Raw genomic sequence first — 68,411 nt, 5'->3', positions numbered from 1 at the left:
TTTAGCTTCCTCACTGCCGGAAGCTGCTGCAACTTCTGCAGCTGGGGTAGCTGCATCGGCAGTTGTAGCTTCCGATGGCTTTGCCTCGTCAGTGCCCTGCGATGGAGCAGCAGCACTTGGATTCACGGGAACTCCTTGCGCCCCAGGAGCACCTTGAGCCATGGGACCGCCCTGAACCATTGGGGTGCCTTGAGGTGCGGTGGCACCCTGAACCATCGGAGCACCTATAGGTCCATTTGAGGCCTGTGCTGCATTAGGTAGTCCAGGTTTTGTGCCAGACTTTTTAATCACAATCGGAGGTGCCGATAAGGGAGGCATCCCAGGAGGAAGTATTTCAATAGGAGGCTTTTTCTCAGTTTCTCCCAAGCTGGTGAGCTTCGGATCCTCAAGAGAAGCCAAGAAAGCTGCAGCAGCATCAGTTTTAACTGTTGGTGTGTGATCCAGTTCCTTCTGTAGCATCTTGTTCCATGCTATAACCAAGTTCCTTAATGATGGACGACCATGGGCCTGGAGAGTTGATTATGCTAGTGAGCAATCATACTAATTGTAGGTAATCTCAGCCAAATAAATAAAAAAATGAATACTACAGTAACAGTAATGGAACAGAATGGAAGGACAAAAAATCGCTTTATTTCGCGAAACCCCTAATGGTTCGCATCTCATAAACTAGAACTGGGCAATGCACGAAAGAATTCAATTCAACAGAGAACTTACTTGAGAATGCAAAACAGCCTCAGCCAACATTCCTGTGTCCTGCCATGCTTTCTCCATTAAGGCATTATCTCCCAGAACTGCAGCAGCAAATGCTGCCTCGCGTCCATGGCCGGCTGCGATCAGATTGGTTACCAAACCCTAGGCAAGCACACTGGTGTTAGTGGTAATTCCTATGAGTTTGTAGCAATCCACACTTTCACAGATAATAATGCATTGAATTCCCCCAATGATTCTAAGGATGTCCTTGGGGTCATGTTCACACATAAATGGAGTACGTGTACGGAAGAGTCTTCCAGCATTGTAATCTCGAAAGGAAAGATGCAATGCAACACCACAATAGAAAAGGCAACAGCAGGCCTCAGTCCGCACTTGTGCATGAACTGTGTCAGGTTATATCCCATAGAGCTGTACTACAAATTTTCGCAACTGTATAATAACATTTTTTTCTGCCAAACCTTGTCACTATCGTGGATGGTGATTAGAATTCTTAATCACCAATAATCATTATGGATAAGAAACCAAGTTTCTAATGCAAATTATTAGCCATAAAGGTGGTCGAAGTAACATACCGACAATCTAGTAAGCTCTCCATGGTTTGCAAGACGGAGCGCCAGGCCTCGCAGCATCTGTCCATGCAGAGCTCCTTTTACAGAAGCTGCAGCTGCTAATCTCTTTAGAACTTCACGAGCAATATCAGCTTGCCCAGTGGCATCTGCTGCATCAATAAGGTCGAAAAATTCCTTGACAAATTTCACTATTCCCTGCACAGCATCTGAAAGACTTTCTTGCTTAGCTTGCTTAGCTACCGCCAAATTAAGAATCTGTGTAACATCAGTGGCATCAGCGGCAGCTGTTTCTTGCCCCACATCTCGGCTGTTGCTCATTGTCAATAAACAAGCAAGTGCTCTTTTCAGCTCATTGCTCTGCATTGCAAGGTCGAACTCCAACCTGAGGGGTATCAACACCAAATTCAAATAAAGGAAAAAATCGGATATGTCCATCAATAATACCTGATATTCTTACTTTGAGAATACAGTTAACTCGATACACATGTCATAGCATGTTATAACGTCATCTAAAAAACTCAAATAGCCTCAAACAAAGGTCTTACCTCTTAGATATTCCAGGCAAATGAAGAGCTTCAGTGGCATAGCCCATACCCAGCATAAACTGAGCCAGGTCATCGTGATGCTCTCGGCCAAGTCTAGTCGCCCTGCATAATAATTTGGTTATAATTATTATTATACTCAGACCCTAAAGACAGCAAGAGTCAATCCACAAACATACCATTTCACAGCACTAACAGGATCCCCATATGCTGCAAGGCAACGGCATCTTATACCAGGATGGCTGAGTGACAAGGCATGTGCACACATATACCTGCAACGAAGATGGAATATTTCTGAGTTAAATCCAGGCAAGCATGTCAAAAAGACTAACAAAAATGTAACCTACTTGAAGAAAATTTAATTCCAATGTATTTCATTGTTCAAGGAACTGCTCTTGTTCTTTTAATATGAAATGAGATACTTGGGAGGAAATATATTACCTGTCAACAAGCCAGAGAACTCCATCTCTTACACCAACCACAACAAGAGGTCCAATAGGTCTCTTCTGCTCAGGAGGGAAGCGAGTTACTGCAACAGACACCCCTCCTCCAGCAACAGCAACTTCAGCATATCTTCTGTCATCCAGTTCTTTCTGGAAAACTGAATCATCTCCATCCAATTTGGATTGCTTTGGCACAATAAACGGTGGTATTGATGGAGCATGCTGAAAGGAGGCTAAACGAACAACCTGGAATAAAATTGAAGGATGTAAGAACAATACATTATGCACATATTCAATATACTAACGGCTTGGCAATTTTCATGAAGAAATAACAAAACATTGAAAAGATACCAAGCTGGTTGATACTGTGCCTCATAAATGAAGAATGCATTACTGCATTAGCTAAATTTATTCTGAAGAGATATATTACTACTCAAATTAAAAATGCCAGGTTATACCTGGTCCTGATTTTTCAAAATGGCTTTGGTTCACAGAAGATTTGGCAATAAATTGTGGCCATGGAGAACTTTGATCCTGTTCATTCGCAAGGGGTAGAATACTTGCAACGACATAAATTCATAATATTATTTTTTTCAACTGGCATTCTCAGCATTATGTGAATATAGACACCTCAATATACAATAATTCTGTTTCTCAAACCAACTCAAATAGACAGCCTCAAAAATATTTACTAATAAGTCATCTCTTTATACATTTTTATCTAATAATATAGCAGCGTGAAATCTTTTCAAAACAAAATATAGCAGCGTGAAACTATATTTTTATTTAACATAGGACTTCAAAAAGAAGTACAGCCAGCTACATCTATCTGAAGTGCTGCCCCCAACTCCTAGTGTGCGCTACATTTTACAAGGCTCAATGTCTTTGTTAGTTGATCAGTAGGGTGAAGGATCGGTGCTTTTTAGAAACAAAGTTAATGATGTGGGACATCTTTTGCTTTTTGTAGATAAATGTCACAAGTCCAAAACACCAAAAAGAAAAGAATTGTGTATAAAGAAGTTGCAAGTACAGGAAAGGACACATCAAACATATCAGTTCAGAATTTCTTATTATTTACAATAAGGCCCCGTTTGGATCCTTGGAATTGAATTCCATTCTGATAATCATAATTTAGATATAAATTAATTAAGCTAATATAGTTGTATGTGTAATATATTTGTATATTATTGTTGGCCATATGGGAGAGATACTTATGCACTGCACTTTTGCTATAGGGAAGCGAATCGAAGAGTGTGCTATAAATTGTACATTAGAAACACAACATGAGGATCTATAGAATCAATTTCCATCCCCCACCCCCATGAATTTAAGATAAGCTTATATATATACTTTGGAAAGTTGTGGAATGCCATATTCCAAGACAAATAGCCTACTCTATTAAGTAGATTCCAATTCCTCAAAATGAAGGGATCCAAACAGGGCTTAAGGGGAATCGATCTACAGGCATTTATATGTGTCTTGGTCTGCGGGACACTGTTAGAAAAACTTGGTTTGTAGTACGCTACTAAGTGTCCTGTGGACAAACAAACAAGTGTCCTAATCCACGGACAGAATCATAAAAATTTAGGGTCCTACAGGCAAAAATCTCTTACACTAACTTCAGGTAACACATAAGAAAACAGAACACAGTATGTCAATAAAGACGAAAATGAGTAATAAAAGCACAGCATATTGAATGTGGTACCTGCAACATTGGTGGTCTTAATGATATTTTTTCACTAGCAGTAACCTGGGGAGCTTCAACTGTGATAAGAGCCAAATCTCCATGCTCTGCAACCGCCTGACTCTGAGCTTCTCTTGCTTTCATTTCTTCTTTTCTCTTTTTTGTTTCAATGTCAATAGCTGCCACTCCAGCATCGACAAAGACACACCTGGAAATATTGTTTAGAAGATTAAGGGACAGAAGGTGGGTTGCATGAGCCATCGAAACTTGAAAAGACTGATTGCTTAACAGTACCATTGAATGCCTTTTAAATTTTAAAATGCCTCTGAAAAGTGAAATTCTTTGTTATAAACTGCCTATTGGCTACTGTGACTCTAATCATAGAAGGAATCTTCCATAACCCTCGTATGGTACCATCCATTTTTATTTACAAGCTTGCATCACATAGCCATAGAATTATTGACACATGTAATCCAAAGGAGCATTAGATGCCATCCAAGGACAAAATAAGAACATTAGAACTGAAGTAATTATATGCACACGATTAATATCTTACTCGATTGTTGTTGGTGTAGCCACAAATAACTGTCTTCGATGCCAAACGGCACCAGTTGCAAAGGGAATTGAAACATCTCCAAGGTACCTAAATTGAGGTCGCAAGGAAGAAATTACAATGTACTGCTGATAAGCGAATGCACAATACTCGACAGTTTGGTCCCACACGGTCCACTCAGGTTGTGCAAGTAAGCCGCTTACAGGCTGATAGGTCTCCCAGCTGCAACAATCAAATGCAATTTTAGTCTAGCAAAGATGTTAGCTGCAAAAAATCATCGTATTAGGAAGCAAAGTGCTAAAAATACACCAATTGTACAGGTACATCAGTGCATCAGCCAAAACGAGAGAATAAGGAAGCTGCAAGCTCTAGCATAAAATGTCAAAGAACATCATTGAAATCTGTACCTGTATAGCTGGAAATTTTGTGGAGGCCCTTCTTTAGAGGAAAATGGATCATCAGAAGCAAAAGATGATCCACTTCCACCAAACCCTGATAGGGGCATCGATTGAACAGTTGATATAGCTGTTGCCGTCAAAGGACTGATTCTACGAGATGTACGGTATGTGACACCAAGCAAAGCACCACCATGCAATCCAATAACCTGAAAGATCACAACCATTAAACTAGACTGAAAGGTTCCTGCTGTTGAATTTCTGGCAATGGTTTCTATTTCACATGTCAATCAAAGACATACTCAGAAGCGAAATCAAGAAATTTAACCTAGCAAACACCTATGTTTCTATCAGTGTCACTGATACGTAATGTAACTACAGATCATATGAAAGCACAGCAGGTTTCCAAATGACGCCAACACAACAGAACATGGCAAGTGTAAAGATAAAATAAGATTCGATATAAAGAATTGTGAAGTGTGTTATTTCACTACCCACCAATTGGAAGGTTTCTGCAACTGCATAAGGAAAAAAAATGAACCAATCATAGAAAACAGTTAAACATCTTATAGCTTAGTATGTTATATAACTACGTAAGAATAGCTCAGTTGTGCCCAAGAAACAAAAGCATTGTGTCACTATTCCAAAAAAATGCAAGCTAAGTTTGTTAGAAACTAGAGCAATGCATGAAATGTAATTTAACTTCTTTAAGCTGGAAATTGTCCATCAAAGGCTGCCACAGGAGCATGTTTTGGACATAATATGAGGGTATGTACGAATGATGGTGCTCCGCAAGTTCAGACTTCCATCAGGCTATATATAAAGAAAAAAAATCAGGATTGAAGATAAACTTGGTGCTAATTACTGACCGGCTCACTACGACCATCAATCGATCTCTGCAAAACATGTGCTGTTCCATCATCTAATAAGATGCGAACTTGTACTGTTGCAGCAGAAGCTGCACTAGCTGCTGCAGCTGCTGCTTGAGCTGCAGCAGCAGCTGCTTCTTTTGCCTTTTTAGAAGAACCGCCTTTCACAACTAGTGGCATTCTTGGAGCCAATGCACTCTCCACTAAAGCATATCTGTCTCGACAGGTATCCCAGGCAAAAAGCTTCCCTGTGCCTGAATCAACAACTGACCAATCACTTGCTTTGTATACAGCAAAAGAAGGAATATCTGGCCATACAATTGCAACATACCTGCAAGGAAAGTATAGCATTTGCCATTAGAAAATTCATTTAATCTGGGGAGTAACTATTAATGCCTACAGGGTATGGAAGCAACAGGATATTGAAGAACTGAACCAGACCACAAACCAGAATAATGGGGTTTTCCAGTTTCCAGCCAGTTTGATAACAAAAAGGCAGGCTTCATTTGTCAAGGTATTAGATTTTTTTTTTTTTGAGATTTGGTCAGCAAACCATAACAAGTAGTAACAAAACAAATAAAAATATTTACACAGGTGTGTTTTGGGGCCTAAACCATTTTTTTCAGGAAACTGATTCCAAAACAGTTTAGGATGAAACAAGTAGAAACCAGACAACTCAACAATTTTCCAACAGCACTAATGGTAAATGCAAAGCAGATTAAACATAAGCAGCATTGGCTTGTAAGCTGAAAGATTGCACCAAAATAAAACAACTCATAACAGCCAATGTCTACCTTTTTACTACTGGAAAATAGTGCAGTAGATGAATAATGCAATAACCAGATAAAGACTAGTTCAAATTCAGCTAGGGCCTAGGGTCTATGTGTAGCGTAGCCACCAGAAGCTAGTTGAAATAGGTAAACCAAGTAGAAAAATGCTTACATCTACTTTATCATAGTTGATTCTACTTCCTATAATCAGAAATATAAGTCCATCTAGGTTTGTCTAAAGTCAAACTTTTCTACCTTTGACTACTTCTAAACATTATACAGATTGACAAGACAACATAAGATTGGATTACTAGATTCATTATGAAAAATACTTACATAATAAATAACTTTCCATTTAAGATAATATATTTATTTTATTGATATTACTAGTTGATGTGTCATAGTGGAGATCGTGACAATGTCCTAATGAACTTGTAACTGTGATTGGAGGAAGTAGACGACAATATGGTATGTATATCACTTACTTTCCAGAACTGCTAACTGAAAGGACCGAATAAGAATCGTGTGGAGCAGGAGTGCTGATATGCTTCTTGGTCTGCTTTACAACCAACTGTTCTATCGACTCATTCCTTGATCTTCCTGTATCAGATGCAACACCAGCATTCCCAAGGGATGGATTTGCTGTGTTTGACAATTGGAAATTCAGTAACTTAAGTTCTCTTTCAACTATGTAAACAGCAGAATGCTCCTTGTTTCCTGTAGGTGTCGGTAAAGGAGCAATAGCTGGAAGTGCTCTTGGATCAAACTCGCTTAATATGATACCAATATTAGTTCCAGTAGCAACAAGATGTGGCTGTAAGGGGTGGGCCACCATGCAATAAACCTAGAATAATCACAAAATTCAATTTATAGTTAGCAACACACTTGAGGGAAATGCATCAAAATGGTTTTGAACATACATGGGAACCAGCATTTCCAAAAACTAGAGTACAGACAATTTGAGCAAAAAAGAGAGACACCACTCTCTTTCATGTACTAAATTGTGCCATACCACTCTAGTCCTTGGGTATATCCTGCTGATAATGATACTTCAATATTATACCACACATCCTCTTGAAGAAGAGGGCTGGCCTAAATAAATGCAAGTATAGGTTGCTCCTCACTTTGTGCTAAAAGGTTACCGTGCTGGTATGCATGATTTTGGAGGTTTATCCGCAATTAATCAGGCAATGTGAGATTAAACCATCATTATCAGCTTGAATTTTGGCTAACCATCCTTAAGAACAAATTAACTCTATGAAACTGTAAGTGTAGTGTATTGGAATAAGGAAGCCTTTGGAACAGTACATGCCAGTTCCATTTTCTTTTTTTCTTAGGTAATGATATTTGCGATGTGTGCGAGTCCCATAGGCACTAGTATATCAATGGTGAGATTTTCCTTTGAAGGGCAACTGCACTCAATCTCTTCAAGACGTTCAAGTATAGCAAACAACAAAAAAAAAGAATAATCAATTCATCATACTATGCATGGCCTAACCCTTTGAAGTTAATAGAGCAGAGATACGTGGGTAGAAATATTTCATATTTTCAAAGTGGGTTAAATGTATGTTCAGATACAGAAGTACCGCATAATAAAATATCATTGCTGAGATGACAAATTACTACGCTCTGTTAGAGGAATAAGAACAGAAGAATACCCTCAGTTTCTTATGCTGTGCAAGGACCTGGGGAGGAACTAGTGATGACAATTCGCAGAGTGGTCTTGTTAAAGCAGAATAAGTTGGGTGTTCTATGGCCCTGTGCCAATACAGAGTGCAGAACAGTGCAGATAAACCACAATTAGCATCATTACAGAAAATCTGCAACTAATATTCTTTGGAGACATGGAAATGCATACCAAATATGAGAGTCCTTGACACAAGTTAGAATATCAAGGTTTGGTGCACGGGGATGACACCATGATGCAACACTATGACAAGCAAGTTTAGGTACTGGTTTAATACGCCTTATTTCCTGCACAGCAAATGTGATACTGTAAGTTTTACATGAAATAAAAAATAATAATACAACTTCATGCAAATATCTAATATAAGTACCTTGAAAGTTACAGTATCCCATATGGCCAAAGTTTTATCAGCTCCTATTGTAATGAGCTGTGGAGCACTGCCCATCACCCTTGAAAGTTCAACTGCAACTACACCTCCATCATGGGCCTTGACAAATACAAAAAAATAATAATAATAACCAACCCACATACTAAGTGATTTTTTTTGCATGTTATTTACAAATGTTCTGCATCATCAAAAACTCAGTGTACCAAAGTTGGTACCTTCATACTAATCTTGGGTACAAGCTCACGCGAGTCATGTATATGATCAGCACTCCATAATATCAACAGGCCATCACTGCCACCAGAAACTAAATGTACCTGTACAGAGTATAATTATTGTTATCGGAAAGATACGATAGTAGTATCCGGAGAAATGAAACCAAAGAATTAACAACAATGAAATGTAAATAGCAAAACATTCAAATAGAAACTCGTCGTTCATGCAAAGAACAGAAACAGCATACTTGTAACCACCAAATAAAGCAACCAGAGTCAAAGACAAGACATAGTCATGTGAAAATTTACCTCACCACCTGCAGACATGTATGTCATTAAGCAAGCTATTGCTCCTTTGTGTCCACCTGTATACCTTCGCACAAGCTGCAGGGATCAAATTGCTCAGTTCAAACTGCAGCCATAATGAAGAAAAGGAGGTAGGGTAGAGTATGTTTAACCTTCCATGTCAACATTGAAAGAACTCTGATTACACCATCAGATGACCCAAAGGCAACGAGAGGGGCATCACTAGAAGTTGACCTAGAGAGGAACTCCATACTGCAAAAATGAAAGCAAAAGGTTTCAAATTACGTGCTGAACAACAGGTGAATCTTGAATAAATACAACATAAGCCATTTGCATCATACAGAATAAGGAGCAAACAGAAGCAGCTCCGTAGTTATGATCTAGTATTGGTGGTAATTGATTTATTTTCCTCACAGGTCGCTGGATGGGTCAAACTTTAGCAGAAAATGCAACAGCAGCACCATAAATTGCAGGACGGTAAGGTTCATAAACAAGGTTAAGGTTGAAGTAATCTATACTATAGAACAGCTAAAAGTGCCATGAAAGGTCATGAGGAGCAACTGAGCCATTCATTCATTAATGTTACAATCAGCCAGTTCAGGTCCTGGTTGCAGTCGATAAAGTATTGCTTTTGTTTCGAAAGTACAAAATGAAGTCATGCAGATGTTTGTTAATGTCACCAAAATACCCAGTGAAATCAGTTGATGAATATGCTAATGATCCAGGATATCAAAAGAAGTACGCTGGCGATGATCACTCAAAATCAATCTACTTAGGTGACTTTACAATAAAGGGTGTACCCAGAGCTGAAAACTCCCACACAAAGGTGGGGTCCGGGGAAGGGAATTCCTAGACAACCTTACCCTTGCAAAATTATTTTAAAATTCTGCAAAGAGGCTGGTTCAAACCCAGGACCTCCAGGGCCAGGCCACAAGTGGAGAGTCTCTACCAGTGTGCCAGGTCTGCCCTTCTTTAGGTGACTTTACAATACGTAAATGGTGTGAAGTAGCAAAATAGGTGGAAGTAGCCTATAGGCCTTAATCGATGTGCGATGTAGGTCGAACCGTCAACATCATTGATTTGCTTTTTTTTCTCCTTGAATCCACTACCCAGAATTAATATTGGTAGGGAACACAACCTGATATGCATAATCCAACTAGGCTCGCCTAAATGCCTTGAACAAATGAACAAAGATACACAGCCATAAACATAAGTTAATAGAGAAAAATAACCATACCATAGAAGTGATCTGTTATCAAGCTCCTGTTTAGGAACATCACGGCCCCGCATAGTCACCAAATCTAAAAATATGACTTTGTTCTCACAGCAAATGACAACAAAGTGCCTTCCTCGTGTTGACGGGGCAGGTGCACTGAATGTGGAAGATTGTTGATTGACTGCAGTTGGGGCCTCAGCAGCAGCAGAGCAATTGCGCCAATGTTGCCAAAAGCGAACATCGTCATCATAAAAGGAAACCTGCTTTACACTTGGGGAAGAACAATAGGCCCATCGGGAGTCAGGTAAAAAGTACTACGCGCATGATCATCAGAATTGAGGGACAGAAAACTCAAATCGATACCTTCCCCCTCGAATGGCCTCAGTGGGCTTCCCTTTTGAATCTGCACAAAATGTTGCAATGGGTACATTAACCAAAAAGGAACATGTTTCATTTTACTTCCACTGGTCCAGCTTGATAAAGGGTAATGAAACAAAATGAAGATAACAACTAATACCATGTATAAGTGGAGGGGAGGGCAAACATGTTAAGGCAGAAACAACAAAAACAACAGTACAACTAGATTCAACAAGGATCAAGAGTTAGGCTGCATTCAGGATGAGGGGTGATGGCATGTTGCAGATACGCAAGTTTTGCAAATGACATTTGAAAACATAGAGCCTGCTGTGATATCAAAACAATACTTAGTACGTACAAAGTCTTGTTGCATTTGAACATAAGTGCATGCTCAAGTACGAGTTGAAGGTTTATTCACCTAATTTACAGGATGCCCATCACTTGGGATCAGATTACTACAGGAAATTAATAAAAGTGCCCTACCTCTACAAGGATAGAGAAATGACATATGGACGAATCAAACTCGCAGCAACTAGTAGTAGTAAACGCCCATTTTTCAACAAATTAAGCGCCCATCCGCCACAATTCAACAGCGTGAATAGCATTACCACTAAGCATAGAAACCACATGGCGTGCCCAAACCACCAATAACAAACGAAACGAGAACTACTGCGCCACGTACCATCTCCCTCGGCGAGCTTCTCAAGTTTCGCCCCAACCAAGCGCCGCTCGTCGACACCACCCGCCTTCAGTTCATAGATCACCTAACGAATTTCCAAAGCACCGTGAGATCAAATGAGCCAGAGCACAAACAGAGCTTCCAAGCCGGCTCTGCACTGCGAGATCAAATTGGCCGAGCGCTAGAAGAGAGCTGTACCTGGCGGTGCTCCCAGTCCCAGACGGAGACGCGGTCGTTGGCGTCGGCGGTGACGAGCCAGGGGTGGGTGGGGTGGAGCTGGATCTTCACGACCTTGTCGCTCGTCGGCCGGAACGCCCGGAGGCGGAGCATCTCGCCGCGGCCGCCTCGTGACGCAGCGGGGTCGTCGCGGGCGAGAGGCGGGCGGAGGCGGGAGCAGAGATCTGGAGTGTGGAGATCTGGGGAGGAAGCAAGGGGAGGCAGTGATGTGTGGGGAGCTCGCGGGTGGTGGCAGGTCGAGGAGATCTGAGACCTGCAACGGTGGGAGGGGAGAAAGGAAGAGAGGAAGAAAGAGCGAGATGAGCTGGACGGGTGGGCTGGTAGTGGGCCTTTTAGTTACGGCCATGACGAATTCCAAGTTGAAATAGATGGGGCCGGAATGTTAATAGGCCTCTTCCTGGTGCAGGCTTAGCAAAGCCTGCCTGCGCCGCCGAATGAAATGTGTGCGTGTCGCCTTCGGTTTTAGGCCCAAAAGATGGCTCTTGCAGATGAAAACGGGGATTTAGTTCATTTTCAGTGAAAATCGGATCATTTCGAATGCTGCAATCTTGCAGACCACGTATTTACATCACGAAAATAAATGGCTCACATAGTGGTCTCTATACTAACTAGTAACCACATATATGATCTGTGCAGAAGCGGCATGGCTATACATCGCGCGCGTTACAAACGCACGATGTATAGCCTGAAGCCGCGACAACACCCAATTCGGTCTTTTGCAGTCTAATTTCAGCCTATGAAGCTTTTCTTCCACCTGTCTCGTCACTGCAGCTTCTTCTCCATAGCTCCGCTCCACCGCCGCCACTTCTCCTTGCATCGCAGCCGCACTAGTGTTAGGTTCGGGGTTCAGGGGTTCGGGTTTCAGGCTGCCGGGGGCTGGTTTCTCCGGTGAGGCTACGGGTACAGAGGGAAGATCTTGTGCAGCGGTGGCAGCTGGTGGCGACAGGTTATGGACGAGGTGGCGAGGTGCCACCGGCCGTGGGTGGCGGAGGGCATTCGGGGGACGGTGGAAGCGGCGGGGGCGTCACGGTGAGTATCTCGATGAAGCCAGTGGAGATGGGGCAACGGGGCAGGGTGGCGACGGGTGGTGGAGGCGAATCCGGCGGCAGGTGGCGGAGGCAAATCTGGGGACCTTGAAGGGCGGTGCGGGGGCAAACGGCGGTGCGATTCGAGAAATTTCACGAGGAAGAAGATGATAATTCATGGGCCAGTTGTTGAAGAGGTAGGTTGCTTCTTCGGGTGATGCTTGGTTCATCTATCATCTCAAGTGATAAGATAATCTCCCTGTGCAGAAGAACTTTCAATTCTCCCTTTTCTCTCTATACCTTTTAATCTGCGCTGTGGATACTTCCTTGACCACCTTTTCCACTTGAAGCTAACTCTAGCACTCTTACCACAAATTATAGAACAATAGAGATGCACGAGCGCGAAGATATATCCTTACAAAAAGGTTCACTGCATGGTGGGAATAGGTTTGGGTCTCCACAAAAGAAGTAATTTGAGAAGCAGAACTGAGGTTACAAAAGTTACTAAAAAGTGCAGTTGTGCGGACAGTGTACTTATGATATAATGACAGTACATATAATCAAGAATGACAGTGTATCATGTCATGTAATATTAGTCTATCGCTAGTGTAAAACAATGACACTAAACATTGATTAGGATCCTCAGACACAACAAGAGTCATGCACACAATTACTACTAGGGGGGGCACAAGCAATTTTTTTTTCTCTAATGAACTCACATGCATGCTGCATTATAATACACATTTTATCTTGAAATATACAGATCAGGAAGATGCCGTTGAATAAAAAAATAGTTCCATTACAGTTCATTTACAGTCCAACAACACTGAAATGATAGTGTTATTCTCACTGTCATATCAACTCAACTATGTTGTGCATCTCATTTTTGGGAAAAGATAACACAAGTTTGGCGAGTTCATCTAAGTGTAGACTAGCATCTTGAAATCCATGTTGATTTGTGATACAATTAAGTCAGGATTATTATATCTTCAAAAATTACTCAGTTCATGGAGTGTAGTAGAGACTAAGAAAAAGTGCTGAATGGGCCATATTCTAGAAGATTAAAAAATATGCACAAAAAGGAAAATGGTATTTTACTGTGTCTAAGTAATCTTGCAAGCTTCAGCTCTAGTTTCTTCAGCATTTTGTCCTTTGTGAACAGAATGACACATCATATATTTGCAAAAAGAAGGCAAAACCGATTACCATCATTCAAAAAATAGACGGAGAGAAAAGGAAGATAATCGCTTATATAAAAAGCATCAACATTCCTTCTAAGATAGAATAGCCCAATAATGGCTAGCATGAAAATCGTAACTTCAAAGTCTGAATCATCGGTGACCTTCACTCCCTGAATCCACTGATAATTCACTGGTTCTCTTCCGGGCCATCTACTGAAATTAAACAACAGTAAAATATAGACACACACGAACTAGAACGTAGCTGATACAATGACCTATGGTGTTTTGGCCTTGTCTTGGAATATTCAGCTGTTATGTATAAAAGACAGTCAAAAAACAGATGAGCTGTTATGCATAAAAGTCATAATGAACTAACCTATCAAAAAACAGATGCACATATCCTACTACTAGTACACTTCTGCACCTTATGGGAGATGGATTTAATCAACAAAAGCAGGACCCAAAACATTGTGTATATATGTGCCTAAACATCCCTCCTCAAAAACAAACATAATAGGCATCACCCCATTCTGACTACACAGCTTGTCATAATATTCAGAAAAGTAAATCATGCTACTCACCTCCCTGACCCTCGTTACAGAGCCCTACCATTTTGTTTAGTTGACATAAACATAAACATCAAAATCTAAAGGTATGGCTGATCTCCTGGACTGGGAACTACCATTTTGTTAGGAAATCTCTCCTGCCCCCTCCCTTATTTACCGCACCCAACCAACAGCGCAAAAAATCGAAACCCTAATCAACACAAACAAAAAAACAAAATCTGACGATAACGCTAAATAGCCTAACCGAAACCCTATTGAATCACCAGAAAGATAGAGTGAACCAATCATCACAGACACAAAACACTTAGAGATAAAAAAGGCAAAGCAGAAAAAAAAAATGGCCTAGATATTACAATAACTGGGAGGAAAAACTCAAATGGGACAGAGGCGCAGTGCAGAGGATGGAGCAGGATAGATGAAGAGGAGCAGGAGGGACTGGTTTGAAGGGCAGCCATGGACGAACCTTGGAGTTGGAGATCGCCTCGCGCTGGCCTCGGTGAAAGGGGCCATGAGACGGAGCAGGACGCTGCGATGTGGGGTCAGATTGTCGGCGATACAGAAAATGAGACAAACGGATGGCAGGCTGGACAGCGGGATCAGATGGACAAAACGCAACAAAGGCAGCGATCGGGCGGTCACAGATTCGGGTGCCGTGAGCCTTCAAAGCCACCGGTTTTCTCATAAGGAAAGAATGTGGAGCCCCCAGAGAAATAACAGATATCACACGAGCACCTGAACAGTGAACAAGGGCGGATAACATGTGAGATGCGAGTGCATGCCTTTATTTTGCTATCACAGGGGAGCACCTGAACTTTCGGGAAAGTAAACGGCGCAAGAGCGGCATGCACATGGTGTACATGCATGCGCCGGGTACTACCAGCCTGCTTGTAATGCAAACGCCGCATCACAGAGACGGCTTATCTCTTTTAACTAATTCCCGTGACCCGTATGCGCAGAGTACTGATGCGTTACACTAGACAGAAAATGTCGTCATCCTGTGTACTACTACAACGATATCGACGGCATCGTTGAGCATTAACAATGCGATGGCGAGTGCTGACCTAGAGCTTCACGTAACCATATATCACCTAGTCTGGAGCGTCACGCACATGAACATTTCTGCGCGCGACGCCGACGCGGCTGCTACGATCACTGTCTTATCGATCGGTCTGCTACCCGATCATCGCGCGGCCGCCGATACCTCTCGAGCTAGGCAACCGATCGAACGACGACGCGACGTCCCATGTTCTACATGCTGTATGTGGCAGACAGCGCTACTCCCGGGAATGGATTGGACTTGATCCAAATCCAATTGGATTTTGGCACTTAACTCTATAGGATTTGGATCTAGTTGGATATGGACATCCATTTACTTTGGATCAAATATAATTGGATTCTATTGGATGAAGGTTAGGAGATAATCCAAATATTGTTGGACCACAGGAAGGGAGCGCTGGACGTACAAGAAGCCAGCCGCACGAACATCTTCTCCCTCGCGGCCTCGCCGCCGTGCATCTTCTTCCTCGGCTGCCGCACGTCTTCTTCCCCAGCCGCCGCGCCTCTTGTCGCCTGCCCTCGTCACGCGGAGCATCTCGAGTCTTGGACACCTCGCCCCGATGCGCGTTGGACAGGAGTGGCGGCAGCGCGCACGGTGGCTGCCGCAGGCGGAGGAGACGCTCGGCTGCGGCAGGCAGAGGAGGCGTACGGCCGCGGCTGCTAGGGTCGGCGGAGGGCGCGAGCTCGGTATCTGACAGCGCGGCCGGCGAGCGAGCGGTAGTTGCTGCGGGCACGGAGGTGACGAAGCCGGCGAGCGGCAGCTAGTGCGACGGGAGACCGGTGCGGGCAAGCGAGCCGTGGGTGGAGGTGGCGCGGTCGAGCAGCAGCAGCCGGTGTGGGCGGCGCGAGCCGGCGAGAAGCCTGTGCAGCTTCCTTGCCGGTGAGTTTGTTGCGGCCAAGGAGGGCGTCCAGCATGGCCGATTGTCCATGGCTCCATATGCTTGAATTTTGAATTATATTGGATGGATTTGGATTAATAGGAATTGGATTAGACTGAATTGGATGTTGGAGACTAATTTTTAAAATTGGCCTGGATGGATGCTTGATTTTAGTTGGACTGCAATTGAATTCCTCCGATTGGATTTTGGATGGCAAACCAATCCCAAGAGTAGACAGCGCGCATCTTTCATGCTGATACTACACATAGCCAGCCAACACAACGACCAACGCACGGCGCACAATACTACCCAAATAGCGACTGGCCAGTGAGCGTCACTGGTAGATACATCGCCGCGATCCGTTTCGTCCCAGACATGCACATAGACAAACAGTATCCTTCAATTCGACCAGTCGTACGTCGGCAGCAGATACTGCATCACCTAGGGTAGCTAGCAGAACGCCGCGCGCCGCTGCATCAACACATGACACCGTCCTTTCTTCAGAGGCCGTGTCACGCATCTGCATAGAATGGCACGTACGATACTCGATTGGGACACGGACCTCCGGCGCGCCGGCCGGTGCCATCCAAGTCACGCATCGATCGTCAGACCAACGTGGAGTGTCTCCTCTCGCTAATAACACCGCACGTACCCGGAACCACGTACGCATACTAACACCGATCGGGCAAGCACGTCGTCATCGTCGAATGCATCTCAGAACTTTGCTGCAATGCCGCATACGACGACGAAAGGCCGACAGGCCAGTGGCTGGGCATGTAGCGCGACGATGATGTCGCCGGACGACCCGGGGACGGCCGGCCGGCGTACTACGTTAGGCCGAGGGGATCGATCGAGCCCACCACCCTGGTTGGATAATGGAGACGTCGCTAAATATCTCGGCCCTTCGCCGAGCCACGAGGGTCCCCTACCCGGCCACATGCAGGGCGTCGATGCGGCGGTGGTGGTGGGCCGGCCGGCGTCGCTGCATGCGGCCTTCGCCATCCGCGCGCGTCAGAGCCGCGTGTTCGCACCGGTGGACTCTAGCCGGCCCCGGCCCCGGGGTCCGGGGCTCCGGCGGGCCAGGGGCAGCGTCACATGCCCCTACCCGATGTCCCGATCGACCTCGGTGCCCGAATGACTCGATCACCTCTCCACGACGGCTCCACCGCTCCTGGCCTAGACGAACGCGCCGCACCGTCACATCAGCCCGAGCTAGGACGCCCAACTGCCCAAGCACGTCGGGCCATATTCCAGGAGGGCCAGGCAGGGGATGGCCCAGCGCCGGACGGGATAAGGCGACGTACCGCGCGAGGTGGCGCCCAGGACACATGCGGAGGCCACCGGCGGTTGGACCGTGCGTGCGTGCGTGTCCGGTGTCCCCGTTAAGCAGCAGCAGGCAGGCAGGCGCGCGCCAGCGGATCCAGCGGCGTTGGCGCGCCGGTGGGGGGCGGAAATGGCAACGCTAACCGCCGGCCCGGAGACGGCACGCTTTGCTCGGATGCCTGAGCGGGCCGTTTCCGGGGGCGCGTTATCCTGCTGCTGCTTCCCTCGCCGGTTCCGTGCTCGAGCTGCATGCTCTGCCGCCGTTGCATTGCATGGATGGCATGGGTGCCCAGCGAACATGACCTGCTCGGACGACCGCGGGAAGCTTCAGCGCGGACCTGGCGAAAGAGACGCGCGTGTTTTTATGCACCCCGCGTTAGCATCTGCATCGACTTCCGGAGAAGATCCATCGCCGTCCTAGCTCGCAGGAAACTTGCATTGTAGCGATCGACAGGTTGCGTAGAGCTTGGAGTTCCCGTTTCAAACGGGCTAGCTAGCTAGCTCACGCCGTAAAACTAGCTAGATAATTCGATCTCGTTGCGCCCCTGGTCCTGTGCCATCAGTGCTAGGCTGCTAGCTCGATCACTCGGCCTGCACCCGGGCCGGGCCGGTGGGGAAAAAGGGAAGAAGGCACGCAGAGGACGGTGGATCTACTGTGAAAGGCGGATAAGGTAGGTACGATCGAGAGCCATAATGTGTGGGGTGACAGGCCGGCCGGACACTTCTCACTCGCTGCCTGACAATCTCTCTCTGCACGGCGGCACCGGCGCGGCGCCACCACTGTGGGCACGTTGCTGGCTTGCTGCAGTGCGGGCTGCGGGGGACCAACAGAGGGAAAACCTAAGACATGGCCATTGGTTTTCTCTGGCGCGCGCGCGAGGATCCTACTGGGCCAGCAGGCACCGAATTTTCTTTACCCGTGCTCTGACAACGCGTGCACCGACCATCCGCACCCATGGTGATGGTGGTCCGGCCGCCCGGGCCTCGCGACGCGACGGTGGAAATCACCCCGATTAACCTGATGCGGAAAGCATGGACACGATATGATGTGGAATCTAGCTGAAGCATGCGACGGACTGCTCCCCCAAATCTGTTAGGATTCCCCATCGAGTGCGTGCCTCCACCGTCCGAATGTCCGATCTCGCTGCCGCCGCTCTACCCCGTCATCTCCTGCTCATTGCTCAGGACAGACGGACGCCGGCCGGAGTCCGACGAGCACGACGCAGCGCGCCGTGCTAGCATAGCGTACGTTCCTCCTGCTCCCCAACAAAAAGACGTCAGCTAGCAAGCGGATCGGAGCAGCAGATGCCGCGGGCCTACTACGAGGCTGGCCATTGCCGGTCCAATCGGACACCGACGTACGTCGGTGATCAGGTGATGTGATCTGTGACAGTTAAGCGTCCTCCTGAATAAAAAAAGGTTAGCTAGTAAAAGTTACTGGGCCGCATGAATATCACACAACTATAGTGATAAGAAGAGATTATGAAAGAAAAAAAGAGGATCATGTGTCGGCGATATTTGCAACAACATCAGAAGTGGTGAGCACGTCCTAGAAAACGAGTTACGTACGAAGCAAGAAACCTCGAGAGCAAAGGGCCAGAAAGGTTTAGGGTGAGATAATCTAGGCCTATCCGCACAGCAACGGTCTAAATATCTTCGCGAACACACAAACGGACACAGCGAACGCTCGTGACTGCGCATCTATGCCGATGGGGACTTCGGGTTCGTGGTCGCTGTCGCCGTATCTTGATCCTCGACAGATGGACCGAGCCCTTCCGGTCGGATGATTTGGTCGGTCGCCTCGCCTCGATCGCCTCTCCTAGCTCGCCGGCCGTTCCTCTCGATTGGCCGGCGAAGCTCGGCTCATCACGGGGACGACGGTGGCCGCACGCGCGTCGCGCTGGGGGGAGCGCTACGCTACCGTACAAGACTGTGCACGCGCGTGCAGCGTTCTGGCGGAAGAACTAACGGCGATAGCGGCTTCCTTGCAGCTCGGAATGTACTTCTACATGTTCAGCTGGTGTATTAAATGAAAACGACCACGGTGTGCAAAGAGAGGGTGCACACTGTACAGAGGAAATCCGGCTTCGCCAGCAGCACGAGCTGCGCTTTCTGTACGTGAAATAGCCAGTGCGAGGACGAAAAATGGGGGGGAAATATTTCTTATATAATTAGTCCCCATTAGAATCGAGCAGTAATAATTTTATCAAAAAAAATACACGGAATAGTATTGAGTAAAATAAATCTGTATCCGGACCAACTAACAAATGAACCGGCCGGTGCACGACGTCATGGAGCAATCGACGACGTACGCCCAGCACCACTCCTCTAGAACCATGCATACGTGGATTGCTGGTTTGGCTTGGCGTCCATTGTCCTCGCGAGTTTGAATGCCACGCTGCCTCGCGTGACCCGAGTGCCCGACTACTCCTAAATTTGGTACAGGTTGTCCTTAGTTGAACGAAGGAAAAGTCCATGCACGTGCAACAGGCTACGGAATGGGCCGCAGGACGGCGAGTCGGTAGGGCGCCATGCATCTCGCTCCTATTCGCTGGAGAGCTCGTCTCTCCGTGCCATCGTTATCCGCTCGCGAACTGCGCGCGGACATGGAATTTCATACCGAACTAGAACCATCTTGAGTTTCATAATTAAATAACTTTAATGTACGAGAAAAATGTGTTGAGCAGATGATGAAAATGATAAATAATAAAGGAAAAGCCACATAAGGGGTGATAATGACCTTTAACCATATATCCCGTACTTGTTTACTGCTTATGTATTTCCTGAACAGTACCATATCACCTTTCTTATATGATAAATTCACATGTTTTGGCGAGAAACATATGAAGTAATATCTATCTTGATGCAAAGATACGCAATTCTCTTGCGTAAAAAAGAAAGAAAGAAACATATGAAGTATACTGTAAGCTGACTAATTATCGGTTAGTTATTTCTTTCTGTTCCGACCCAACAATGTATTATTATGTTGTGATTTTGTAATTTCCAATTAGCGCACCGTACTTCAAAACAGGCTGAGACTTTGTACATTTTTATTCACTAACCAGAAGGTGGTCCCAATTTTTTTAATCAACCACAGTACATACAATGCAGGATTCTTCTAGAATTCTTAGTTGGACTGGTTACTAATTGGGCTTAAAGATCTCGTTAGATCTACAAGGAAAAGAACTATTCGAAGAGATGACAAAGCTGGAGCTGTTTGGTTTGAATGGAAATTAATAAACTCGCATGTGTTGGGTACGAACTATGAAGTCGTGCCGCTCATGTCTTAGTCTGACGGTAGGCGGCAGGCCTGAATGAAGACGGTGCAGAGCTTTGGCATAGAGACTTTCCACCAACTAGGTAGTGATTCACTGACACGTAGGAGCTAGACCGTCTGTCCGTCTGACCATCATGAACAGCAACTCGGTACCATGCTCCATGACTCTTTTTTCTTTATGTACGACGTTCTGTCGAGTACGGGTGCAACAGATATGATCCATATCGATATCGTTCGCCGTTCGCCGTTGCTCATTTTATTTCCGCAAACAGAGTATACAAATGATGATGCACGTTTGGTATTTATTTCCCATGTACCCGCTCTAGCTCGGAAAAAATGCGCTCCATCCGTTTTAAAAAGGAGGTTGTTTTAATTTTTTTTCTACTAAATCAAACTTCCGTAACTTTGATCAAATTTATGAAGATAAACACCAACATCTAAAAACATGGTTAAAGTTAGAAAAGTTTTGCTTAAGTATAAAATAAAATTTGTGAGACTATAAAAGTAGTAAAGAACGATTTTGTGTTAGAATATATTTATAAAACTGATAAATTTGTGAGACTACAAAAGTACTAGTAAAGAATGATTTTTCAAGATAAATATATTCCAATAGACATCTGCTGGTTTTAAAACACTCGTTATTTCTTTCCGGACTGAATATTTAAAAGTTATAAACGGCCGAGTTTCGAAAAGCTTGACGTAATTAAAGTTAAAAAAACCTATAACATGATAGTCAGAGATACCCGTCCTGAAATATAAGGCATTTTAGTTTATCCTAAGTTAAACGGCTATAAGTTTGACCAACTTTATAGAAAATAGTAATCATATTTTGAATGCCAAATAAGAATTAGTAGATACATTTTGAAATATATTTTCATAATTTACTTATTTGATGTCTTAAAGTTAATATTCTTCCGTATAAATTTGATCAAAATCTATACTATTTTAATTTAGAATAAACTAAAATAACTTACATTTCATGACGGAGGGGGTACCAGTAGTACGTGACATTACTTTGTGTTACCATTACCGATCCATGACGTCGAAACGAGCTAGCTCTCGATGGTTGACAAGTCCCCGGCCGGCCCTGGACCGGCTGGTCAAGCGTCCGTCAGATCATTTCCACAACATCAAAGAACGTGTGCTATGTCCATTGGAGCCGCCTAAGGCGGCGACGGTATAAACCCACCTACTGATGAATTCCATTGATCACGAGCTCCTCTCGCTGTCAAAAGAAACATCACATCATTAGCCCCGCCCGAGCGGGTAGCTTCCGATTAGCGAATTCACGCCATATCCAAACTGCGCCATCGGGATCATGTGTGGCCCCTGGCGCGGCCAGCTGGACCAACCCGAGCCTCCCGCGCGTGCGCCGGAGAGCCACGCCTTATCCGATCCCCAGACGTGACACGTACGTGGTCACAAACTTGCAATTAAATTTGTTAATAATCTAACCCGTGTGGTAAGCTAAACAGCATTTCGCGCGCGTTCTTTAGTTTATTCCGATCCGCTTGTTCGTTTGCGGGCTGTGCACACGCCCGCGGGCGGATTCGGTCGGCCAACCAGCGACCCGGGGTGCGCGGCCGGACCCTCGATCGCTTTCCCCCAACGACGACCCAACGGCCGGTCGACTCATCGCCAACGCGACGCCGACCTCCCCCGACGTGCCACGACCGCCACCGACGCTGCTGGCGAGCTATAGATCTCACGAAATCCCGGCACGGGCACGGACGCCTTCCCGACCTGCGGGCTGCGGCAAGCCAACCTCGCCAAGCAACCGCCGGTGGTTGGCGCGCGCGCACGGCGGGAGCTGACGGAGGTGAGGCGCCACCTGGTTGCCGTTTCTAAACGAGAGAGCCCGACGTAACGGTGCCGTGGCCGCGGCCGAGAGTCGCCGGGCGCTGGCGATGCGGGTCGCCCGTTGTCCCGTCGGGTGGAGACTCGGTCGGGGCGCGCGTGTGCTGGCGTAGCGTCGGGATGGGATCGGCCTGCTGGCGCGGATCGGACGCGGACGGTTACGTGTGCGCCGCGGCCGGCACGTCGGAATGCGCTGGAGAGACCGCGAGCCGCGGGCGGATTCTGACAGAGACGATTCGGTTCGCGTCCTATCGGTGTCATACCGGCCGGCCGTGCCGGAGAGGGGTTGGTAGTCCACCCGCAGACCGACATGCGTGGGTGGGTTTTGACGACATGGTCGCGAGCGCGCTAGTCACGTCGTCCAGATCGGCGATTTGACCCCTACCGATTCCACCGGGCTAGAAGGCCGGCTAGCCGCCCGGCCAGGCCGGCCTGCAGGGGCTAGGGCTACCCACAGGCCACAGGCATAGCGTTGCCTGCTTGTGCGTGGCATGTCCCCCATGCTGCGCGGCCGGCCGGTGACCAGCGAGTCTCGACCCGTCGTGCTCCAGGTCTGGTGGCGCGTTACGGCCCCGCGACATGCGGGCGCGCCTGGTTGGACCACCCGGATCCCGGACCGGACGAGCGCGACGGCGACGGGCGTGTGGTTGCATTGGACTGCGAGTTTCCCGTGGTCTGTCTGTCCTCCGGCGCGGCGCACACGTAGTGGTCTGGTCTGTCGGTTTCGTCCGTGATGATCGCTCCGCGTCACTAGAAGTGATCGAAGCGTTCTCGTGCCTCGTAAGATGCCCGTTTGGGTACAGGGCTAGGTGTTCTTTTTAGGTGCGCCATCTGTGCGCAGTCTCTGCTGTTACCTCGACCGCTGCCTATCTAGATACAAACATGATCCAAACACAACGGCACACACCGGCCGACCGCCCAACACAACAGTGTGCGGTGTGCCTAGACACTCCTCGGTCACACGTAGAAGATGTTGCTATAGCTTTACTTTTATCTTCCAAAGGTGATGCGCAAAGAGATATCCGGAGATGAACAGACAGTGTTTAACAAGAGAAATCAACGATCATATTGCACTGTGACTACTCCTTGTTAGCAGTAAACTCCGACTACATTTACGAAGGTACTGCGATATAAATTGATACGGCTAGTCAAATTTGCATCCTAGGGAGGATTCAGTGTCAAAAGAGCAGAGCACAGTGCTGATCCCGTGCTGCATGTGGCCGTGTGCTCATGTATCGACAGCATGTGCACAGTGCACCTCTAAAGTCCAAACCGGATGCTTCAGCAATTTCGACAAAAACACAGAGCGAGCACCCATCGTGTAGTGTACTAGTACTAGTTTACACCACTAGATAGGGTTTAGCGTTGGTCGGTCAGTTAGCACCACCGCTAGGCAGCAGCCTCGCCGAGCCCCGAGCCGGGTAGTAACTACCAACGGCCGCGCGCGGCAGGCCCTGTCGCCGGCGGCACCGGCGGGCCACGTGCTCCCGGGCCTCCCGGCTGTCGGCATGAATATAGGCAACGTGGTGGGCGCGGCGCCCGCCCACCTACCGCGGGCCTACTGGCTGAGGTGCCGCCGGTGGGGCCCGCTGATCCACCGCTGCCTTACGTGGCGCGCCGTACGGTCCACCACCTGGAAAGCGACGCCCGTTTGCTCGCAGGATCTCCGGGGGGCCCCGCGGCCTCCGAAATCCCAGATTTGGCTCCGTCCCCTGCGCTGCCGCGCGCTATTCGGTTCCGGTGGATCATGATGCGTGAGGACAAGCAGGCCATGTTACCGCACCGTGCTACGCCAGTAGCGTAGCGCACGTATAGCTGTAGAGGTAGGTAGGCCCGAGGCACCGAACTTTTGAGATTGCGTTTTGTATCGGAAAAGCTAAAGCTAAAACTAAAACTCACAAACTTTCTAGAGCATCTATCTCCCTCTTGCTCGTGAAGTTTGAGATTTTGTATGGAGTTATAGTGCAAGATCTAGTTATTTCAAAATGGATTTTGCATGCGGAGACCGTATCGCCATGCATGTATTCAAGTGTGAGCTATCATGGTTAAGATACAAGTGTTGGTTCGTCTGGCTCTGACATGATTATTTGAGGGTAGAGAGGCATGTGTTTTTGCTTACATGTTGACAGTTGTCTTTTAGCTAGGAGAGGGGGAAAAGGATCTACGCACGCACGAATAGTTTGAAATACCGCTCCTAACAAACAAGCGACTATCAATAAATTTTGACCAAAATAAGGGTGCCAAATACCCAAAATTCAAAAGGCTGCTAAAAAATCAAAAGGTTTGACCGTATACATCTTGATGCACATCTTTCATTTTTTGACCGGCGGGTGTTGTTGCCAAAGACAAGAAACGGGTCAAGATCGAATAAATATTTTAACTGAGCCAAGCATGAGCAAAGAGATAGTGTTGCGATTCACAAAAAGAAAAGGAGATAGTAGCGCTGCACGTAATGACTTGGTGCACCGGTAGTTGACAAAATCTACTCATAGTTGTTGGTTTGTTAGGAGGCAGTATCGCAAGTCATTGCTTGGTAGTTATTGTCAAGTTTACTTTGTTGGAGCTATAGTTGTTTGTTTGTTCAGAGGCAAAATTCTGATGTTCTACTCCACTTTCTACAATAACGAAAGAGTATTGACCGGCTTGCCAGGCTAGTTGCAGTGGGGTTTATCTTGGTTTTCTTTTAAGACCGTGCAGTGTTGTAGGTTTTTAGACCTAGTATTTCTCATAAACTGGATCAACTCTGTCTTCTATAGCGAATTGAAGGAACCCCATTCAAAGGTTCAAGTGAGGGGTACTACCTCCAGTCCTCCATGCTTGGTGCAATATAATGTGGGGGCACTAGTCACTGGAGCACGAGATCCTATAATCCAGCGCCGGGAAGAAGCAAGGCACTGACTCCACCATGTGGCCGCGCATGTGGCGCGCACATTACAATTTGCATCCTCCGCAGCGCCATTCAGGGCTAGATCTTTGCGGCCATTGATTCCTCCTCCCGCCGGTCCGGCCGGTCCCTGCCCTGATTGCGCAAGTCCAAATGGCTGGACGGCCTCCTTAACTGAAGCATGTGCAGGTTGTCATCTTTCTCTGTTCATTTTTGCCACTGCTAGAAAATTGAGCTTTCGTCTAGTTAGTTAGTACCGGTTAACTTTTGATCCGGTACTAAAATTGCTTCGGAGTCATTTTAATACCGGGTCCATATTTGAAAACCACGGAGTCATTTTAGTACCGGGCCAAAACACCGGCCGATACTAAATGTCGTATTTTAGTACCGGCTGATGTTTTGGCCCGGTACTAAAATGGCGGAACCATTTTGTATCGTTCAATGACTCCAACCGGTTTAGTACCGTTCGGTGTTTTGGTCTGGTACTAAATGTTTTTTACGGTTTACTTCAAAAGAAAATCATCTCCCACCTAGTCACATGTGATACATAGGTGTGATGTAAGGAAGCTACACACGAGGCCGAAAGTCGTGGGTTTGAATTCTCGCGACCGCGCACGCGCGTGACGTGTGACTCGACTTGGGACGTTGCGCGTGTGCGGGCCTCCCGGACGGGAACCGGCGGTACTTAGCGCTAGGATTCCTAGCAGTGTGCTTATCCTGTTCAGGACCATGGGCACACACTGCCCTCTTCATATGCATGCATCTCGTTGGATCTTTGGTTGCGTGCATTGCAAAATTCTTCCATACTAAAAAAACCTTGTTCTTTTCTTCCTCTTCGATTGGCACGTAGTACTGTACATTCGTTTCGTGTGCTAAGAATACCGTCCGCTCGAGTTAGGCTAGGTTTCAACCCTTAGTCTGGTATTTAGGTTCCCAGTTTTCCACACAGCACGGCTCTGGTCATCAGACGGTCAAACATCACGTTACCATCTTATCTACACACCACAAATAATCTTCTTGCTCCGAGTCAAGCCCCGGTCCCATGCATGCCACCACCACGCCACATTCATGTCAATGGCCAATTGGTAGGCATTTAACTAGATCGTGATTTGGTAGGCTAATTTCCTCTCTCACCAGTGTGTGTCTGTCGTTTAGCTAGGCAGGCACACTGCCGTTCACTCTGGACGCCATCATCACTGACTGATAAAATCCGGCACACGCGCGTGAACGAAGGGACCCGAGGTTCTTCCTTTTTGTTAATTTTTTTTTATCCTCGGAGATGGCGAAGCAAGGGAATCCAAGTATATATATGTGAAATGGGATTAATTTCTGGAGAAGAGAGCAAGCAGTACTTTGCTACCACAAGCTTGGCAGCACACGCGTACGTACTTATTATTCCGACGATGAACGTCCAAATTGCGTGTATATATAGAGAGGTCGTACTAGATCCGGGAGACACGCTTCACGTGCAGAATAATTGAGACGCATGGCCTTGCATGCGCTCGATCGATCTACGGGAAATAAGATGATCCAGCACCAGTTAATTCGTCAGGCCGGTCACAAGTAACCTCATCTAATCCTCAAGCACGTACGCGTGCTAATTAAAACGACGTCGCGCTGGCCATGGACCGCGCACGCCCGTCCGCCGGCGGCGGCGAGAAGGGTCGACCCCTCGACGTTTACGTGGCGACGGCTGCGCGTGCGGCCGGCACATACGTACAAGGAAGGCTAGCTCTGCTCTTGGACGCTCCCGACGAGCTCGCCCGCGTCGGATATTCTCCGCCGCCTCGACCGCGACACCACCACGTCTCGCTCCGCCTGGTACGTACTGTCCGAGATACGCCGGTCGTCTGAACGTGCGGCCGGCCGGCGAGCGATCGATGAGCTTGCGTTGGTGTGGCAAGACTTCCCGCGGACGGAAACGAATCTATCCCCAGCGGCAGGGCAAAAGGGGATAAGCGACGGCGCGCTCGACGGACAGCGACGCGAACGCGGGAGCGCGGGCGGCACCAGATGTCGCCGCGCGCGCGCGTCGTCGGGAGCAACGACGGGCTTGTTCTTCGAGCTAGAAAGTGCGTCGTCGACCAACGGATGGGATTGCGCGCTCATCCGGTTTATTATATTCATATATGTCCAACCACACTGTCCACTGGCCTATCGGATTGTCCGGCACGCGCATGCCTTTTTTTCTTCTTGCTTTCTTACGTCATCGATGCATCGGTCCGTCCATTAACCCGCGGCGAATACGCTTGTCTTCCCGTCCCGGTCTTTTCTTTGAACCGTTTAGACCGGCTTTTCCTCTTTGGAAATTGGAATCGTTGAAGACCCAACAGTAAACGTTTCACACATGCAAATGCGCCCGTAGAGAGGGCTAGATAGCTAGCTGCACCGTCGTCCATCATGACTCGGTGAAAAAGCCGGTCGTCGTCGTGCTAATTCTCTGGTAAATTCTTCTTTTAGACCGGTTCTATGAACCAGGCCGCCACCACCAGCACTACGGTTGGTTTGCTAATACGCAGCCTTCGATCAAGAATTCTCAGATATCCTTTTCTTTCATAGGAAGGAAGAATATTCGCCGGGTGATGTTGTATCAACTGACCCCAACAATCAACTTTACAGTGCGCTTTATCTATGCTCGCGTCACCTCCTTTTTATCGATTCCTTTTGCCCATGTGGGCGTGTAAATTCGAATCGTTTGAATTCAAAAAGGGAGAAGTTTTCGTTCGTCCTTGCAAAGTCGCACACGTATATAAAAAGAAGCTTTTGGACCGGCCGGTCGTGGTGCTGATGCTTCCGTCGTCATGTACACCTATTGTATATACAACGTACGGCCGTTGAAACATTTTCGCTAGATTATATTATTATTGGCTAATTAGTGGCTAACAGGAGTACTAACCTAAGCGTGCCCAGCGAGCGCGCACGCGCGAATCAAAATCTCTTGCCGCTCGATCCGGGCGATGGCGTGGATCCGTGCTGGCGCGGACTCGGCGTCAGACGGAAAATGTGCGCGCCAATAATTTCCGCAGGCAAGTTGGTACGAGTCTGGCGGATACGGATTTGAATTGAATGCGGGGGTGGTGACTCGGAGCCTGGTCAGGGTTTGGTCCAGCGTCCGCAGCATTGGGTTCGCCAGTCACCCCTGCTCTCTCTCTCTCTCTCTCTCTGGTTCTGGCCTGGCCTGGTCCATCCTACTCCTATTGACACGGCCTGCATATATATTGAATGACAAAGGTTGCCAAGAGAGAAGGGACCTGAGGTTAGGATGATAGGACGCCGGCCATCAGCTGCGTCCTTTCATTCCTTGATGGACTGGGCGTGAAAAAAAAGTACAAAGTGGACTGTGTACGTTTTCCTGGTTGAAAGATTACATACATGCTCGAAGAAAATTAACCATGACGATGAGAGCAGTACAGTGCACGTCTCGATCGGTTGTGCGAGGAAAGCAATAGAGAAATACAATGCCAGAGCTGCCAAAGAGAGAGAATGAGAGCACAGAGTGAATGTGGTCGTTCTATTTTCTTTAGAAAAAGGCTCCAAACTAAAAAGAAGCAAAATATGAGATAAGAGTGCACATTCTTTAATGTACAGCATTCATGAACGCATAAACTAAAACTGCAATCTGTATCAACTGCTACCAAGATCTCACTCAAACGCAGTGATAGTTTGGTTAATCAATGCTGCCAACTTGCAAGCCGGGTCGTTTGCCTTTGGCGCCAAGTTTGAAAGTTCACTTTCCGATCCCTTCGCTTAAACCACCAGAACCACCAGTACCACTTTACTTAGAATCCAAGAATCTACTCCGTCGTAATTATCAGTTAGATGCGGATCTGCAAAAAGGGAGGATAAAAAGAAGAAAGATTTACGGATTTCCCCTTAATAATTTGTCTCTGATGTGTTCTGCTGCGGCTACTAATACACGGCACCTGGTAGCTTATCATTACCTAACTCTATCAAAAGGCACAAAGCTAGCAATCATTGGTGCTTACTCTAATCTTCTAGCTAAAATATGATATTTGTGTGTTTTCTTTTGGGAATTTGACGCGATTGCAAATTCATTTTATCCATCTCGGCACCGTTACACTTGCGCTCCCCGTTCTTTTAACATTGTTTTTTTTTTGCAACGCTAGGAAAACCCATAAGAATTTTCGATGAATTAGAATATTAAATTGCTGCATTCTTAGTCAAATGTAACGGCGAAATATCTCATATAACCCACTGTAACTTGTCGTTGCATTGCTCGGTTAATGACATGTTGGTTTGTGCTAATAATATCTGATTTGTTATTTTGAATGACGGGGCTTCACTGTTAACGTCCTTTCCTGATGACCCATAATGTGAAGCCGGATCGGAAAAGATGTGCGCACAGGAAAAGTAGCGCTGAAGCAAAATCTGGGAGCTGTAAATAAAGCGCTGGCAGAAAGGGATAGGAGTTGCAAAATTGAAGCCCCGTCAGGCTGAGACTTGTTTTTGACAACGACGACCACGACTTATAGTCGGCATGCATGTCTCTGGTTAGGCAGCAGCGGACCTGAAAATAACGGTTAATGATCGACGATGCTTGAAACAACTCCTTTTTCTCCCACCGGAATCATCTCTTTGGAAAAAGCTGGAATTAGGGCTTAGAGACGACACGACAAGTTGAATAGTGGTGAAGATTAGTCCAGCAACAAAATACTACTTTGTGTTTATGTATGTGATATTTTTATCGTAAGAATGTGATTCCCTAGCACTTGGAACAAATTTTTGACTAGTAATAAACAAATACATCATGGATGGCATATTTAACCAAAATGTGATTCACATTATTGGACCAACTAATCAAATATATGTTCTAGAATACCACTTTGATGATATGCACAATCTCTTGAAATATTAATGAAGCTGGCTCTAGAGTAGAAGGCTGGTGCAAGTCACAACATTAATATGAAAAAAAGAAAACTATGAATCAAGAATATCATTGTATAGTTAAATATTTTGAGAGATTGCTTTACCTGACACTGACGATACAAAAAGATACTAATTTATCAAAAAAAACTTTTACGTTGTTGATTTTTTAAATATGTATTGAGGACTCGATTTCACTATAAGCTTCTACGAAAAATGGAGTATTATATGGGACAGAATAAAAAAACACTAAAAAAAAAGGAAACTCGCGACCGTATCCGTTCTATGGTGTGAGAAACTTGTGACCGAAGTCCAAGCGCTACCATCCACCCTTGATAATATAAATAATCTTACAATACATAGCTAGCAACGTATTCCGAATTTGTCTTTTACTTTGGACATCTGCTGGAGCCTGGAGGTGCTGGTGTCTTGCGCATCCTGCACCTCTCAACCAACACCAACAAACCTCTACTCTATACACCTGAAAACCACTGCTTTTGTCCCATCTCAACCGTTGCCCCTTATCCAGACCTCCTTACTATAGCAAACACAATGGCAAGACGGAGGTGCTTCTTTTACTGCAAAATTAAAGGAACTATCCAAAATGCTTACAAGCTACAAGTATTACCGAAATAATTTTGTTACAGCACACCTGAAAAGAGTATAAAACTCATCTAGTTTCTCACAAGAGTAAATTATGTTGACACATGGGTGACAAACATTAAAATCACTTACAATTGTGCAATAACTTTCAACATGATACTAGTGATACGCTACACAAGTTGTGCAGATTTACGTTTCAAAAAAAAATTGTGCAGATTGTTTTGTCTACTTTTTCTCTGAAATTTTGAACGAATTATCTTTTCTTCGAAATAATCACTACAAGATCTATATATGAAAGGCTCAAGCATGGGTAATGATATCCAGCAGAATTTACAAGAGTTGTACTGGTTCATGCAAATTTACATCCAACAGGAACCTTGAAGGCTATTGCTTGGACCCTTCCAGTTACAAAATCCACCATGAGCCGTCACTTTCTGGGCGTTTCCTCTTGCTGTTGGCCCTGCAACGGAAATCCAATGTGTTGCAGACCACAATCAGACACGGTAACACGGTAACACCCCCCACCGGCCACCTGGGCTTAACCAATACCTGTCCGGCAACCAAATTAAAGTCATTTCCTTTCTTCATTACATGCGAGAGCCTTGAGGTTTTGAGTTGAGTTTTTAGTTGAGCTATCTGCTCCCTCCGGGCACCCGAGGCTCTATTTAACCCCTCGTCCCCTCCCATTCCAGCCTAAAAACTTCCAACTCTGCGAGCGCCTGAGCCCGCCTCCAGCTCCCACCCCTTGGCACCACACTAGCCTAGTGCCTAGCTCGCTTGCTCCTCCCTGTTGTCCGCAGGAGCAGAGCCAAAAACCGTCAGCTCGGGGCGCCGAGGCGGCAAGAACGGCCATGAAGTACGTGCTGGTGACCGGAGGGGTGGTGAGCGGCCTCGGCAAGGGCGTGACGGCCAGCAGCATCGGCGTCGTGCTCAAGGCCTGCGGCCTCCGCGTCACCACCATCAAGATCGGTACGGCAGCCATTCCAATTTCCATCCCCCCGCCGGCTCGCTTCCTGACGATTTCTTTCTTTTCGGGGGGTCTCTCTGGCTTTGGCGTTTCCGCGCCAAAATAAATAACCGCTTCCAGCTGATAATCCGAAAAAAGGGCGGATTTTTCGGTGGAAAGGCTGGATTTTAAACTGGGTCTTCGTGATCTCGCCGTGCCGTTTGCTGGCTGGGTGCCTCGGTCTGAGCCCAGAGCCCAGGCCCGAACGCCTCCCATTTTGTCGTTTCGGCTATGGATCAAGTGCTGTTTCGGGCAAAGGAAGCAGCATTTCCAGAAACCGGGGAGCTGTCTGGGGCGTGCGATGGCCGCGTGGCAGCCTCTCGAATGAATGCGCTCGTTGGCTAGTTCGTGGCCGTCTTAATTAAGCTGAAATGAAATGGGTTCCTTTACTCTAAGAAATGAAATGGGCTCTCAAATTCGGCTGAACTATCAAACAAAACTGCCTCAAACGCATTTTTGATGCACCAATCTGCTATGTGGTTTTTGCTGTTTTTGCGTTTCTCTGATAATATTTGCTTCCCTCTTTTACTTTGAAGATTTCTGTTCTCAAGTTAGTTGGAAGCTCTAGCTCATTGCTGTTGTTTTAGCCTTCTAGGCCTGGTTCTGTACTTCCATACATGTATGCTAATAGTGCTGTTGGTGATTGTTCACAAAACCTTTTTCCTCTCTCTCGAACACATATAGAACTGCATGCTCACAAAACTTTTGGGTGCTTTCATCTTTTCTTTTGGTAATTAGCTGTTTTACACTCTGTTTTCGGTTGTTGGTTACTCGTTCTTTTCTCGAAGAAGCGGATATCTGAACTTGGTGTCACAATCTTTAGTTCCTTCAGAGAGACGGAATCCTCAGTAGTTTGGGTCAAGTTTGTCACCTCATGCATTAAAATTCTTTTGACAATTTTTTTCATACCATTTTCTGAAGAAAGGTATTCAGTTTGCTCCAATTGATTGGTGTACAAGTATAAATTTTACAAATGATTGGGAATTTGTGCCTTTGTCTTCCACTGAGGTGCTGTGTGCCTTTGTTGGGTTAAGTTGATGGACATAACGACTCATTCTAACCTTTTCTGTTTGCGCATTCTTTAGTTCTCTTATGTTCAAGAATTTAGTTGTAAGGTTTCTATCTATATATACGGGAAGTTGGTGAAGGGTTTAAGAAGCCATTTAGTTTTGTTAGGTGAACATTAGTTGCTGCTCGTAGTTTCTTATGTTTTTTCATTTGTGACCACCCATCTGCAGACCCCTACCTCAACACTGATGCTGGAACCATGTCTCCATTTGAGCATGGCGAGGTCTTTGTTTTGGATGATGGTGGAGAGGTAACTAACTACAAGATGCTCCAGCATATCCTTTTTCTGTTCCTCTCTTAACAGGAAAATACTGTTGGTATCATTTTGTGTGATCATAGACTGTCCCCAGTACCCCTCCTGTAATGGACAATTTTTTTCATGGATTATCTTGTCGCATGGTTTCATATTTCTGAAAAAGAAAAGGGTCATGTCAATATTATCTTTTCAGCTGACCGGTCTTTCTTCCTTCTATTTTTCTTGAAGGTGGACCTGGACCTTGGAAATTATGAACGTTTTCTGGATATCAAATTGACCCGTGACAACAATATAACCACAGGAAAAATCTATCAGGTAATTGGACAGATGAGCCCTAATCCATATGCAATTAGAACTTGTGTGGAAGATTGCACTATCAAGTAAAAAGTTTGCTTTTATACTTCCCTATTTTTTTTAATGAGAGGGGGAAAAAGTTGTTTTTTCCTTTTTAAATTTGACGTTAACAAAGCCACGTCATTCAATGGATATCTGTAAGTCATTGAGCATTTGATTGACTGAATGCACATGGAACCCACAAATCTTTATTGAGTCACTTTACATTTCATCGTAAGATCCACTGCAGTACAATTATGCATGTGCAGAATCATACGGGCCTCTAGCCTGCCACCGTTGTCGGAAGCAGCTGAATAAGATTTAGCCTGCCACATGGTGGATTAATTGTGGAGTTGATGCCCTGTTGGCTGTTTCTATCAACTGGTTGATAAAGAATCTTTATTCTATTGACCACCTGAATTTTGTATTGGATGCAAAAGTAAACTAGGTAACTAGGAAACTACAGTTGAAACAAATGCCACTAGCAGCTAACTGTTCTGTTGTCATTGCAAGTTAGTAGGACCAAACACATTACGCTTTTTTACTTCATTATCATGTGATCGCCTGTCGATTGTACATAGTCCAACTCTTCTTGGACTTCGCGTCAAGCTGCCAACTGTACCTGCTGGTTCCATCATCTGTAATTTAACATCAGTTTTCTTTGTAATGCTCGAATCAGGCTGTCATTAACAAAGAAAGAAGAGGTGACTACCTGGGAAAAACCGTCCAGGTGCATGATCAGCATGTGATGGAGTTTTCAGTGAGAAAAATACCATTGTTGACAGAGGTTACTGAACCTGTATTCATTTTCATTGTCAGGTTGTGCCACATATTACAGATGAAATACAAGATTGGATTGAACGCGTTGCAATGAATCCAGTCGACGGCAAAGAAGGACCTCCTGATGTTTGTGTCATTGAACTTGGCGGCACTATAGGTGAACATAATGATTCTATTGTTGCATAAATAGCAGCATTACATAGTTCAAAATTGTTGCATAAATAGCAGCATTACATAGTTCAAACACCTAGCGTAGTTTATATTTGCTTAATTGTTCCCATAGTTGTGTAAGTATGCCGGTGCAGGGGACAAAATCTTTTCGCCGCATAACGACAGTGGCATTCTTGATGCAGGGGATATTGAGTCAATGCCTTTCGTTGAAGCATTAGGTCAATTTTCATATCGTGTTGGTAAGAAAACAGCAAGTCTTTCCTGAGCATGACAATTTTCCTTTTGGCGTGGTCCTTTGTACAGCTTCCTTTGGCTTCAATTTGATATGCTTGTTCCTGTTTCTGTACTGTAGGACCTGGAAACTTCTGTTTGGTTCATGTCAGTCTTGTTCCTGTCCTAAATGTAGTTGGTGAACAGGTGAGTTTTACTACTACGAAAGGTCTAGGAGACTAGGATGCTCGTATATTTGTTAGGATTTAGGGCTGATGTCAGGTTGTAGTATTTTACAATCTAGCAAAATAGTTATGTACTTATGTCCCAAAAGATGAAGTTCACTTCAGCTTACAATTTAGATTTAATGAAACCTATGCTTTGTTACTATGCTAACAGTTCTATTACTAACTCATTAGAACCTAAAAACTATTATTTTTGTTTGGGTATTTTAGTTGTGGTAGTCTGTTATCTGCTTCCTTGCAAATGATGTTTCTCTTCCTAATTTGTGTAGAAAACAAAGCCGACCCAACATAGTGTTCGAGGGCTTAGAAGACTTGGGTTGGCACCAGATGTTCTAGCATGTCGCAGTACTGAGGTAGTCAGAATTCTTCTATTTTTAGTCCTTCAAAGCTCTTTGTTGTTCATTTCAGTTTGATACTGAAAATGTATCACTGATGCTCATCTCCATATTTTTGGCAGCCATTGGAAGAGCATGTGGAAGTTAAGCTCTCACAATTTTGTCATGTTCCGGTAATGATACTACCTGCCATTTCAAGTCTGCTTTTGAGTTTTTACCCTTGCTCTTTCTGAAAAATGCAACTTATGTTGCAGATCTCAAATATTGTGAACCTCCATGACGTGACAAACATTTGGCACATCCCTTTGTTGCTAAGGGTAGGGCACCTTTTTTTTTGGGATAGAATGGATACCATAAATTTGGAATCAACATCTTATCTAACCATCTACAATGTAAATTTTTTTTATAGGACCAGAAGGCCCATGAAGCTATTCTGAAAGTTTTAGAACTTCAGTAGTATGTATTTTTGAAAGATCACTGCAATTTTTCTTCATCTTGTAGTTTGAAGGAGCAATGCTGATGTGTCCACTGTTTTTTTTTATTCCGGTTAATGTATGCAGTGCTGGAAAGGTACCTAGGGAACCTAAGTTGGCGGAGTGGACAGAAAGGGCCACCAAATTTGACAAACTGAAGACTCCGGTAGGATTCATTAGTCATTATTCTTCTTATTGTTCCCAGGGTGAGGGGTAGAGTGTCACCTCTTATGCTTTTAAGAGAATGGCCATTTAAATCGAGCACTATTGCACAATCAAATTTTCAGGTCAATATTGCCATGGTTGGAAAATATACTGGGCTATCAGATTCGTACCTGTCTGTTCTAAAGGTAACATTTTTACTAAGTTAAGATGTACACTTGTACTTGCAATGACGATAATAATACTCTTACACATGAATTTGAAGTTGATCGCTGGATAGGTATAACTCCAAGTTTGATTGCGAATCAATGAAAAGAACACTACACTAAAATGACTCGCAAGTTTTTTTTTCAAATCTTTCTGAAAATAAAGGCAGTGTCCCTCCTTACAACAAAATTCTAAGCTGGTATCGCAGTATACAGCATATATTAGTATCTCAGTTGTATATGAACAGACCTCGGGGACCTGCCTGAATAGTTTCATTTTTCTCACATGCCGGTGTTTCGAATTTTTGTTTAAAACTGTAGCTATGCTTCATAGTTCGCTGGAGTTCTGCCAGTCAAAACTCTTTTCTTGCTGGCAAAGCAAAGCTTCAATCCTGACAATATTGCTCTTTTTCTGTTGGATAATTTACCAAACCTGACCTTATTTCAGGCTCTTCTGCATGCATCAGTTGCTATGGAAAGAAAGCTTGTAGTCGACTGGGTTCCTTCATGTGATCTGGAAGATTCTTCAGCTAGAGAGGTCAGTTTATTGTGGGCACCAAATCATTTTATTCCTCAATGGTGCTTCTGCTGATGCTTTCGAGATGTTTGTTTTGTGCAGAACCCTGAAGCCCACAAAAAAGCATGGAAGCTGCTCAAGGTAAGCACACTTTACATCAAAAAGTACTTCTGTGTGGTCATTTGACGGAATTTCCACCACAGGGGGCAGATGGTATACTCGTCCCTGGAGGCTTTGGAGATAGGGGAGTTCAGGGCAAAATTCTTGCTGCAAAATATGCACGCGAAAACAATGTTCCTTATCTCGGCATTTGCTTGGGAATGCAAATTGCAGTGATTGAGTTTGCCCGTTCGGTTATGAAATTATGTGGTGCTAATAGCACAGAATTTGACCCAGCTGCAACATCACCCTGCGTCATTTTCATGCCAGAGGTAGGTTATGTCAACTTACCATACTTGCTTGGTAATTACTATCCATTACCATTCATTTTCATCTGTATACTTCGGACAACACTTCCACAGGGCTCAAAAACCCATATGGGCGCGACAATGAGACTTGGATCAAGGAGAACATATTTCCATGTCCATGGCTGCAAATCTGCAAGGCTGTAAGAAAACAGTAGCCCTCATAGTCTCCAGTCTCATGTATAATTGTGCACTTGATGAAGCGAAATATAACTGTTGCAAATGTATCTTAGGTATGGCAATGCCACCTCTGTAGATGAAAGGCATCGCCACAGATACGAGGTAGTCTTACTGAATTGTCTGATAGCCATATTAAATCATGTATGCCACTGCTCTTTTGTATAACGATGAAGAGTGTTTCGTTTTTCAGGTGAACCCTGATATGGTCCCAGACTTTGAGAGGGCCGGGCTTCAATTCGTGGGTAAGGATGAAAGTAGAAGACGCATGGAGGTGGGCTTGGAATTTTTTCTTGGATACTGTAGACTTACAATTAGTTCCTAATAATTCAACACAAAACTGTAGAGAGATAGAGGATCTCTAATAAAAACTTTCTCCACCTAATGGACGGTGCTCTGCTGCGCAGATCATTGAACTGCCCTCTCACAAGTTCTTCATCGGCGCACAATTCCATCCTGAATTTAAGTCGAGACCAGGAAAGCCGTCTCCACTTTTCTTAGGTAATGCAACTCGAAAAAACAAAATGACCACGCCATCAGTTCTGTTCCGATATCCACTCTTCTACTAATAACACTACCACTGCTTTCTGAGAATGGCAAAGTGCTTCATCTGAATCAACAATGCATCTCTGCTGACAGGTCTGATAGCAGCGGCATCTGGGCAACTAGAACCTTTGCTTCAACGCAGCTGCAGCAATCTGACAAAGACACATATGAACAACGGTAAAGTCCAGATACGGAAACTGTACCCAACTGTACCTGTGAAGAGTCAATTAAACAGCTTGGTAAATGGGTACTACCCAAATGGCACCGGCATTCACACCTAGAAGCATAAATACTAAGCCAAGGCTTGATTGAAATTTGCTCCTACGGTTTTGCTTGTACCCCTTTTCATCTTCCTTCTTGGTTTGTATTTGTCTCTGATCAACTGAGAAGGCTAAGACTCGGCAAGCCCGGCCCGGCCCCAGCTCCAGCTCCAGCGACACACGGTTCCGACATTTTAACGAGGAACGTCCTCCGGTCCGTTGAAGCAGACTAGTAGCTATAGGGTGGTGAGTGAGTTCTAGTGTGCGCGCGTGATATTTCCTTTTTGTTTGAGGCCTATAATTAAGGCTGGCAGTGTCTTGGTAGCGTTAGTAGAGCCCGGAATCTCTCAGCTATTTGTACAATGTACATTATGGAAGAACTTGTCCAAGGATTGAATACACAAATGCTTGGCCATGGTTGCGTTGCCATGAAATGCAAAGCAATATTGTTGCTATTAGTTGGTGCCTGTGTTGCTCCGCTGCATGGTGATTGGTGAGCTAGTCGTCTCCTTCAAGGATCCAGTGTTATCTGGAATTGTCATTTTTTTTCTTGGCTTCGAAATTTTGGAGCTTAGGGCAATGATATGCGTAGCAGAACATCATGTGCATGATTTTGATGTTTCTCTTTTCTAGTTTTGAAGCCCCAACAGTACTTTATTCATCTAGAAGAAAGTGCGCATTAAGATATATTGTAGGTCGAATCTGGAATAATGACGGTGGTTTGTTGGAGAGGAATAATGATGAATTTCTGCATGAACTAAGTTAGGAAATTCTCCTCCATCTTTTCCGTTGCAGTTTTCCTACTGACATTGAATTTTACTCCACCAAACACAAAAAGGAAAATAACTGCAAGCATTCCCCTGAAGAGTCACTTAATGTTTTTGCAAAAAATTGAACATGAATTTCATTTAGGCATTTGATTCGCCAACTATGCTTCAGTGTTCTATCAATTGTGTATAGTAATAGCTCATACAGGATACACCATACAATTGCCATGCATCATGAAAGGATTTTTCCTCTTTGTTCAGTACAAAAATTCCACGGTAATTATACAAAACCATAAAATAGTGTAGTTGAATAAAAAATCCTTGAGAATGTAATAATGGATAAAACTGTCCATACAAAGCGGCAAACTTTCAGAATTTCGTGTCGCTGTCTCCGGGAAAACCAAGATACGTAGCTTAAGCTAGCCTCCAAAATGGCTTCCCCATCCAGATAATACACCTGTTCATTGAGACAGAGTGAGCTGCCAGAAAAGCACTCTGAACACTGAAGCTTAGTGGGTTCAAACGTTGAGAAGATAGCAGCAAACCAGAATTTACCCCCAAAAGCAGATGGCTAAGCAAACACTAAGTAATCATATGAATGAAAGACACTGAAATTTAGAGGCTAGATGTACTTGTTAATATAAACCAATAGAAACGTAACTACGCCCAAAATAGTAAGGAAAAAAATTCAACACTTTCAAAAAATTAAACTATCATATCATGTAGCTTCTCCTCGAAATTAGTTGCCGAATTGCCAAGTTTCTATGCTGCAATGACTGACACTGTATTCTGCTAAGATTATCATCTCCTATGCAAAGTTGTGCAAACATATTGCAAGCGGGTAATAACGAATTGAGGAACCCATCACCCCGGTAAAGGAAAGACTCACCGGTATGCTATTGACTACAGCCAATGCCGCAGACGCATGAAGCAAACTACTTAAACCATTTCCCAAGATATATGGGACATCTGCAAGTAAAAGGAGTGGCCATCGAGGCCGGTAGGGGGATAACCTAACAGAATGCGCTGCTGATAACAGATCACCCAGATAAACAAAAGATCCCTCACAAGGACTATGTCCACGGTCACTATTTGTAGCATGTGATGATGATGATAAATTTCCTCCTCTTTGTAAACAGCCCAAAGAGTATGGCTTGGCATAGGAGACCTCAATCCATGAAAAGCCTGGGGTCAGAGCAGGTACCAAGCAGTACTCATCCTGTCAACATTGATCAAATAGACATACATGAAGCACATTAAATCATATAAACAGATAACTACTTTTACAAGAAGGGCTGGGTTCCTAAAGATTCTTAATCAATTGTCACATTGTACTCCCTCACCGTCCATTTATGTTGGGCATCCCTTTTTCATTGATTTGTCCAGGACTGTTAGCGTCATGATCTTTTGAATGCATATTTTTTGTTGTTTGCCAATACTACCCCCGCACTTTATCTATGCATACATACACATTACACATACAGCTAGCAGCTGTGAGCTTAGCCAGCACACCAAAGCATAAAGGGCAGTATTTAAGTGAATAATTTAGGGGCATTTAAAGTCCATATAATTGGAGCATTGATATAAGTGCTGCAGGAAAGCACGCCCAATATAAAGGGACGGATCAAAACAAATCAGGGCTCTTACCTCAAAACATGTTCCGTCATCTTCAGTCGTCTGCCACCCGTTTCCACATTTTCTAAGCTTTACTACATCTTTTGCAATTAAGCAATATGTTCCCTCAACTTCCTTCTGGTCACTACCTCTGCCGATCTTCTCGGTGAAAATGGCTGAGTCATTAGAGATAGCTTTTTCAAAGGCTATCAGTTCAGCTGGGCAGGGCAGCTTGTCTCTTATCTGCCAGAGATTTTTGCTTGCATCCACCCACGAATCAGGCACACAATAACCCTTGCCAGAATTGGTGGCAACATATCTCTGGGAGCCTTCAAGGAACTCAGGACCGCTGGATTTTGCTGTAGTATCTTGGTTCAGAATCTTGATCCACTCATCAGTTCTTGTTATTTTCAGACCATCCACAGAGAGGATAACATCATGAACAGACAAGTATTCTGACAGAGGAGATGTTCGTGGGATTCCCGTGACCTGTTCTGACAGTCTTTTAGATTCTAAAAGGTTGCCAAGATCAGAATTATCAAAGAAGCACACTTACCATAAGGCCATCACCACTCACATAAAGAGGATATAACACCACTGGGAGTAATGATGCCATCAGCACACATACTGCACAGAGCTATTAAACATGAAATCATAACAGAAACTTGCAGAAGATCAACATGAATCGAGTACATGCTCAGCTAGGATGAAAAGATACAAAAGTATATACCATTAAATTCCACCCTTGAACTACATCTAAAACCACAACAGAAACTTGCAGAAGATCAACATGAATCGAGTACATGCTCAGCTAGGATGAAAAGATACACAAGTATATACCACTCCACCCTTGAACTACATCTAAAACCACAAGTGTTGTTACAGAGTCTACAGAACCTGACATCCTGTATTTACAGTTCTCTAAGGTCATTTTCTAAAACAGCAATTGTTTCTATTTGGTTGGTATAGCTTGAGGCTCTGATTTAGGCTACAGACCTATAGTCAAGCAAAGGAATAAAAAAAAGGACGCAAAATCATCTCATCTCCTACATATTGATATCAGTTTCTGATGTCCCAGTCAAACAAAACTTGAGTAGGCAAGATACTCTCTGATGTAGCCCTAAAATATCAACTACTCCTTACTAAGTGCTACCTTAGGGCATCAGGAACGTGTAAGGCCGATAGCGCCCTTAACATGGGTCCCACAGTGGGATGAGGTCGCTGCCCTTGTGTATCAGGCCGCGGCCAGCCATAAGCTGGGCCCCGCACAAAAGTTAAAAAAATCTTCCAAATGTCTCCATTGCTCGACTTCCCAGGCCATCAGCAGCTTCGTTGCCCACCAGCAGCGCCGTCGCACACAAGCTGCTGCTCGCTGTCGAATTTTTTAATCCTTGAGACCGGGTCTCAAGCTTAAGGCTGGTTCTAGACTTTTTTGGTTACGACACCTGCTTAGGACCTCTTCTGGTATATATGAGGTCGGCCTCAAGCAGCTTATGACCCCCCTTATTCCCACACTACAGTTGCCCTTATGAGAAGATAAGGACATGCTTGTTTAGTGTAGGAGCCTGGTTTCCATTTTTCCAATATATCTCGGCTCACATTGTTTAAACCAAATATTCAGTCAGATAGTGGCCAGTTACATCTTATATACTTATTTCTTGTTTGTTGCCTCCATTGTTGCAAGTGAACAAATAGTTATGCATGTTTGTTTTGATTGAAGCACTACAGTTCTGTATAACTTAGCATGAAGTACCACATACATTCAAAGTAGATGGCAATGTATTATGAAAATAAAAAGAGACAACCAAAAAAGATGTTTTACTAGTATGTTTGGAAATAACCAATGCACAATAGCATGGCTTACCACAACATTATGCCAAATTCCTGCACAATAAATCCGGAGCATCGAAAAGAGAGGCCGATTCTGCAGTAGGTCATAGTTCAGAGCAACAAATGCTCCAGGAAAAAGTACAGCGACAAATATGGCAACATACTCAATCTCTACTCCCTCACTGTTGCACATGTAGAAAAGAATGTGTCAGAACATGGCAGGAAAATTATTCATGAGCAGGCAAAATAAAACATAATACAGATGCTCTGAGTATCATTGAGCACAAAGAAAACATGCAACACATCTAACAGAAAAAAAAAGAAACGAGAAGGCAAGACATAAAGACCTTGCAGCTGCAATGGCATGTCCGAATTCATGAAAAGCAATAGACAAGATTGTTGACATTATGATGATTGTGGTATCCATAATAGATATGCTGTGCCCTGAAGTCTGCAATAAGCACAAATGCATGGTGGGTTGTTGATGTGAGAAGCTGAAAAAAAGGAGTGCCAAATTCTACTTACCAGTAGGTTCTTTAACCAGGCACTAAGACATCCACTCCGGAAATAAAACACACCAATTGACTCCCAAAGTAGCATCTAGGAAATCAAACAGATCACACTACGTAATGCTTACTTAAGGGGAAAATATAATCAAAGATATAGCTCTGTCGACATTACAACGGAAGATATGTGGACTACCTGCTAAACCCACAGCATATTTATAAAGAAATGATGGGAACTGATATGAGTGAAAACCCAGGAAACACAGAAATTTAAGGTACATAGCTACAGGTTGATAATATTAAATGCAGTTACTGTAAGAGTATCAAGTGGTAGACTTGATTAAATTAACAAATACTTAATATTATCATAATGTCTACTAGAGCTCTAATAAAATCCGTGAGAAAGCCAAGCCAAAAAGTTTGGAAACAAATCCTTTGAAAATATTGAACCAACGAAAGGATATCCCAATGCTTTACCCGATAAGAACTTAACCATTATAAGCATAGATGTCAATTTTATATATTATAATAAGTTATAACAAAATTAAGAAGCCAACATATATTAAAGAAACTGCATGTAAAATATCAGCATTGCCTCTGTCTGAAGAAGCAGCCCGTCCAGCCATCATGAACCAAGGCAACTAATAGAGGCATATATAGACTCGTATACACATTTTAAATCATGTTAATAATCACGTCCTAATGTGCATTGTAAGGTACGACTGCACGAGTTGTTCTAACTGTTTGAGAAGCAACAGTCGGTGACATCATGGGATCCATGATACAAATGAACAATTTCAACTTTTGTATATAATGTAGAGAACATTGGGAACAATTATTAGACATCAACTGACCAAGGATATACCGACTAAAGCAATGAGGGAGAAATAAGCGCCTATGGAAAACCATCCTCTCATGAATCTGCAAAAAATGGAAGGAAACTCAGTACAACTTTGAAAGCGATGCTTTGATTGACATTCTGAGAGTGGCAAAGAAACTGCACTTCAGTCTTTGTTTTGACACCACTGCTTGAAAGGTAACTGAATTTTGAATACAAATGTGTGTGCAGAGCATCTAGAAAGATCTATGGTTGAACCTAAGGGGGGACGAACTGAAAGGAGATCATATAGTTTTGCAATGTAGAACAGTGAAAGGAAAGCAGTGCAAGGATCTGGTCTGAAAAAAAGTACATGATGTTCTATATGGAACGGCTATCCCTATGGATTATAGAACGGTAATGCACCACTACTTATCAGTACAAGGAATACATACAGTTATATATGCTTAAAATTTCAGAGAAGAAAAACGGAATAAGGACCCTAGATGACAAAAAATGCTAAATTTCATGGTTAGTTGGTTACACAAATAAGTCTGGCACTAAATTGGTTATCAAACTATTACAACGCCAGATCTACCAGAATGACATGTTTAACTTCAGTCTTCTATATGGATAGCATTGCTTTAGACGAAACTAAAAACTAAGAAATTGAGAATACAAATGTGAACAATCTGGCAACAGGGGTTTAGGGTATATGTAAGAGCAGACGATTCTAAATGTATATTGGAATCGGCAACAAAAAAGTTAGTGAAACGAAAGCAATGCACACCTGAATTTTCTACTCATGCCAAAATCAAGGAACTAAATAAAATCTTCAGAAACCATACCTAGCATATTTCGACCCCAAACTGGATAGGGTGTCATTGAAGCCATATATCTTGCAGTCGCAATACCTGAATTTTGCGCATCAACAATAACAAAGATTAAAAGTCACTAAAGAACAAAACGAAAATACGAGAGAGAAACCTAAGAAGGAAGCAATTTAGATCGAGCTTCATGAGTAGAGAGAGCGCGAGAGAAGAGACCGTGCCGTTCACTAACCAGAAGGAGACGGAGTGGTCGGTGCGGCGGGCGGAGGTGGTCGTGGACAGGGACGCCGGCGCGCGCCCCCGCCGCCTGCCGCGGCCTGAGCCGCCGATCATTCGAGCAGCGGGGCGAGCCGGAGAGATGCGTTGCCGCCGGGCAGGCAGGATTTCTTTTCAGTTCGGCTCGGTCATTGCAATAATGCAATTTGGAGGGTTTAAATGCCGGTAATTATCTAACGGTCGGATCCATAATGGAGGGTTGGGATTGTCGTCAATGAAATGTTGCAAATACACCCTTTAACTATTCCTCCTTTACATCTCCCCTCCTCCACTCTCTGTCCATTTTGCCTGTCCTTCCAAATCGCGTCCCGTTGGCAGCAAGGAGGTGCAGATCTCACGGCCTCGCGCCACGCCGCAGCTTCTAGAAGCTCCGTCGCCCGCCGCTGCACGCTTGTAGAACCTTCAGGTCGATTTGATTCGATTCGCGAGGGAATCCCATCGGATCGAGCGGGGCGGGGGGGGGGGGGGGGGTGCAAGCTTTGGTTGGAAGGAGAAGAGGGGAGGAGGAAGATGATATTGCTCCAGTCTCCGTCGAGGTTCTTGCTCCAGATCCTGCAGGACCGCGTCCTCAGGTAAGTCGTCCGCTGCCGCGCTGCTTTCGGCGTAGAGACAACAGAACCGCGTGCTGCTGCTGGCGGCATGGTTGTTTGCAGCAATTTCATTTCATTTCGGTGTCGGTGCGATGCAGCGGCGAAAAGGGCATGGACATCGACTGCCACACGGTGGAGTTCGACGACGTGCGGTATCACATCCAGGTGAGTTCTGTCTTGTGTCGCGTCATAATTTGCTCCAAAAACAGTGGCCGCTGGGCCAATTATTGGCAACAAATGAATGGTATACCACCAATGTGGCATGGGATTGAGAAAATTTTGGCGTCCATCCAAATCAGTTTCGAATTCTTGGGCTAGCTAAATTTTGGCTAGGTGGGTTGGGTCACGAATCAAACATTTGATCTCAAGGTGGCTATCCATTAGATATTTCAGTTGCAAAAAGGAGATACAGTTTACATTGTTAACTTCACAGAATAGAACAAGAGTCGCTCGTTGACTGAGAAAATTCTGCCAGTTTGTGCATGCCATTTGATTAGCATTTCCCTTTATTAACCTCGGGCTGCCTATTTTGTTCATGAGAAGAATAACTGTCACCTTTTTACTTTCTTAGCTCTTTCATATGCTGAATTGTTAGCAGAATATATACTGATCAAGTAAGCAGTTGCAAACTCTTAGTGATGAAATCGTGACTGTAAAGCTCTCTTCTGTGTAATCCAATGTAACAAATATGGACTTGCGGATTTTTAAGTGTTACAATTTGAGCTGAAAATGTTTTCAAATTGTTAGGTTGATATTGTTCTGTTTTAAATAGGTTTTCATCTAATTTCACTGTGTGTGTTTAACAGCTCCTCTTGGGAGCAGAAGCTGCATTTTACCCAAATGTAATAGTTTTCTTATTTTCAGTGTTGGAAATGAATGTGGACATGACTCTGCCGTGTATGAACTAGCCTTTAGGATCAGTTATCAGCTGCCTCATGCTTGATATCATGTCCTGATGTAATTGGTTTTTATTTCAGTTTTCTATGAGGAATCCAAAGGTAATGGTGTTATCAGTTGCTTTGCCACTCCCATCTCCTGAAGCGATTCTGTGCGATGGGCTTCCACTTGGTGCCATTGAAGCTATAAAGGCAGCATATGGGCTGGTTGTGCAAATTCTTGATCCTCCAAAGGATGGATTTGATCTCACGATGAAGATAAACTTGACAAAGCTTCCGCCAGATGAAGGTTCTAGAGTTCCCTTTCCAAGGTTATAATTGTCTTGTTGTGCTGCATGATCAAATTGGTTGATGCTTCCGTGTATCTTTAAATGTCACTCGTAGTAAAACTTCAATTTGGTATATCATATCCAAGGTTATAGTTGCCTTGTCAAACTACACTATCAAATTTACTGATGATTCTGTGTATTATTAGATGCCATTGATGGGCAAAATTTCATTATAGTGTTGTCAGATAGTTGGAAATCTAGTAGATGCTTCAAATATCATGCGCATGTATGATGCAGTTGGTTGCCTGAGAATTAGATTAGTTTAGATTAGTTGTGCTTTGACTAGATTAAAGTAATTTCTGCCTGCACAAAAGAAAAAAATTGACAGAAAACTCCTGAAATAGTAATCTTCATTTTCTGGCATCTTATCTATACATGATCATTTTACTTAAACTTGTTTGCATCTTTGCATTTGCTGCCTAGTTCTGTTCCAATTATATCGATTTCCTTTGTTCAATTGTTATTCTTAATTTATTCCTTTAGTCCAGTAAGTTGTGAGCTAAGATATTTTTATGTATACTGGGAATGAAAGTGGTTTTGTACTACTGAAGTGTTGTGTTATTGGTTTTGTACTACTGAAGTGTTGTGTTATTGGGTTTGTACTACTGAAGTGTTGTGTTATTTTTCCAGGCCATCATAATAGGTTTTTGCTGATGATGTCTATTTCGTTACATTTGTTTGATGTTGATGTGAGGAATTCTCATATTTCTCTTTTTCTTCCATTTCATTAAAAGTAATTTACATTTAGGCCCTTGCACGTTTTCTTCTGAATGTAGGAATTTGGTCAGAGGATACTTGTCTGCGGCATAATTCATTTATGATAAACCTTCCAAAGCCATAGTCATCTCTGACATGTGATCCTTTTTGCATTTAAGTCATGTTCTCTGTATTTATTGCTTCTAACTATCTTTTTTTTTACTGTATTCCAGAACAAAGAAATTCTATCTTGACACAAATTGCATCTGTTAGAGAGGTTGTGCTGGGTGCACCACTGAAGGTTCTGCTGAAACATTTAGCCTCGAAGACAGTAGCTCCTAATGTTGAAAAGCTTGTTGCTCTTGTTCACCGTCCTAATGAATCCTTTTTCCTCGCTCCCCAGGTATAACTTTAGGGACAGCCATATCAAATAAATGTGCATGTCACGCAGCTAGCACCTAGGTGTTATATTAGTTATATTAGTCCTGGTTATTCTCTGTACATGAATGTATTGCTTATGTATTTGACGTTACAATCAATCTGTTCAATGCTGCATCTATTTTATTATTTGGCACCAAATGGGATTAACTGTTGGCTTTTCAGGCAGATAAAGTTACTATTGTGTACCCAATGAGATTTCAGGATTCCATTGATATTGTTCTAGCAACATCATTCCTGCAGGTATTTTGGATGCTTCCTTCTGTCTCTTTCTCAGCTTCCTGGCCCAGTATCCTCATGGTTTTTGGTTTTATCTGTGTAATATCAACTACATTTTGCACCAAACTACCAAAGACTAACATTAACCTTTTTCAGAACTGGTACAATTCATACTGCAATGTATATATGCAGCAACCCATTAGTTATTGAGTTTTTCAAGCTCAAATAAAACTTGCCCTTTTTTTAGGCACTTACTATCCTGCCAAAAGGCCTGCATAGTTATCCTGCCAAAAAGCCTTTCCGTTATGACACAATCTGATGGGACCATTTTTCTTACTCTTTTCTCCTCTTGCTGTTTAAATTTAGGAATTTGTGGAGGCAAGACGAACTGCTGCACTTAATAATGTTCCTTCTTGTATGTGGTCTCCGGTACCTCCTCTTGAGTTAAAAGGCGTACCTGCTGAGGCACTGAATGCAAATGCTGGCTTTGTTACTTTTGGTAACCTGCTTTTCCTAGTATGCCTTGTTCCTCCATGAAGCTATTTTGCCTCACAAAGTTTTCTTTGTGCAGTTGTTTACCCTCGGCATGTTGAGGGTAAAAAGCTAGACAGAACAGTTTGGAATTTGCTAACATTTCATGCTTATGTAAGCTATCATGTTAAGGTAAGAATATTTTCTGCATCATTTGTTTATATAAGTTACTGCCACCAGGCTCCCTGGAACATATGGGAATTTATTAGACATGGTGAATTTGCACATATCATATGAATGGCTGGATTTGACTGACAGGAACCAGGAACTGATTGGTTTCATTGACTGGCACTATTGTGGCTTATTTTAACATGTGCTGTTGTTCTTTGTACGCCTCATTTGCCCATGGAAACACACACTGTCCCTTGATAATGATTTCACCATTAAAAATATAGCAAATTTCCAACAAAGCATGCGGGTCTTGGTAAACCATCTGGAGAAACTGTTTGGGGGGGGGGGGGTGGGGTTTTGGGAGGTACTGAGTTTTCACAGCCTACACTTCAGCTATGGCATCAGACCAGTAGAGCTGCTAATACCTGTAGTCTCCAAAGGATTCTCCTTATTTGTCACTAGCAGGGTTGAGTGGCCATACAACCTTCTTTTGGCTTGGCCTGTAATTGCAGAAGGCTATCTGAGGACCGATTAAGAATAGTTTCCTTAGCAGTACCTAGCAGTCTCAATGGTTGAACACTGTATTGAACCATATGATATTCATGTTGTTTCTGTAATATGTTAGCCCTATTACTGCTATGCAGTTTGCCAGTAAGCATTCAATACTTTATGCATCTCCACTGCCATTAGCCCAAATTAATTGCTCTAGTTATTAGTTTTGTTTTTTGAGCATCCCATTTGTCAAGCAGTAAAATTTTTGTTCTTACAAACCCCACAATGTGTTAATATCGAGATGCAGAGAATCATAGGTTATTAGGTGTCAAACAATACTTATCTATATAAACAAAACATGCCTCCTTTTTTCTTTTTATTTGTTGTGGTAGCAGTTTTGTGCTCACAGTAACTATTATCTTGTATTAACACTTGATATTGTGTTTACACTAATCTGTTATTTAATAATTATTCAAGTTCTGAGTTGCTATTTCCTTTATCAGTGTTCCGAAGGATTCATGCATACCAGGATGAGGCGCAGGGTTGAGTCGCTGATCCAGGTAGATTCAAACATCCTTTTATTGGACCAGGCCATTCTAAAGATGTAGTAAATGCTTTATCCAGTCTCTCCAGTAACCTTGCACAGTTCATTCATAATTCTTAGTACCCTCTCAGCGTGAAGTGATTTAGCAACAGGTGCTGGTTTAATCTTAATTAAGTAGTCTTGAGTTGGTTACTACTGAAACAAGAAAAAAAAATATCCCTGTGTTGCGAACAATGTTTCTACCTGACCAGTGTTTCTATGGTTATTAATATTTTCTTTCAGATATCTGTATCCATCCATTAGGAACATGGGATGGTTACTACTTAAACAAGAAAAAAAACATAGAAACATTATTCAAGAACTTATTTCCAAGCTAGTCCCTCCATCCTTCAATGTTTGTTAATAGCACACCATGTGCACTAACCAAGAAAGCAATAGTTCCAAGTAAAGTCAATGTGAAATTACAATCCATACCCCTACTGAACAATATGATGCAAACAACCACTATTCTTCTTTTAAAGCATTTAGCTAGGGGTAGTGAGTGGAAGTATGTCAATGGAAATATTTTTCTCCCAAGGCCATGGACAAACATAGTGGAACAGAGGGATTAGCTTGGAAATAACTTCATAGAAAAACCTAACTGAAATACCGATTGCTTCAGAACCATGCAATTTGTAGTTCAGGTCCACAATGTTTGCCTGACCTGCTTGACACTGCAGGCTTTGGACCGAGCGAAGTCTGACGCGGAGAAGCTGAAGAAGTTGGTCAATGGCGGATCTTTCAAAAGACTGGTTTGTACTTTGTGCAAGTAGCTAGCATACGTGCATAGAACATCCCTTATACCACTACTGATTCTTACTATCCTTGTAGAGCCTGAAGAATGAAGGGAATTGAAGCCTGTGCTTTGAAATGTTTGACAAATGAGGTTGGACTTTCCTTGATGCTACTTGGTGCATTGAGCACAAGATCAAAAGGGGTGGAACCGTGGTTCTTCTCTTATATGGTTCTTCTCTTATATTTTGACGAATATTTGTATTCAGTGCTACTTGGTTGGTGATGTCCGTTCAATTCTATGCAGCACAAGATTGAAGGGGTGGAACAAAACCGGCATCATACTGTTCTTCTCTTATATTTGGGTGAATATTTGTATTCAGTTCTCACAACAGAATATTGATGAGAAATACTAGGTGCAACATGCCTCTGTAAATCATGGAGCAGATGCTTTAATAACTTATGAAAATTTTTCTCTGTACGCACTGTATTTACTAATTCTATTTACTTCTTGTACACTTCTACTGCACAAAAAATATTGTACCTTCAAAGTTTGATGCACAATCCCACCCCCCCCCCCTCTTTTTTTTTTCCTTGGGTCCGTGCGCATGTAGCCTGGACCCCTTTGGCGTGCATCCTCTCGCGGCGTCGCCTGGCTATTCACCTATAAGCTGTAGCTCCGCCATGGGACAAAAACGTAGCCCCACCTGGAACTCATGGATCGTGGAAGGGTCATGACCATTCTTTCTTTTAAGGAAAGTGGGCACTTTATATTCATTTATAATCAAAATGTTACGAGTACAATTCGAATATTGGAGGGACAAGTAGCGAATCCAGCAGCCAAGGGAAGAGTGAGCTCATCTCTCATCTCTTCTTTCTTCCACCCTTCTCTTCTTATTCATTCTTTATTCCAAAAAATGAAGGGAGAATTTGAAGGGTATCGGTTGATTTTGGGAAGGTGAGGGGCTTGATCCCCCTAGCCCCCCTTGGATCCTTCCCTGGGAGGGACCAAGAAGCTGCAATAACGGCCTACAGACTGAAAAAAAGAGATGTTGCTGCTTTCGGGAGACTGTGAAATCCTTGCTTCTGTGCTTCAAACAAACAAATGCTAGCGAGCCTTGCATTGCTTTATAGCTAATATGAAATGTAGGCAGCAGCCCGGAGGTGGTCATTCACACATTTTATTAGGTCTGCTGATTCTATATGAAATATTTGGCTCGGTTTGATTATTCTACACACTGGATAGTAAAAGAAGAGATGAAAATAGAACGGCCACGGTGGTTGCTCTGCCACATGCCTAGAGAGCACACTACATTCACTTTGCAAAACTGCAAAAACTAGTAAACTACTATAGCTCATGGATTTTTGGTCTGGTTTTCTTTTTGGAAGGTAGTCACTCGTGGCTGATTACCCCAATATAAGAATTTTTAAGAAAAATGAAAGTATGAAACTAGAAACTTTCACGCTGTTGTCAATCATGTTTTTTTTTAGATGGAAAATACGTCGCTGTAAATCGGCAGCTACAAGTTCAGTAACATCACAAGGTAACACTTCAGGCCACAACAAACACAGCACCGGGCATCAATTTCGCATCCACTCTAGCTAAATGCTGCGCTACAGAATTACAGGAAAGCTTGTTTTGTTAATGTGGCATACGACCTCCGTCTTTCATCTCGTCGCGTGTTGGTGTTGCACAGTGATTCTGGGCCTGCTAAACCAACCTCCTGACCCATTGGATATTGGGCCGCAAAGAGCTAGCTTCTTGTGAATTGGGCCTCTACCCACAGAAAGAGAATAGCAGCAGCAGCGGCCTATTTATTCCCCCACTCCACCACCTCCGACTCCGAGGCAGGACGGCCGGAGAAGCAAATGGCACGGGTTTTTTGCAGCTCTCATCTGGGCTCGGCTCCCCGTGGTGAGGGCCGATCCTTCCTGGGATCCACGAGCTGAGGTTAGTACATAAAAAAAATCAAACCTTTCTTACGTGCAAGGTTCCATTTTTCATTGTACGTCGATCGCACAGGGTGGCGGCCGCGGTGCTCCAGGCGCACGCGCATGGCTGGGAGTTGCTGAGGGCGCTTCCCCTCCGTCGATCGGGAGCACGCGCACGGCCGGAGGGCGCTTTCCCTCCAATCAAATCTGGTCAGCCACATCATTCTGAACATTGTAGCTCTGAGCCCCTGAGCAGTAAAAATGTAACTTTGGCACAGCTCTCATTTATTCATTTAAGAAGCCTTGCACACACACATGCATTTGACCACAGAAAATTGGAAAACAATGTTATTAGTTTTCTCTGCTAGGCTGACTTGATTCATTTATCTAAAAGTCTCTAGTCTCACTAGCACTGCAGAGCTTGCAAAATTTAAAACTTTACCACTCTGGAGCAGTTGTACAAGTGATTGAATCTGATTGTGGTACACCATCCAAACAATGATATTAGCTGCAGGAGGTAGTTGGTTGTGGAACACCATGCAAACCATGATCTTAGTTTCCCAAATATCAAGCATCCTTTGGTTCTTTTGTACACCTACTGTAAGCTTCCAGGTGTCAAGAGAAGCACTTGATACCTGACCTGATTTCTTCAAGGTCCAGCTAATTGAATCAGTGTTATGTGAAATCTGAGTTCCCTGATCAAGTTCAACATATAGTAGTACTCCTTCAGTTCTTCTGTTATCATTTTATGTATTCAGCACAGCGGACTAGATAATATTTGACAACTTCAGTTGAACTCTACCTGCTCTGCATTTTCAAGGTTTCAGTGACATTGTTTTCAAGGTAGCCGATTGTGCAACGCCATTAAATGCCGAATATAGGGGATCCTTTGGAGATGCTCTAAGTTGCAGAGATGGGAAAAACTAGCTTTTACAATTACAGAGCATACAAACTGAAACTTGAAAATCTTGATGCCTTCCTCACATTTTGCCTTCAACTAATCAACATGCATGGGGTCCTCTGATTTCAGTAACATTCTCATACCTACAGGAGAATACTAATATCAATTGCAGCCATTAGCGCATTTGGTTATTTTATCGAGTTATAATATATCATTTTTGTAGATTGAAGACATAGCACATTTATGAAATTCAATGTGGCTAAGTTGGTCCTTTTCGTGTTTCAGGTTGTTTGTACTCCCTTCTATCCTTTTGCTCCCCTATAGTTACCATGTGGAGTACAGCGAGGAGCGCAGAGGCCACATACGCCTTCCACGGTTGGTTTGACTTGTTTGCAAGTGCACTTGGATCCTTTGGTTGGCTGTTGTTTGCTATTTCTCAACTTCATGGAGAGGATGGTCAAATCATTGGCATCGCCGCTGTTGTAGTCAATGCTTTTGGATTTGCCTTCTATGCGACGTACATTGTGGTCAAGCTGGCAGTGGCGGGATACATGGGAACTAAGGTAATTAATACGCCTTTTAACATTAGTGCTATGTTGCATTTCAATCAAGTTTTCGTTATTGAACTTTGAACTAATGATAGTATGATTTTAGGCATGCCTCGGTGTGATGTTAGTGTTTCTTGGAGCATATATTAGCGCAATTATAGTGTCAGTGTATGGACCAATGAAAAGAGAATCCAGGGAAGCCATGATCGTCTCGTTCGTTGCTTTCATTCTGCAAATCATCTCCCAAAGCATACCATTATTCACAGTGGTATGGCTTCAGTTTCCCTTCCAAAGATATGCATATGGTTCTTTTACTTCTTTATGTTTTTTTTTCGAAAGATCCAGACAGATTCCGGCATGTATTAATAAGGAGAAAGCAGTTTACACGACAAACCTACTTAGAAAGGTTCTAAATAGGCGGAGCATCGGAAAGCTCCCAACTGAAAAGAAACAAAAGGGATTACTCGATACTCGGGTTCACAACTAAGGCGGCCAGGTGTTTTGCACCCGCCTGGCACCACAACCTTGCTTTATGTAGTTCCTATGTTCATTGAGTCACCGTATGCCCTGCAGTGCCCATTGCTGTGGTCAATGATCTTCCCTCCACAGAATGAACAAAGACCTGAGCACATCAACACAAGAAAGTTGATTGTGTATTCAAGAGTCAGTAACTTTAATTTGGACTCTCCTTGTTTTGGGTCGCTTACTGCAGCATGACCTATGAGCATGTTTTTTTTCAGGTAAAGCAAGAAATTTTCATGTGTGTAATTTTTTTTTGTCTTTCTTTCCAACTAATTGTAATGGCGCTGCAATTTCAGCTTGCAAACGATGTGGGTGCTGTGCTGTCATTCGTGAGCATGGGACTCCACCTGGTGTACGCGCTGCGCCCGCATGCTGTGGATTATCCTCCAGCTCCAGCACCACAACCTCAACCTCTAGCCAAGGTATGAAGACTAAGCAGGCAGATGCCAAAGAATGGATAGAGTCATATGTGGCAGTTAGGGAGGCAAAGTGTGGAAGCAAAACATCGTAGTGATTATTTTGGAGTGCTTGCTAGTAGCACCGCAGAGTCTTCTGCTCCATTGTTCTCATTATCTGCTTCAGTTTTGCATACCTAGGCGAATACTGTTTGATTGCCGTTTTGCTGAGACATGCAGTTTACAATGTGAAATGATTACTCGTTACGACAGGCTTCATTGTTATGGGCTTTTCATTCGCAATCAGTTCAGCCAGACTATGCAGAATGCTGTTTAAGGCTTTTACTGTCAAGTGTCAGCACTTATGTTCAGTTGTTCACCACTTATGCTGCCAAGGCGATGACTTGGTGCATGTCATGAATCCTGATCACCTAGCTCGCCGAAGATTCTAAGGGGCTGTTTGGATCACCTAGTTTAGTGAGTTCTTGTCACATCGGATGTTTAGATACTAATTAGAAGTACTAAATATAAATTAATTATAAATCTAATTGCACTGATGGAGGCTAATTTACGGAACGAATCCATTGAGCCTAATTAGTCCATGATTTGATAATGTTGTGCTATAGTAAACATGTGCTAATGATGGATTAATTAGACTTAATAGATTCATCTCGTGAATTAGCCTCCATTTATACAATTAGTTTTGTAATTAATCTATATTTAATACTCCTAATGAGTATCCAAATATCCGATGTGACGGAACTAAAGTTTAATCACCAGATCCAAACGGCCCCTAAGAGTTCTCTTAAGTGTTTTTTTTTGCTTTATCAGACCACAGCATTGGCATAAAGAGGGTTAAGAGCATTACTCTCTCCAAAGGCAACATCAATTATGTGGGAAATTAAAGCCTCCTAAGTGCCCCTTCAATACCCATGATCAACGTGCACAGGTGCAGAAAGCACACCTACTGACATGCTGAATGCACATATATTGCATAAAGCCCAGAGATGAAGAAGGAAGAGCACGAGAAAATCCCAAACAAAGAGCAGAAGCATGGCATGCTGCATGATGTCATCCTTTGTCAATGCATTACTAATTAAGACGACAGTGAAAACAGGACAAAGCCCCTGCCCATGTACTGTTCCAGCTCTCGGCTTTGAAAGTTACACAAACACTCGGGTTTGGAAGAAACTGCAGAGGGAAAGAAGTACAAGTAAGTACCAGAGGAAGGGAAAGTCAGAAAGACGTCGATCCAACGCTTTAGAAGTGCCCACGGCCAAGGCCCCGTTTAGATCGCAAATGTTTATAACATTTGGAACTTTTTGGTACTGTAGCGTTTTCGTTTGTATTTGACAAATTTTATCTAATTATGGACTAACTAGGCTTAAAAGATTCGTCTCGTGATGTACAATTAAACTGTGCAATTAGTTATTTTTTTACATACATTTACTGCTCCATGCATATATCCCAAAATTGATGTGATGGAGAGAGAGAGTGTAAAAAGTTGGGCCTTGTTTAGATCGTTTCCAAATTCCAAATTTTTACACTCTCTCTCCATCACATCAATTTTGGGACACATGCATGGAGCAGTAAATGTATGTAAAAAAAATAACTAATTGCACAGTTTAATTATACATCACGAGACGAATCTTTTAAGCCTAGTTAGTCCATAATTAGATAAAATTTGTCAAATACAAACAAAAGTGCTACAGTATCAAAAATTTCCAAAAGTTATAAAAACTTCAATCTAAACAGGCCCTTGGAAGTTGGAAGGGATCTAAACAAGGCCCAAGACTCAAGATCGCATTGGCATTGGCATGCTCTCACTTACAACCACGCCATGATCGTTCATGATGCCATGCCTACACACCTACGTATCCCAGGCAAGTGAAGCCAGCGATCAGCGAATAGTGTAGCAAAAAATGAGGCATTGCAATCATCACCTCTGCTGCGCCGTGGAGAGTAGCAGAGGGAAGAATAGCGCGACGGCGACCGCACCGGAGCTTCCCGGTGGAGGTTCCATGGAGCGCGGAATAATTGAAGTTGGGGCCTGCGACGTTGCCGGCGGCGAGTCCGAGGACGGGCGGTGGCGCATTTGGAGGAGAAAACGTTGAAGCGAGTCTGAGGACGGGCAGGCGCGCTCTCGAGGGAGAGATCGCAATTCAAATTGTGATAGATGTCACGGTCATGGGCCTTCCAAGTGACCGTGTGGACTGGGATGGACAGGAAGCGGATCTGTTAGGCGGCCCAACTGCCCAGGCCTCGATTACAAACAAAAGAAGCTGTGCAATAGCATTCGATTCTAACCGAACGGATCGGTTCGGTAACTCGGTTCTTTTAAAAATTCGGTTTCAAAAATTTGGTTCCTAGAAATTAGAAACTGATTGGTTCTTTTCAGAGTCGGAACCGACGAATTTTGGTTCGGTTCTTTTTTTTTACTATCTTTACATGTCATCTCAACTATAATTTACGCTAAACTAAACTGTAATTTCTGTATAATTGAATTTACATGTTATCTCAACTGTAATTTGCACTAAACTGAACTGTAATTTCTGTATAATTAAACTATAAAGTATGTTATTTTAAGTTTCTCGTGTGCAATAGTTTGTGTCTTAGCCCAAGACCTTCCTATGATGTGTATTTCTACCAGAATTAATAGGCTTTATTCTTACCATAAATTTTTGTTTGTCAGTATTGTTTCTACCAGAATTTTAATAAGTTCTATGCCCATGCAGCTTTGTTTGTTTTCTGGCATGTTTCGGATGATCTAACGATTCTAAGAATTTTTTGGTTTTCCAGGAAACTAGGTAGGTATCTACTTGTGACCAACCTTCTCTAGTTCAGATAATCCAATTATTCTGTGCACTAATCTAAAAAGATTTTTTACTGGAACTCGCCAAATTGGCATCTCGAAAGAGCATTTTTCAGCATCTAACCTGTAAATTGGCTGATGGACATGGATCCTATTGATTGCTAGTACCTACTCCTTCACAGCCATCTTGCATTTGCCGCTTCTCCATTGATTTTTTTTTTCTACGGCCCCTCTGCTACTTGAGCCTTGGTTCCCGATTTATTCCATCGGGGTGGGGGATCTTCTCTCTTTCGGCTTGAGCTTCTTGGACGCCAAATACAGAATTTTATCTCTTTTTTTACTTTTTTACCCCAGAACGTGTATTCTGCTATCTGTATTTTTTTTAGCCTCGGATTGCTTTTATGGGCCTGCTTTTTTTATCACTCCCACGAATTCTAGTCTTTCTTGTGTTTGGGTCCAATATTTTTAATTATCCATTGGGCCCCAACATCTGTTTTCTTTTGCTTTTTTCTCTTTTTTGGGGGCCTGCTATGGATCGAGCCTCTTGTTTATTTTTATTTTTTTTCATTTAGATAATACAAAGAGTCAGCACCATTTATAACTCTCTCACTATATTTTTTGTTTTTCCCCTGTAGGATATTATTTAAAATTAGACCAAGTATGCCTTTTTGTTACTTAATTTTGTTGAATGGACTCTATTTTGATCTTTTTTAATCTAAAATATGTATTAAATAGGGGTATTTATATTTTTCTAGGAAAATATGTGTTTTGTCCCGGTAGCCGTTGGTTTGCTATCGTATGGTTATATTTTTTCAAGTGACACATCGGATTATATCACTCGAATTCTTTGTCCGGGTACTATTGGTGCTAGAGGCAACCAAATTGCTTGAGTGATGATCTATCTTAAAATGCTCGAGTCATTTCTCCATGAAATTAAATTCTATAACACATCATCAATTTTACTAAACGAGAAAAGAAAAGAAGAAAGTTCCGTAGAATGAGCATATAACGAGAAGAGAAAAGGAGAAAATTCCATAAAATAAAAGAGGAATTTCATTCCATGCTTGGTAACTATGAAACTCTATTCTCAGTCTTGATATTCTAAAACTCAATCAGCACATACCTATGATAGCTATACCATGAAACTCTATACTAAAACTCAGTCAGCACGTACCTATGCAATGGGACTGGCCTAAGAAAATACGATCAACACCCACCTGGTGCTAATTGGTCAGTTATGGGCAAAAAAGAAACACAGCATGCACGAGCAACCCACCCTGCGCTGCTTCCTTGTCATCATCAAAGCTTAAAGCGTGGTCTGTGTCTGCTCTGCTGCTAGTGTTATGTTATTTCGCATCTATCGGATCTTGGCCTCGATCTTAGGCAAGAGTAACTTTTTTTTTTCTTTGGTTAACAATCCAAAATTGCTGTTACAGAAATTGCAGAATGCGAATTTGAGAACGGATTGGAGGGATTAAAACTAGGATTCAAACCAGACGGTCCACTACCATGTTATTTCATCAGTCATTGCCATCTTCCACAAGCACGGGTTGCGTACATAGAAATGTTTCACACGCAGGTAAACAGAGCAAGAACATGCGCACAACTACCGCAGACACACACGTACAGCACGAGCGCGCGAGCCATGGCCCCGGCCGGTCACGCGCCGGCGCCGGTGCCGGTGGCCCCTGCGTCGGCGTTGGCGTGGCGGCCCTCCTTCTTGTCGCCGAAGGCGCCGTGGTCCACCCCTCGCCCCGCGGCATCGTCGACCTTGTCCTGCACCTTCTCGATCTGGATGGCGCCCTGGTCCTCCCGCGACCGCAGGTCCGTGCGCGTGCGGTTCTCCCCGCCGCCCACCGACTCGTACGTCGTCGGCGTCGTCTGGCCGACCGGGTGCGCGCCCTGGGCTCCCGACATCCTCCTTCCCTGTCACTTGCTAGTTGCTACGCGGCTACGCCGTTCAGATGCTGCTGGTGCTGATGCTGCTGCCCGTCTCGTTGCAAGCGGCAAATAAATAGGTGCGCTGCGGCGAGAGGGTGCGTGCACGCGTGGGGCGCGGCGCGCGTGCGGCGTCGCCGCGTAGCCTCGGACGTGGTGGGGAGGGAGCGGACGTCTGGGACACATGGGCGGGAGTGTCTTCGTCGCGGAATCGGGAGCGGACGTGTGTCCGAGGCGCCGAGACGCTGGCATGGCAGGATAGACTTGACGTACGAGCCACCTGGACCTGGCCATCTGAAGAGTGGTCGGCATGCCCGACGAGGCGACGAACCACCTGGCCCGGCGGTTAGTACAAGCGTGTACATTTGGGGTGGCATGCTGCTGGACTGCTGGTGTCTCCACGTCGCGAGTGACTTTGCATAGCGTGGCATTTAGATCGTTTTGCTTCCCAGACGTCATCTCTCTTTCCAGGATCACTTCATCGACATCCAAATTCCAAGAAAATGAACATCGAACGCAATCACTTCATAGGAAAATGAACATCGAACTCTTTGTGACTGTGCTGACTGCTAAATGAAATAGCTGTGGCATAATTTGTTCGCTTCGCAACGCTTGAGAAGCTCACAGTTTAAGACGACGAACTCATTTCCGACTTGATAGCGGCAGACTGAAACATTGGTGCCATGGAAAGTGACATCTATCACACGCTTCACGCTTTAGAGCTTATAGCTCAACACAGAGATCAATTTTTTTCCCAGATTTAATAAGGGTGACGAAGGATCCTTACTGCCTCCTAAACACAATGGAAAAATAAGACAAATCTCCACAAATAGGATGGAGCTTATTGCAGGTAACCTAGTCACAGCACTGGCCAATCGTTCTATATGTCCTTTATTTAGAGAGAGCGCTGAGCGCGTAACACTAGCATCTTGAATTAGCTTACATCGAAATGGCGGTAATGTGCATTCACTCCATTGGCGAAGCGTGAATAACAATGCTGATGTAGCCGAAATGACTTGGGAGTGATCGGTGATGAAGCACTGAAGTTGCCAAAAGTCTCCTGCAAGCTCAATTGGCTGCCAGTTTTGATCGGAGCTCGGCAGCAACAGCGTCAATGAACTCTTCAGTGTTCAAGTAATGGCTTCTCGTGACGCTGCGAGTAAGAAAAGAATGTTAGACATAAATGAGGGCACTACGAAAAGTCTGCAATCATGCAAGAAAAGAATCTAGTAGAAGTAGATGATGCAATAGCTTAAAAGCATAACATACTTGGAAGATCCGTGAACAAGAAGTGCAAGATCTTTTGTCATCTTCCCAGACTCCACAGTTCCAACGCAGGCAGCCTCAAGTTTGAGCGCAAAGTCAAGTAGCCTAGCATTGTCATCGAGCTTTGCCCTGTGATGCACAAACAGAGCACTTAAGTGAATCAGCTGGCCTGTGAATGATAGCTCACATCCATGCTGCTACACTTGCATTAATTCACAATTTTAGACTTTTGCTGAAACAATAAATGATGATATTCTTAGGCACTATTATTATATAGCTGAACAAAGACAAAAAGCTCCAACTGTCTATATTACAGGGGGCTATAGCCTATAAGCCAGCAAGGCTTGGGCTCAAGCAAGTAGAAGTTATTACCTGTGTGCAAGTCCTCTCGTCCAAGCAAAGATTGAAGCAATGCTGTTCGTACTGGTTTCACCTCCTTTCTGGTGAACACGGAAATGGCGGGTAACTGTGCCATGGGCAGCTTCAGCTTCGATGGTTTTCCCATCAGGGCACACCTACATACAGAATGGACCAGCATCATTGTATTTATTTATGAGAATGTGAAGCATGTATGTCTCTGAGATGAAGAAACATGTCCAGCTATGACACAAACCCAACAACAATTAAGGTTTCTTTGGCACAAGATTACAATCTTAAATAATTATGAAATTTATAGCCAACGTGAATAATAAGTCAGAAAGTACATACCAACACTGATGTCATCAAACCCAACGAGCCAAAACCTGCACATTGATAAACAGATAGAGTCATTGCAGTGCACTTTAGCCATGTTGATTACCACATAAGGGGAAAAGATAGCATTAAGCATATTCTATTCATGGATACAGAAGTTAGTATATTATTACCTTGCGCCAAGAAATCACTCTGCACATCTCCATCGTAGTTCTTGCAAGCCCACACATAGCCTCCTTCACTCTTAAGCGCATATGCAACCATGTCATCAATCAGACGATGTTCATACCTGCCAGAATTCAATATCATGACATACTGCGAGAAAACTTTCCGGAAGATTTAGGCAAACAACACAAGATGGAAATTTACCATATTCCAGCGGCCTCAAATTTGGATTTCCAGTCCGCTTCGTAGACCTCCTGGAAAATGTCCTTGAACCTACAAATATTCCAGCAGTCAAAGAATATCAGAAATAAGACCAATTTGTCTAGAAGACCAAAAGAAGCTACAAATAACAAGACCATACAACTATGTAAGTACCTGCCATCGTATTTCTTCAGGATTGTGTTTTTGGTGCTAAGGTAGAGTGGCCATTTCTTCTCATATGCAGTTGTCATAGAAGCCGCAGCAAAAGCTCTAATTGACTATCCACAGCAATTAAACAAATCTTCAGAACACAATTGACACATTATTTGAAACTAAAGACATCGAGCTAGAAATGAAATGCAGTACCTCATCTGTGTTGTACATAGACAAGGCAACTCCTCCAGCACCAGTGAAGTTGAACACCTCCAGATCGATCTGCTCTTCCTTTCCCTCTACCAATTAAAAACAAAACAAGGAAAAATAGAGGATCATTTTTTCGCTCACAGAAATTCTCTGAATGACAAACAATACAACAATATGCATAATGTGAAGCTGTGGAACAAAATACTGTTCAGAAATTCAGTTGAATGGTGTGATGTAGGCAGCCATACCAAAAACTAGCTTGAGCTTCCCAGGCCCCTTGAGAACTGCATCAGTAGCCCGGTACTGATCACCGAAAGCGTGCCTTCCAATGCAAATGGGCTTAGTCCATCCTGATTTCACCAACATTTCATTTTAGAAGGAAAACATTCACATCAAAATGTAGAGTAGTTTAACATTTTCCTTAAATACCTGGAACAAGTCTTGGAACATTTTTGCATATAATTGGCTCTCTGAACACGGTGCCTAAAGATAACAGGCAGAAAGAGAAACGTGAACAACCAGATTATGTGCATTGCAAAACTACAGAAGCACCTTACCATTGATAATGTTCCTAATTGTGCCATTTGGGCTCTTCCACATGTGCTTCAGGTTGAACTCCTTAACCCGAGTTTCATCTGTCAGTGTTGAAATAGTCAGACATCTATAAACTTACATCGTAACAATTTCGACGATATGAAATTGTGAAGACTGCATGTTTCATCTGTGCATAATAATCAAATGTACCTGGGGTAATGGTAGCACACTTAATAGCCACATTGTACCTGCAGAACATTGGGTTTGATTAAGAATAGAACAGTTATAAGTACATGGAACAGTCACTCGGTGAGCACCTTCAACAAAAAAGCTGGATCCCATTGTTTATCAAATTCAAAAGAAATCCTAAGAATCTAGTATAATATTCAGGTTATTGATGATAAAAGTTGGTTACGGCGAATTGCACTTGAAACAATTCAGGAACAGTGTGATTGCAAATCAAGCATACCCTTTGGATGACTGAAAGTATTTAAACAAACTCTTACTTGAGAGTAGCCTCTGCAGCCTCCACCGTGACCTTGTCATCAGTTGCATCACGGTGCAGAATCCCCAGGTCATAGTACTTGATGTCCAGGTCCACAAATGGGAAGATAAGCTGAAAGAATAAAAAATATCAGCATTTTGACTGATCAAAATAGGAAAAAATAAAGAACTAATGCAGATTAATAGACAACGGGGAGACATTAAGTATTGATTACCTTGTCCTTGATAGACTGCCAGAATACCCTGGTCATCTCATCGCCTGTAGTAAGAAAATGACAAAAGATATTAGTGCCACAGTTTTGTGCCTGTCAGATGGGTAAAAAAAAACACTGATATACAGATGAGAGAAAGACACTGGTATACTGTAATTTATGGATAACATTTTACGAACACATCATTTTTCGCTAAGATGATTTTATTGTTGTTTTTCATGTTTAAAGATGGAAGAGTGGATTTTTTTTCCTTATTTGAAGATGGAAGAGCTGGTAGCATATGGGCCAGGGCCACAAGCAGAGCACTGATGGTGATTGAACGCAAAGTATGACTATTGCACCCCAAAATACAAAAGTTGCAGCTTAAAAAAAATATAGCTACACGAGATCCAGTAGTTAGGCATCCACCACCACCAGGAAAGCACTAGCTAATCTCTCAACTTCCACTTCTTCGTTATTTTCAACCTCCTCTTACGCAGGCTACGTCCAAATTCTCTGCACCTTTCTCCGTACATAGATCATCATCCGCGCCCCCACGCAGCATCTGAATCTCGATGCATGCCTAAATTCAATGTCTCAAGCGGCAGGAAGTCGCCTCCCGCGTTTTCCGCGGACTCACGCCGCGGCAACTCGACTACAGAATACAGAGAGGGCTTCCTCGCTAAAAACCTCCGTACACGAACTCAACCACCAAACCTTGACCAACAAATCAGAATTAACCCAAGGATAAAACCGCGCCAACGGTTCAATCTCACGGATCTCGCCGCACCCCGAAACCCCGGCGGAAAAATGGAATTTCAGCAGCGCAACGCGAAGGGTGCGATTGGATTGTGATCGGCAAGCGAGGGGATCTCACCGTCCATCTCGACGATGGGGTTGGCAACCTTGATCTTCTCGAACGCCATGGCCGCGGCGGCGGCGTCGCAGCTTGCCTCGGAGATCGGGAGGGGCGGGGCGGCGGCGGCGGCGCTTGCGGGAGGAGGAAGAGAGAGATGGCAGGCAGAGGCAGGGGGAGAGAGCAGTGAGCGAGTTTGCGAGCGGATTTAATAAGGAACCGCGCCGGGCCCTCATGGCAGAAGCGGATACGTTTTTCTTAATTGGTTTTCCGTGGGCGCTTGCTTTGGGATCGGACGGTGGGGCCAGCTTGTATGGATCGGGGGCGTGCGTGTGGGTCGCCGATTATGGTGTGGGGGGGATGACTTTGGGTGCTGGTGTTTGTTGGAGAGCAGTTGTGGGTTTCGTTTTGATTTTTCCAGCAGCCTCGGGTTTGGTGGGCTGTCACCCGAGAATTTTGACAAATCATTGGTTCAGTCTGACTCTTCTACGATCCTCCATGTCTTATCTACAAGCAGACTTACAAATTGCCAAATGCTTACTTATCAAGAAGTGTGGGTTTTCAGAACTCCTATGCTTGATTTGAACGTTGAGTTGGATATAGACAAATGGCTACGGGCAAAAAAAGGCAATGTTTAAAGACTCTGGAAACTTTAATAGGAAGCTTATTAGATTCATGGTACTGCGGGGATACCTTGACATAGTGCAAGACATCATATTTCGAGCCTTACTGCCTTGAGTTCATAAGTTGAACTAATCTTGTCCTCTATTGGTCATTGTCACAGTAACTTTTGAAACTCCTTGTAGAACAGTAAGAAAATGTGTACATGTAGGGCTAGATCTCTAGAGACTGGTTAAGCAGGGAGAAAATGTCATAGGAATAAGTATGTCGAATCGACACATGAGTTATGAGTAGGGAAGAAACCTAATGTCTAGCTAGGAGGTCGCCAGGTTCAGGTTCTAGAGGACTGTTACTTGGGGGTGGGGGGATATGATACTTCCTCCTTTTAAATATTTATAAATTTAAAATGCATGGAGTATTATGGTAAGTCGAGTAACATATACAAAGATGACACATTACTGGCTCTTTTATAGTGCTTGGAGGTCTGTTTAACCTTAACCCTATGAATTATGATCACTAAGTACTCCTTACTTCTTTCTTGATAATGCCCGCTTGAGCCAAGGGAGTACGGGTGTTTAGGTTTGCTATATCTGAACTCCACGGTCCACACCTCTAGTGCCCAACTCCAAAAGTGCTCGGTAATATCCAGCGTGATGCTTCTTGCTTGAGAGACATGTTGCAACCAAAGAATACTGCACTGTCACCATCACTCATCAGTGCGTCACACTGCAGCATCTCCTCCAACTTGAGCCCACTTCTTGTAAATCAGCCTTGTCTAATCATCCTATGTAACATTCTTACGCAAGACAGTCTTGCTAGCTTTATCCAATGCACTGACGACCGGGGCCCCTAGTGATGTATGTCCTACGTGTCAGTCACCCGGAGAAGGTATCGTCCATGTTTGTTGGATTAAAAACTAAAAAGCGAAGCAATTTCCTATCCCACCTACTCTTTTCCACTTGGCCCTCTCGATCAGGTCCGCACCACCAACAGGCTGACAGGCAGCAGTCCCAGAACTTGCTGAATCGCCTGAGCCAAATGACTTCGTGCAGCCATGGCTCATCATCTGAGCTTCTTCCATTACGAAGGGCTGTTTTGGGAGGCTCTTTCGAAATAGTTTCACCGGTGAAGTCAAAGCAGTTTATTTCTGCTCCGGCTTACAAAATAACTTCACATTGCAGTATCTCGATTTGCGCAAAACGGTTTGACACTAGCAAAGATGATACTTTAATTAGTTGAGTATATATAGCTTTCGGGTCACACTGCCAAGCTTTCGAATTGAAGGACCATGTTGCCGTCGGACGGAGCAAAAATATCTGCGAGGCACTGGTGGAGCCAGAAATCCGTCGTCCTTCTCACGAGAAGCGGCTCCAGTTGGCGCACCACCCCAACGGCCGTTCGAAGAGCCGGCGAAAAGGGGCCAACAACGCCTGGATGGCACACAATCAGTGACAAGAAGGAGGACTACGCCGTATCATTATCGGGTCCCCGTAGGTCCACCTGCTGCCGTGATCTTCCTCGTCGCCGTCGCTGCAGCGAGTGACGCGGGTAGCTGAAGCCTTTTCCGTTTCGGGGTTTCGGATTATCAGATAAGCTCGGAGCATTCTGTCCTCCGTAGGATAGTGTTTTGGACCAGGAATCCAGGATCGCGACGCCGGAGCTGTCACACTTCATTTTCTGATGGCCGTTGTCCTGATTTAACTCGTCTGCTGGGGAATCGCTATTCGCGGGGTTGGGCGTTGTCAATCGCAAACTTCTGCCAGCCCGGAGCAGGGGTTGGAGCAGAATCATGTTTTCAGGCCGCGACACCGGCCTCGTCTCCAGCTTCTGGCGTCTCTCTTAGCCCAGCATAAAGCATTTTCTGTGTCCGAAGATGCAAAGACTGCATCGACCACTGTAAATATCCGGAAGTGGCACAGGAAACCTCTCCCCCCTTTGAGTCTTGACAGCCGTCATCTCCAGCACCGACTGTCAAGAACCGTGATCATCCAATTGCTAACTGAGACTGACCGAGCATGTATATGTGGTGTCCCTGTCGAGGAGATCCGAACTCGCAATGCAACGCAAAACCGAGACCAACTGTTTTATGCAAGACAGAAGATTCAACTCATAGGATTGGACTGCCTTTTTGGATGTGGTTTTTGCACGGCGCAATCACTCTTTCTTCAATTAGGTGACGTGTAAGTCGAAAGATTGACCGGAGCGGGCGCTTCTTTAACTCGGAGCTCTTCATCTTTTGCACGGGCCCGAAGCGCATCTGAGATGTCTGACCAAAACTGGGCGTAGCCTCTTCAGCTAGCCGGCTCGTGTTCGTTGCCAGTGACACTGATGCCGGATGCTTGGAGCCTGATTGGCTTTGTCAGCGTAGCGCATAACATGGCGTTCTCTCACACTCTCAGAGAAAGACGAGCACTCCATGTGGCGTGTGCACGAGGCAGGACGCATGGCACTCGACATCTTCACCCGGTGGTGGACAGTGGGAGGAAGCTTGGCGCCAGCGCCAGAGCACGGACTGAAGGCAGGAGGCAGGTGGACGCCTTGGCGAATGGCGATGGACCCTGGCCGCCGGAGCGCCGCCGCGGACCGTCGTTGCAGGCAAGCGATGCGGCCGGGGGCGGGCGTACTGTATGTGATGCAGCCCTCCCCAATCCTACAGGTTGCGGAGAATGCATACTGACAGAAACTTTCCAGAAAGAACAGCAAAGGAGACTAAATGGCAGCAGAGTTGATCTCTCAAGGATTGAAATCCATCATAGAACTGAAGATGAGATGCATCCAAGTCCAGCATGACCAGAAGAGCAGAACACACGATTGCCAAAGCCCAAAGGCAGCGTCGCAGAGACGGAGAGTAGTCGAGTAGGCTCGCAATCATCAGGAAAATGGCGGTAGATGCCACCAGATCTCAGCAAAAACAAAAAGGGGATCCTAGGAACCAACAGCTGCAAAACAAAGCGTCATTCCTGGCGCTGTCACGCATCGAATTGCTGCTTGCCGGATAGTTTTTTTTGCAGGTAAATAAAACACATGCCGCTGTAGCCTAAAATCCGACGCCGCATCTCGACGCGCACGGGATGTTTTCGCCAGCCCGTGCGGCGTGAGCGTGACCAATTCCCGCGGGCGCCACGGCGGCGGCCTGGTTGGCGTGGACGGCGAGACGGCGCGAATGCACGGCGGAGATGCGGCGGGAGGGAAGGCGCCGCCGTCTCCCCGCATCCGGCAAAGGGCTAAAGAGTAAAGACGCACACCTTTTTTTTTCCGCCCGTGGATTCGAGCACGGCCACCATTACCAGAGAAGATGACTGAAAGGGAGAGAAAAAAAAAGGAGAGAAAGAAACTAGAGAACAGAACAGG

General features: G+C 44.3%; 6 protein-coding genes across 12 annotated transcripts in view; 2 read left to right on the top strand and 4 right to left on the bottom strand.

Moving 5' to 3' along the window:
- LOC112892034 overlaps positions 1 to 11,886 on the bottom strand; it is a 12,448-nt gene extending 562 nt beyond the window's left edge. Inside the window, exons 1-21 of one of the 2 annotated variants that reach the window (XM_025959084.1) lie at positions 11,580 to 11,886; positions 11,385 to 11,466; positions 10,709 to 10,748; positions 10,367 to 10,615; positions 9,282 to 9,381; positions 9,133 to 9,207; positions 8,827 to 8,925; positions 8,594 to 8,710; positions 8,395 to 8,510; positions 8,195 to 8,294; positions 7,022 to 7,380; positions 5,767 to 6,097; positions 4,910 to 5,106; positions 4,506 to 4,724; positions 3,971 to 4,157; positions 2,264 to 2,511; positions 2,002 to 2,094; positions 1,826 to 1,927; positions 1,284 to 1,662; positions 715 to 852; positions 1 to 507 (exon numbers count right to left, since the gene is read on the bottom strand). The exon at positions 1 to 507 is cut by the window's left edge and continues 562 nt beyond it. In XM_025959084.1, coding sequence (XP_025814869.1) covers positions 1 to 507; positions 715 to 852; positions 1,284 to 1,662; positions 1,826 to 1,927; positions 2,002 to 2,094; positions 2,264 to 2,511; positions 3,971 to 4,157; positions 4,506 to 4,724; positions 4,910 to 5,106; positions 5,767 to 6,097; positions 7,022 to 7,380; positions 8,195 to 8,294; positions 8,395 to 8,510; positions 8,594 to 8,710; positions 8,827 to 8,925; positions 9,133 to 9,207; positions 9,282 to 9,381; positions 10,367 to 10,615; positions 10,709 to 10,748; positions 11,385 to 11,466; positions 11,580 to 11,711 — 3,870 coding nt within the window. In that variant the 5' untranslated portion in view covers positions 11,712 to 11,886. Of the gene's footprint in view, positions 508 to 714; positions 853 to 1,283; positions 1,663 to 1,825; positions 1,928 to 2,001; positions 2,095 to 2,263; positions 2,512 to 3,970; positions 4,158 to 4,505; positions 4,725 to 4,909; positions 5,107 to 5,766; positions 6,098 to 7,021; positions 7,381 to 8,194; positions 8,295 to 8,394; positions 8,511 to 8,593; positions 8,711 to 8,826; positions 8,926 to 9,132; positions 9,208 to 9,281; positions 9,382 to 10,366; positions 10,616 to 10,708; positions 10,749 to 11,384; positions 11,467 to 11,579 lie in introns of those variants that run through there. The other variant, XM_025959085.1, reaches the window with a different exon arrangement.
- Positions 11,887 to 31,808: 19,922 nt separating this feature from the next.
- On the top strand, positions 31,809 to 38,801 carry LOC112893411 (CTP synthase-like). Of its 2 annotated transcripts, none has more exons than XM_025960721.1 (21): positions 31,809 to 32,121; positions 33,397 to 33,476; positions 33,711 to 33,797; positions 34,495 to 34,545; positions 34,635 to 34,752; positions 34,901 to 35,005; positions 35,119 to 35,183; positions 35,491 to 35,574; positions 35,679 to 35,729; positions 35,811 to 35,873; positions 35,966 to 36,012; positions 36,117 to 36,195; positions 36,317 to 36,379; positions 36,846 to 36,935; positions 37,017 to 37,055; positions 37,118 to 37,345; positions 37,436 to 37,521; positions 37,612 to 37,660; positions 37,749 to 37,829; positions 37,963 to 38,056; positions 38,195 to 38,801. In XM_025960721.1, exons 1-21 carry the CDS (start codon positions 32,004 to 32,006, stop codon positions 38,380 to 38,382), a joined length of 1,866 nt encoding a protein of 621 aa, XP_025816506.1. In that variant the 5' UTR covers positions 31,809 to 32,003; the 3' UTR covers positions 38,383 to 38,801. The 2 variants fall into 2 exon arrangements, with proteins under 2 accessions (XP_025816506.1, XP_025816507.1); XM_025960722.1 differs by having other exon boundaries at positions 31,813 to 32,121; positions 34,949 to 35,005.
- Positions 38,802 to 39,276: 475 nt separating this feature from the next.
- On the bottom strand, positions 39,277 to 45,146 carry LOC112893465 (membrane-bound transcription factor site-2 protease homolog). 3 transcript variants are annotated; one of them, XM_025960810.1, is made up of 10 exons: positions 44,958 to 45,131; positions 44,744 to 44,809; positions 43,933 to 43,999; positions 43,098 to 43,172; positions 42,920 to 43,023; positions 42,607 to 42,754; positions 41,299 to 41,379; positions 40,776 to 41,231; positions 40,018 to 40,347; positions 39,277 to 39,585 (listed from the first exon to the last, which is right to left on the bottom strand). In XM_025960810.1, exons 1-10 carry the CDS (start codon positions 45,056 to 45,058, stop codon positions 39,409 to 39,411), a joined length of 1,605 nt encoding a protein of 534 aa, XP_025816595.1. In that variant the 5' UTR covers positions 45,059 to 45,131; the 3' UTR covers positions 39,277 to 39,408. The 3 variants fall into 3 exon arrangements, with proteins under 3 accessions (XP_025816595.1, XP_025816597.1, XP_025816596.1); XM_025960812.1 differs by lacking the exon at positions 40,018 to 40,347 and having other exon boundaries at positions 44,958 to 45,146; XM_025960811.1 differs by lacking the exon at positions 44,958 to 45,131 and having other exon boundaries at positions 43,944 to 43,999; positions 44,744 to 44,814.
- A 118-nt stretch (positions 45,147 to 45,264) lies between these two features.
- Positions 45,265 to 51,136, top strand: LOC112893466 (actin-related protein 2/3 complex subunit 2A). Of its 3 annotated transcripts, none has more exons than XM_025960814.1 (11): positions 45,265 to 45,573; positions 45,690 to 45,756; positions 46,569 to 46,776; positions 47,746 to 47,915; positions 48,116 to 48,193; positions 48,536 to 48,668; positions 48,741 to 48,832; positions 49,807 to 49,863; positions 50,567 to 50,638; positions 50,718 to 50,772; positions 50,926 to 51,136. In XM_025960814.1, the coding sequence occupies exons 1-10, from the start codon at positions 45,512 to 45,514 to the stop codon at positions 50,739 to 50,741; spliced, it is 963 nt and encodes a 320-aa protein (XP_025816599.1). In that variant the 5' UTR covers positions 45,265 to 45,511; the 3' UTR covers positions 50,742 to 50,772; positions 50,926 to 51,136. The 3 variants fall into 3 exon arrangements, with proteins under 3 accessions (XP_025816599.1, XP_025816600.1, XP_025816598.1); XM_025960815.1 differs by having other exon boundaries at positions 50,888 to 51,136; XM_025960813.1 differs by having other exon boundaries at positions 50,718 to 51,108.
- Positions 51,137 to 59,202: 8,066 nt separating this feature from the next.
- LOC112893386 lies at positions 59,203 to 59,724 on the bottom strand. Its single transcript, XM_025960683.1, has one exon. It carries the CDS (start codon positions 59,643 to 59,645, stop codon positions 59,388 to 59,390), a length of 258 nt encoding a protein of 85 aa, XP_025816468.1. The 5' UTR covers positions 59,646 to 59,724; the 3' UTR covers positions 59,203 to 59,387.
- Positions 59,725 to 60,381: 657 nt separating this feature from the next.
- Positions 60,382 to 64,619, bottom strand: LOC112893385 (cytosolic isocitrate dehydrogenase [NADP]-like). The gene is made up of 15 exons (XM_025960682.1): positions 64,461 to 64,619; positions 63,608 to 63,651; positions 63,395 to 63,504; positions 63,099 to 63,136; positions 62,912 to 62,989; positions 62,784 to 62,837; positions 62,603 to 62,704; positions 62,358 to 62,443; positions 62,166 to 62,269; positions 61,995 to 62,063; positions 61,799 to 61,914; positions 61,641 to 61,675; positions 61,305 to 61,447; positions 60,936 to 61,061; positions 60,382 to 60,819 (listed from the first exon to the last, which is right to left on the bottom strand). The coding sequence occupies exons 1-15, from the start codon at positions 64,507 to 64,509 to the stop codon at positions 60,735 to 60,737; spliced, it is 1,239 nt and encodes a 412-aa protein (XP_025816467.1). The 5' UTR covers positions 64,510 to 64,619; the 3' UTR covers positions 60,382 to 60,734.
- Between the last annotated feature and the right edge of the window lie 3,792 nt (positions 64,620 to 68,411).

Source organism: Panicum hallii, chromosome 5 (assembly GCF_002211085.1).
Source record: "Panicum hallii strain FIL2 chromosome 5, PHallii_v3.1, whole genome shotgun sequence".
Classification (NCBI taxonomy): Eukaryota; Viridiplantae; Streptophyta; class Magnoliopsida; order Poales; family Poaceae; genus Panicum; species Panicum hallii.
The sequence above is the reverse complement of the archived record's forward strand: the minus strand, read 5'-3'. Positions and strand labels throughout refer to the sequence as shown.

What these genes read in the sequence shown, in the direction of transcription:
- LOC112893466 (XM_025960814.1), top strand. Translation starts at nt 45,512, where the DNA reads ATGATATTGCTCCAGTCTCCGTCGAGGTTCTTGCTCCAGATCCTGCAG. An exon ending in ACGTGCGGTATCACATCCAG is followed by an intron (nt 45,757 to 46,568) that starts GTGAGTTCTGTC and finishes TTTTTATTTCAG; the next exon opens with TTTTCTATGAGGAATCCAAA. An exon ending in CCTTTTTCCTCGCTCCCCAG is followed by an intron (nt 47,916 to 48,115) that starts GTATAACTTTAG and finishes TTGGCTTTTCAG; the next exon opens with GCAGATAAAGTTACTATTGT.
- LOC112893385 (XM_025960682.1), bottom strand. Translation starts at nt 64,509, where the DNA reads ATGGCGTTCGAGAAGATCAAGGTTGCCAACCCCATCGTCGAGATGGAC. An exon ending in ACGAGAGGACTTGCACACAG is followed by an intron (nt 61,062 to 61,304) that starts GTAATAACTTCT and finishes TGTGCATCACAG; the next exon opens with GGCAAAGCTCGATGACAATG. An exon ending in CTTGTTCACGGATCTTCCAA is followed by an intron (nt 60,820 to 60,935) that starts GTATGTTATGCT and finishes TCTTACTCGCAG; the next exon opens with CGTCACGAGAAGCCATTACT.
- LOC112893411 (XM_025960721.1), top strand. Translation starts at nt 32,004, where the DNA reads ATGAAGTACGTGCTGGTGACCGGAGGGGTGGTGAGCGGCCTCGGCAAG. An exon ending in ACCTGGGAAAAACCGTCCAG is followed by an intron (nt 34,546 to 34,634) that starts GTGCATGATCAG and finishes TTTCATTGTCAG; the next exon opens with GTTGTGCCACATATTACAGA. An exon ending in TCAATTTTCATATCGTGTTG is followed by an intron (nt 35,006 to 35,118) that starts GTAAGAAAACAG and finishes TCTGTACTGTAG; the next exon opens with GACCTGGAAACTTCTGTTTG.
- LOC112893465 (XM_025960810.1), bottom strand. Translation starts at nt 45,058, where the DNA reads ATGATCGGCGGCTCAGGCCGCGGCAGGCGGCGGGGGCGCGCGCCGGCG. An exon ending in GACCACTCCGTCTCCTTCTG is followed by an intron (nt 44,810 to 44,957) that starts GTTAGTGAACGG and finishes CGCAAAATTCAG; the next exon opens with GTATTGCGACTGCAAGATAT. An exon ending in TGAGTGGTGATGGCCTTATG is followed by an intron (nt 41,232 to 41,298) that starts GTAAGTGTGCTT and finishes CTGTCAGAACAG; the next exon opens with GTCACGGGAATCCCACGAAC.
- LOC112893386 (XM_025960683.1), bottom strand. Translation starts at nt 59,645, where the DNA reads ATGTCGGGAGCCCAGGGCGCGCACCCGGTCGGCCAGACGACGCCGACG.